Source organism: Mesoplodon bidens (genome assembly GCF_964165515.1).
Source record: "Mesoplodon bidens genome assembly, chromosome: 1".
Classification (NCBI taxonomy): domain Eukaryota; kingdom Metazoa; phylum Chordata; class Mammalia; order Artiodactyla; family Ziphiidae; genus Mesoplodon; species Mesoplodon bidens.
Genome location: NC_138176.1, coordinates 121,401,703 through 121,473,791, shown reverse-complemented (window position 1 = coordinate 121,473,791; position 72,089 = coordinate 121,401,703). Strand labels below are relative to the sequence as shown.

The 72,089-nt window shown below is 38.9% G+C and overlaps 1 protein-coding gene across 1 annotated transcript; it reads left to right on the top strand.

Moving 5' to 3' along the window:
• Nucleotides 1-17,530: 17,530 nt before the first annotated feature.
• TMEM26 (transmembrane protein 26) lies at nt 17,531-59,778 on the top strand (the record flags this gene model as incomplete). Its single annotated transcript, XM_081242756.1, has 6 exons — nt 17,531-17,721; nt 36,056-36,134; nt 40,208-40,321; nt 41,965-42,185; nt 56,533-56,609; nt 59,354-59,778. The coding sequence occupies 6 exons, from the start codon at nt 17,531-17,533 to the stop codon at nt 59,776-59,778; spliced, it is 1,107 nt and encodes a 368-aa protein (XP_081098882.1).
• Nucleotides 59,779-72,089: the final 12,311 nt, after the last annotated feature.

Sequence of the window (72,089 nt, the reverse complement as noted above, 5' to 3'; positions counted from 1 at the left end):
GGAAAAAAAGACAAGAAAGAAAAATATAGAGGGTGCAATATGTACAAAGATATTCCCGTGATTTTTAATGACTAAAAGCCACAGATACATAAAATGTGAGAGAAAGGCAGAGTTAAGTCATTCTCACAGCTGGCTGCTGAAGGAAAGGCTGCAATGTTTCTTTATTATGACAACTGACCGGCCAGATAAATTATGATTCAGTAAGTTACAGGTGTGGGAAATGGAGTGGAAACATACAAGGGACTCAGCAAACTGTAAACCTGCATTTGCTTTATCAGTGGACTCGAGTTGAGTCCATCTACTTGATGAACATCCTTATCAGCCAGCAAATATAAATGACTTATGGGAATAATATTTCAAGGAATAATGACACAGCTATATCTAGTATTCTTCTAAGATCTGGCTTATTAAATATTAAATAGAAAAGCTGTAAATTATAGTAGCAGCTTTATATAACTAAATTAAATTCAAACAAAACCTAATTTCCTTAATCATTGGCTGTAATCCTCCAGGAACATATGCTATTAACTCAACTACAAATGGCACTGAAATTGTATGACTTCAGTTAAGTTATTTGATATCAAATTCTAATCCAGGGCACACTTCTCTGTAAATCTCCTATAGGGATTTTAATACTTCTACAATTATATTGGCTTCTTACAGAGTAATCTTTTCATGCTCTTATTTCTCACTCCTTTATCCAATTTCTTTTTTTCATACTCTTATTTCTCAGTCCTTTATCCAATTTCTTTTTTTTTCTCTCTCTTTTTTTCTCTCAGAGCATATTCTAGGTCAATTTTTCAAAACAAACTTCTGTGGAATTAAAAAAAATTATCCCAAATGATCACCAGAGTTAACATAACCTAAGATTCTGCACAGAGAAATAATTAAACTTAACTGGGAGTATTTATAGATCCAATTAACTGTCTATGGCCATGTATGTCGGGGCAAACCCAAAATAGTAAAAAAAAAAAAAAAAAAAAAAAAAAGTGATCCATATAATTCAGCTCATTGTCCCCATGGCCAAATGTTTATCTTGGAGTTTGCTCAGTGATGAAGTGCATTGTGTCTACTGTAATTATGAACAAATGGCTTAAGTGAATTTATTTTGTGCTCTTCTTGGACAAATGTTATCCATTTTTTGAATAGTCCATTATGGTCACAGACTAAATAATATATGATTAAGAATCTAAAATTGCTTAAAGTAAAAGATTTTGAGAAGGAGAGAAGAATTAGTTCACCCTATGGGGATGTACACAGCAGTACACAGATGAGAATCCTGGCAAAAGTATATGCCTGGGAAGTTTGGGCTTCTGTTCATAAGCAGTGATGTGATGCATGGGGAGACTGGTGTTGATGGACACTTAGAAGAAGGAGAGTAATTAGTTCAGCTTTTAACCCTAGATGTCAGCCTTCCTCAGCGTGAGGATGGGGCAGTCCAGGACTGCCTTGAATCCAACAAGATGGTAATTCAAGATAGTGGGCGTCAGCAAGAGGGGATGGTTGCTTTCCCAGGGAGCAAGAGGTCATAACTATTCCCCTCTGCATCTAAAGGCTGCAAATTCTTACATGTTATTTTCTCCAGCTCAGGCTTTCCCAGCCTTAAGGTTTTTCCAGACTCCTTTTGGCTTGCCTGTCTATATCTTCACTTGGACGCCTAATAGGAAGATCAACATGAAGTCGGCTCCTCTTATAGTCAGGGTCTCATCATGGGATATCTGGCATCCTTGAAGGTTAACTTTTGTCTAAGCAGGCAAGTTTAATGAGAAGACAGTTTGCAGAGGTGTGGGTAGAATTAATGGAGCCAATACCTGATGCTGAAGCACCCAAGGATTGGTAACATTGGGCAGCTGTTATCTCCTTTAAGCCTACATGTAGGGACAAGGGCAAGGTGCCCAGAGAAGGATCTGAGCCATGGAACAGAGTCTATTTGATTGAAGCAGTAATCCTAGAAGGCAGTCCCTGGCAGAAATGAGGTAGACAGGAAGGGATTACAAGGAATAAATTCTCCTATTTTTCTTTTCTCCTGTCTCCTGCTGTTATCTCACATATATACACATCTATGGAACACACACATTATCTATCTATCTATTGGGGTGGCCAAAAAGTTCGTTTGGATTTTTCTGTAACATCTTATGGAAAAACCTGAACGAACTTTTTGGCCAACCCAATATCTATCTATCTACCTATCTCTCTATCTACCTATCTATATTGATCTCTTATCCATATAAATTATAGAGACAAATTCCTCATTCATATATATTTATATAAGCATGTATATATGTATGTATAAGTCAACTTTGGTCTATATTTTAAGTAAACATAAGAATCAATGTCTGTACTAGTTACTGTAGATATCTAGGCTGGTTGATCTTTACATGCGGCAACTGGCTTTGAACTCTTACTTCTAATAGGGCCACTCCAATGCCTAGCAGCGGAGTCCCCAAAGGCTGAGTCCTCAACCCTCAACTCTTTCTCCTTATGTTCTATTCTCAGAATTCAACTATTGCCTTTATGCTACTGTGGGCTCTGACCTCAAGGCAAGTCATAATTCACAGGAACAGTATTTGATTAGGAGTGCAGAATTTAAAATGAGGTCTCTCTCTTTTGCTATGAAGAGGTATAGAATTAAAAATTAAATAGACTCACTTTTGCCCTTTCTTGATGAAAACGGAAGCAACCCAAAACAAAACAAACAAAAAAGAGAAAGGAAGCAGGTGGCCCATCAAGCTAGCAGTGAATGTCTAAATTACATTCTTAACACTAGCCTTGGTTTGCTCTGTAATCATGAGCAAGTCCTGATCGAGTGTGGTTTAAGTCATATGTAACTCAAATGTTCCCAGGTCTCTCCAGCTTGTGGCTCTCCAGCTTATAGTAAAGTCACCAAAGGAGTCTTTCCTCAAGTCTCCGAGGGCCGATGGCTCTCAGGCATGATTGATACTCCCTCCACCCTGTTTGAGGGTCAGTGCTCTTGAGACAGATGATCATCTCCAGAAGTGCCAGGACTGCACTTAGAGCTTCATTGCCACTTGCCTCGGACTCTCTGGTTCTCTTCTTTAAGACAGCAGGAAAACACCTTTCCTTTCTCACCCCTATGCTTACAGGGGATGCCCCACGGTGGAGTGGCCTGATTCACTAGTGACAGCCCATTGTAATACTCACCCAAAGCATATAGGTGACTCAGGGCTGGAGGAGTTACAGAACACCCAGGACCTCTCCTTCCTCCCCTACTTGGGCTGCTCATCTGAGTCTGACTCACAGAGGCAGAATCCTTCATCCAGCTTGGTAAGTGGTTTCTCTCAGGGGCCCTCCTGCACTTTGTATCCAAATTTAAACTCACAACCTCCAACCCCAAGCCGCATCAGGCTACATCCCTGCTGTGGATGAAAGTCAAGTCCTTTGAGACTTACAGGTCCCACAGAAGCCTGGAGCGTGGCTAGGTTTACGAGTTTGGAATGTACAGAGTTGGGGGTGACTGTGGAAAAGAAAGAATGAACAGCCTCTTTCCCTCTGAAGTCAGGAGAGCAAGTTTCAGCAGCCCTGTACAGCGTGGGGCTGGGAAGGGGTGGAGCAGTGGCAGGGGGATAGAGAGGGAGTTCGAGGTGTGCAGGAAAGGGAACAGTCATCCACCTTCCGTGCCAGCATGTCTAAGGCCCAGCTCTGCCCTCAGGATTCCTTGATAGGTTTCTGTGGCCAGCGACACCGAGGTCTCATTCCTTGTAATCAATTTTTAGCTTATCCCATTAAGGATATTTTCATCTGTGACTAAATTTTTCAGCTCTTAGTAGTTTGAGAAAATGGTAAAACTTGTCTTGAATGCCCTTGACTCAAAATTGGATTTGGTCGATTCATAAGAGACTATTTTTGAACTTAATCTTGAGTTTCTTATTAAAAGTACCACTGTCTATTAACCTACTCCCTACTGTTTCATCATTCATCACTCATTTCACCAACCCATCTTAGGGAATTTGTTGCTATTGTTAGAAGGGCATCAATTTGATAGGAGTTAGTAACTTAGCAGGAGCTGTGCTGAGATACAATTTTTCTTAAGGCTCTATGGGAAACAAAGGCAGCATTGGTATAATTCTTGGATCTTGGGCTTGTTAAAAAATTCCTTTCTTTTTCCCCCCACATTGGGGATTTTTAAAAAATGCAGCAGTAAGAATTGCAGTCAATTTCATGCTCAATACAAAATGTTATGAACTGAAAAGTTCTGAAGGCTTCAAAGAAAAAAAAAGGAACATACGGCTCATTTTAAAGGCATAAAGCTTACCTGTTCTATTAGGTAACTTGGAGAGTATACCTTCAGCCATTGTGGCATAGTCTCCATAATTTTCTGAAGAAAGTTACTCTTCAAACCACAACTGCTGTTTAATAAAAAGAAAAGATGCCGTAGTCATGGTATTTGCACAATATTTCTGCATTATCAATTTCTGACTCAGAAAGGAAAACAAAAAACAAAACACCCTTTAGTTTCCCCAAGGAAAGTCTATACCAATCTATTAAATGAATCTATCACTGCGCCTACTGGAGAGTTTAGAAATAGTGTCAGAGAAAAATTGTGCTGCTTTTATTTACAGCTTCATAGGTCATCTCCAAAAGCTATGAAGGCAGTACAGTGAAAAACTGAAACACTGAGGGATGCTGTAGACCCCAAGACTCTGCTTGGCTTTTCTTTAGGACTTACAGCATAAAGGTGGTATATTAACATTGAAAATATTTCAAGAGCTCTCTTCAACTTTGTCAAAAAAGTATTTTTGCCCAAAGAATGAAAACCAACTCCTTACAAATATAGGGGCCTTGCAACAAATTAGGGTCCTAGAAGTTGTGTGATTAAACACACACATACACAGAGACACCAGACACTGTGTTTGTCAGTCTAGTTTATGTTCTAGGCATGCGTCGATTGCAAACCCCTTAGACCTAAATCAAATCTTCTACAACTCAGCAGGTGGCACAATGTCAAGACATCAGGATAACCAGGCCATGGCACCTGCTAGCCCTGCCGACGGCCAAAGATGACAAGTGAAAAAGCATACACTCTCCCCAGTGAGGGAGGAGTAACCTCCAGGTAAGCCTATACGTATAGTTGGGTTTCTGCTAGAACCTCCAAATAAACTTTTTAAAATCAATGTTTTTTTTGTCATTACAACCCTAAAGATTCAGAGGAAGAAGTCCCCTAGCCCCACTCTGGAACCTAGGTCACTCGCTAGAATACTACCTGCATCTTTTCCCCATTGTGTCACAAAGGCTCAGCATATGGTAAGCTTTCCATAAAATGGACTGACCTTCTCCTCTCTTTCCCAGTCATCCCCTACTATTAGCAACTTTGCCATACTGCTCCTGAAACAGTATGGGAAGATTCAGCAATTTATAATTTATAATCCAGCCCTCAAAATATCAGGAAGGGTATTTTGGGTCTGTGCCCAGCCTAGAAGTTTAACAGAATGGATTAGCACATGCAGACAATTGTTGGACTGATATACTTTGAATAAATTCCCTCTTCTGTGATAGTAACAAATGTCCTCAGGTAAGGCTGTGGTCATTACATTAGTCAGCTCAGGACAAGATACCACATACTGGGTGGTTCAAACAGCCATCTATTTTCTCATAGTTCTGGAGGCTGAAAGTCTAAGATCAAGGTGTCTGCAGGGTTGGTTTCTAGTGAGTCCTCTCTTCCTGGCTTGTGGATGGACACCTTCTTGCTACGTCCTCATATGGGCTTTCCTCTGTGCATGCACAGATTGAGCGAGAGACCTCTGGTGTCTCTTCCTCTTCTTATAAGGGCACCTGTTCTATCAGGTTAAGGCCCTACCCTTATGACCTCATTTAACCCCAATCACCTTCTTAAAAGCCCTATTTCCAAACACAGTTACATTGGAGCTTAGGGCTTCAGTACACAAATTTTGAGGGAACACAATTCAGTCCATAACATTCCACCCTCATAGTACTTAAGTTATGACATATCAGTGAGAATAGTAAATATCACTCAAGGGTTTTCCGTCCTCTTCTGGGAAAAGGCTTAGTGTGTTTGGCTGTACACAGGACAATTGTGTCATGTTGCATATAAGGATGACATTGTTATTTACCTTATTTGGAGATTAAATATGGCTTAAGGAGATGTATATGGATGACAAGTTGACAAGAGGCGGACTTGTGATGATTAGTGTGTCAACTTGACTGGACCATGGGGTGCCCAGATATTTGGTCAAACATTATTCTGGGTTTTTCTGTGCAGGTGTTTTGGGTTCAGATTAACATTTAAATGGCAGACTGAGTACAGCAGATTGCCCTCCATAATGTGGATGAGCTTCATCTAATCAGGTGAAGGCATGCATAGAACAAAAGGCTGACGTTTTTACAAAAAAGAGAGAATTCTCCTGCTTGAGAGCCTTGAGAGTGGAACCTCTGTTCTTCCTGGTTCTACAGCAGGCTGCCATTCTTCAGACTCCAACTGGGACATGGACTCTGCAGATTTTGGGTGTGCCAGCCTCCGTAAGCACATGAATCGATTCTTTATAAGTAATACATACATACACACATAATACATACATACATAAATCCTTTTCTTCCTGGAGAACTCTGACTAATAGTCATTCATGCATTTCAAAGGCTGGCTATTGCCCACTTGTCACTTAATCATGTATACACACATTTATTGTAAATGTTTCCTGTGTAGTCATGTTCACTTTTGTTGTTGCAAACTTTAGGAATCAGACAATCCTAGCCAGAGTTCCCACAGTTCTATGACTCCTAATTTGAGTCTGAAATTTGAGTGGTTATAAAATATTCAGATGACGACAAAATATTTCCTTAATTCTCTAACTTACCAGCTGCACGAACTACGATGAATTATCTGCTCTGAAATCCAGTTCCTCATTTGGCAATGGGGATAAAAATACATCCCCTTTCTATACTGTGAGATCACTTTAGAATCTCACGGGATGACTCGTAAAAGCTCTTCTAAAGATACAAAGTATCCTCACATCACTGGCTGTATTACTATTACTGCATGACATGCATATGCATTTGTAACTGTGTGTTTATTTTGAATTAAAAATTCCCAAACCTTAGGAAACAGACCTTATCTCTTATCATGACAAACACCTTAGGTTAAATGAAGGATGGTTACTAAGCGGCTCATGTGCTGCTACCCTCCCTGCCCACTGCCCTGGCCAGTATCCAAAGTCTACCAGGGATGCACTTTACCACTGAGCTTGGGAAGAGCTTTAGAATTCTTCTAATGCCTGTATTCCTGGCAGCCACTACCAGTGGACCTGAGTAGGCACACAAATGGATACCTTGTTGTCGTCTCTGAATTAGTTATTAATTAATCAATTCTGTGGGCCCTATGGACCTGCCAAAGGCATGTCTAGATTACTGTTAATGTATATAATGCAACATATACCTATGGAAGAGTGAGGAACGTATGTCCAACCTTAATTGCTGCGTTTAGCAGCCACCAACTTTGCAGCTGTGTCCCACAGCCTTTGTGACCTTTGTGTTCGTAAATACAGACATGTCTGCTCTCCTCTGCAAATTTCTTTACAAATTCTGCAGGTCGTGGGAGCTGTCTTTGTAGAAGAGAGTTTTTTGAAAGGGAACAAGAAATCAGAGACACTGTGCCAAGAGAAGAAAATAGGCTAAATTATCCACCTTCCTCACCAACCCTTACTCGCCTTCCTCCCCAACTAGAGGCACAACTAGTCCTTCTGGGGCTATTTTCCCAATTCTTCTTCAGATTACACAGAAAAAAACAGAGTTCTCTGATTAAAGTTAGCCTAAGGTTTTATGTTTCTTTTTTCACTGAGTCATACAAAAGAAACAAAACACATTCAGATCAATCAAAATCTAACCAATCATATAGCGTTATTAAACATAGCATCGACCGAAAGAAAATATGAACTCCTTGCCCAGGAAGGATGAATGCCAAGAACAGAGTAATTTTCTGGCTTTGTCTTTCATATCTATAAATTTTATTTTTGTGCAAGTCACTATGTTCCTGAATAGCTGTTGATGTTAAACATTGGGGGAAACTTACAAATGGGCAGTGAAATGCATTAGGGATTACCAGATGTTAGCTAGCCACACTCCGTGAGAGCCTTACTCACATCTGTTTCTGACCTCCAGAGTACATAAAACACTCTCTTTTCTCTTCTCTTATTCAATCTCCTTATTTTCCTGGCCAAGTATATACTGGATGCAAAAACTTTTCAGACCGAAACTTGGCATGTGAACTCTTGATTTGGCTGCAGTTGGGTTACTACCAATTTGCAAAATAAAGTATGAATAATAATCCAAGCTGTAAGAGTGCAAGTAAAGTAAATCTTTACCATCTTATCAGGGAATATAAATCATTCTGGCACATACGTCAACCTTAATTTCTGTGTAAAAGTTCCAGATGTAGTTATGATTCTATTTTATAAACATAACTAACTTATTAGGAATAATGAGAGTGAAAGACCCCATGGATCTCATGAACGGCCCTTCCTCATGAACACAGTCTGAGCCCAGAGCCTTGGAATTCGACTGAGTTCACTTGACAATGTTGCCTCTCTACAGGTTTTCCTGGTCTCTTTGTTCCTGTCCCTCACTCAATTAAATGCCTTTTCCCTCTACTTATTTTCTGCCATGTATATGCCTCCTCTTGACCTACAAACAATAGATTAGACTTTTGGGGTGCAATCAGGGCCAAAAAGGGAATTTCTTTTTAGAACACATATCTGCAGTAATGATTTAGGATACCAACCTCCACTATTTTTTGTATTTCAAAGTAGGCTTCAACATGAAACTCTTGCTATGGGTTTTCAAACCTAAGCTCTTGGTCATATCAGACTCCCACTGCTGCTCTGCCTGCCTGGCACCTGGGCATCACCACCTCTCTCTGTCCACTGTGTGCAGGTCTTGCGTAGACTGGTCAGACCACCTAGGATTCTCAGCCACAGTCAAAGTTGGTTCTTCTTTATTAGGTACCACTTACTGTGGTCCAGGTGCATTACCTTCTCCAGCGCCACAACAGCCTGTTAGAGCAGAACTCTTAGAATGAGGAAAGGGAGGCCTAGATTCATGTACTTGTCTATAGTTACATAGTTAGGTCACTTGGTACCTAAGCCCTTCACCGGGAGCTGCTTCTTTCCTGGCCGTATTAGAAGCATCAGTTCTGACCATTCCTCCCATTTCTGCAATCCTTGGTCATTGAACAAAAGGTATCGCCACTCCATCTCCTCTCCTTGGTGTTATTTTTACCCCCTACTGTTCTTCAATTCTGTACCCCTGAACAATCCCAACACCCCAGGTGCATTCTCCTGGCACCCCATCGAGCTTTTGCCTTCAGCTAAGTGTCATCCTCTGTCAATGCCATCTGGGTTGAACATCTTCTGCCTCTCTTAACTCTCCAGACATCTCCTTTCTTTACTCAGAACCTTGACACATGGATTGGTTTTCTTTTCTAACAAATTTAGTTTTAAGAGACTGTGACTTTCTCTTATTCTTACAGGAACATTGGCTTTCATGTTGCCTTTATTTTCTTCCATTCTGCTGACTTCCTCCTTTCCCTTTTTGCCCTGCCCATGACCTTTACAGCTGAGGTCCAAACAGGAAACATTCACCATCCTTGGTTCTCTTAGAACCCCACACTCTGCTCACCCTGTCTGGGAAAACTGAACCAAAGATGAAGGCTACAACCTACTTTCTCTGTACTCTCTCTACAGCTGGACAGTTGAAGGCTGCCAGAGGAAGCTGCATATTCCTGTATGTTGGTGCTAATGCTACCTTGGAATGTTCATTAACCCTTGACTTGCCTTTGATTAGAGTCCACTCTCTTCTCCCTCAGATACAGGCCCAAGGCTTTACCAAACTCCTAAAGATCCCCACCCAGTGCCCTCCCTTCCCTGCCAGCACGCAGCCTCACGCCTTACTTCACTGTGACTGACAGCCCCTCGAGCCTGATCTCTGTCAACTTCCCTTCTCCTTTCAGATTTTGCCTTATCTAAATCCACATGCTTCCTTCCTTCCTTGCAATCTCAGAGGACAAGAAGTCTCTTCTCCTGCCTGGAATCCCTTCCCCCGTCTCTCCATTCGGCTAACTCCTCACTCCTCTGTTAAGGCATCTCAGATGGTCACTCTTCCAAGACAGGCTCTGTCGAGCTGGTTCCATAGTTGGGTCAGGTGACTCCCAGCTACCCTCGTGCTTCTGACGTGCTAGTGTAAAGCTGCTTAGGTGTTTGCTGCCTGGACCAGGCTGGGAGGTCCCCAAGGTCAAAGACCTGATCCTTCTCACCTTTAAATCTTCAATGTAGTGCAGGCCTGTCACCTAAAAGGGACACAGTTTTACTGATTTGTTTTTGTTATCAACTTCCTTCCTTAAGTGAGCTGGATGTGTTTCCGTAAGTCTAGACAAAAAAAAAAAAAAAAAAAAACACATAACAATCCCCCCCCCAGCAAAAAACCCCACCAGACTAACAGACTCAATAAGGATGTCCTATGCTTTTACATCTCATTTCTATTAAAAACAAAGATTTTATAGATAATGCAGTATATAACATATATTATGTGTGTGTATATATATATTTATACATATACACATACATATTCATAATTTTTCTAGTACTTTATGTGCAATAAAAAATATCTTTTGTTTTCCATTCTTAACACTATTATACACTTTAAATAAGTCACCTGCCCATTCTGGGCCTCAGTTTGCAAAGTGAGGAGGCCGGACTTGGTAAGCTCAGTGAACTCTTCAGTAATGAGGTGACTGTCTGATGACAGTGATAAAATCAAGCAGAGGCTCTAGGCCTGGGTGACAGCAGAGAAGTAATTGACTCTGCTATTCTAAAAGTATTTTCAAATTATCACATAATTATTCCCTTACCTGACATTTCTAACGTGAGCTTTTGAATTTATAAGCTGCTTTCAAATTAAATGAAATACTCAGATAAATTCTTATATTAGTATATCAATTTCCTTTTTGAAAATACACCTTTAAATTTTATAATAATTTTAGATTTATGTAAAGTTTGCAAAGATAGTGCAGACAGTTCCTGTATACCCCTCATCTGGTTTCCCTCTTGTTAATAGCTTACATTAATACCAACTAAACTCTAGACCTCATTTGGACTTCACTAGTTTTCCACTGTCCTTTTTCTGTTCCAGGATCTCAGTGAGGACACCACATTCATTCATCATGTCTCATTAATTTCCTGTGGGCTGTGAGAGTTTCCCAGTCTTTGCTTGTTTTTCATGACCTTGATGGTTTCGAGAAGTACTGGTAGGGTATCCTGCAAAATGTCCCTCAATTTGAGTTTGTCTGATGTTTTTCTCATGGTTAGACTGGGGTTATGGGTTTTGGGGAGGAAGACCACAGAGATACAGTGCTATTCTCATCACATCATATCAAGGGAATGTATACCAACATGACTTATCACTGTAATGTGAACCTTAACCTCAGTGTCCTTTTATGGAGCAGTTTCATATTCGTTACCTCATGTGACTCTTTTAAGGATCATGGCATATACAAGCCTGGCATCCCCAGCTCCATATTACAAAGGAAGATCCTGAGTTGGGGGTTGGAGCCAAGGCATTATGACTGTCACCCTATCAATCTCCCCCTAGCCCCCTGACAATCTCTTCTAAGTCACACCTAAAAGAAACATTTATAAGAAGCATCTTACGATGCTTTCCTGTATACATTCATTTTAGTGCTCCTGTGGTTAAGAATTTTCATGATTAAATGCTACATGGTATCTTCACGACTACAGCTATAATTCTAGGCTTATAATCCTAGGCTTCTTTGGACAAATCCAAAATGGATCAACATGTCCAATCAACCAATCAAGTAACCGACTAATCATTATTTAAATTCACATTTGGAATGAACTTTTTTCAAATGGATTACTTGGTGTTTGATAGTCATACTTTATTTTCTGAAAGATTCAAGCCTTCTTACCAGACCCCAAAAATCTTTAAAAGAAAGTTGTTTCTTCATCTGTAAAATAGGCTTGTGATTTACACAGAGATACAATATTTTGGGTGTGTATTTCAATATGATAGGAAGGGGGCCTGATAACTGTCCCTCTGGAGACACTAGTAACAATAATAATCATTGGTATTATAATGATAGCAATAATAATAATAGCTAACATATTTAGCTCTTACTATGAGGCAGAATCTGTGCTAAATGATAATCTCATTTCAACACCAAAATCTATGGGTTAAGTGCTACTTAACCCATAGATTTATATCCTCATTTCGCAAATGAGAAAACTGAGGCTCAGCGAGATAAAGCAACACCAGAGTTTACACAGGTCATATTCTTGAAGCATTTACTTTGCTAGGGCTGCCATAATAAAATACCACAGACTGGCTTAAAGAACAGATATTTGGGACTTCCCTAGTGTTCCAGTGGTTAAGACTCGATGCTCCCAATGCAGGGGGCCCAGGTTTAATCCCTGGTCAGGGAATGAGATCCCACATGCCGCAACTAAAATATCCCGCATGCCTCAATGAAGATCTTGCACGTGGAAACGAAGATCTCACATGCCCCAACTAAGACCTGGCACAGCCAAATAAATTTTATAAATAAATAAATAAATAAATAAATAAATAAAAGAACAGATATTTACTTTCTCACAGTCCTAGATCACAGAGAGCAGTTTGCTTCTGTCTGAGGCCTCTCTCCTTGGCTTGCAGATGGCCACCTTCTCACTGAATCCTCACATGGCCTTTCCTCTGTGCATGTGCACTCCTCTTGTCTCTGTGCACCCAAATTTCCTCTTTTTATAAGGACACCATTCAAATTGGATTAGGACCCACCTTAATGGCTACGTTTTAATTTAATCACCTCTTTAAAGACCTTATCTTGAAATCCACTTACATTCTGAGTTACAGTACTAGGGGTTGGGACTTTAACATATGGATACAGGGAGAACATAATTCAGCCCATAACAGGAACTGTGACTCAAACCCAAGCTGCATGACTCCCAAGCCAAAATCTTAACTATTTAGCTATACTGGGAAATGAATCTTGCACCTTCAGGGTAGTCAAACCACCAGAATTTTTAGACTTACGTATCATCACAGCCAATCATGCAGTGTTTCCACTGATCTGTGATCTCCCTCCATGTGATAGAATGAAGCACTGAGCTCATACCAATAACATTTACTACTTTATTATTTACCCCATCATTTACAAGCAGCTGGCCTTAGAAGAGGACTCAGCTATGATGCCAGCTGGAGAATAACATATTTCTGTTTTGGGGTGTTGCTTATTCAGCCCTCACTCGTATCTTCATTTACTTATTCAACAAATATTTACTGAGTGCTTGCTATAATTTGGGCATTTTTTCTAAGCACTTTAGAAATATCAGTCAATTTAATCCTCATAATACATGAAGGTATTATCATTATTCTTATCTTACAGATGAGAAACCAAGGCTCAAAGAGGTTAAGCAACTTGCCAATCACTTAAGAGGTGGTGACAAGGCTTGAAGAAGGCAACTTGAAGGCAGCCTCACTCCAGACCCTTTGCCTATACTTCAGATTTCTCTTCCTTGCTAGCTGTTAAAGTGTCTGAAGATTGATAATTACCTCTGACTTTTCCTTTTTTAAAAATAAGAGTAATTATTACCGTTATTAGTAACTTAGCAAAGATCTGTTTTTCCTCTACTATTATATATAATGTGAAATAGCTGCAATTAGAGCTCCTATTTAATCCTTATGTTTCAGAACCGTAAATAAATCTGTGAGTTTTCTGGTTCAAATTTGTGATCTAGCAGCTAAGACTTCACCTTTGAAATAATAGAAAAGATTTTTAAAGCCAGAAAGGATGCAATTAAAACAGTGCTAGAAAGCATGGGGGGACAGACCAGGCATTTTGAGGAATTTCAGGAAGATAGAATACAGATAGGATAGGGTCAATGGAAAAAGTAGAGCAGAAGAAAACAGCCTAAGAGAACAGAGGTGAGCACAGCTCTTTCCATGAGAGCTCCTAAGAAGCTAAAGTCATACCAGCAAGTGTAAAGAGCAGCTGTGCTCAAGGTATTTATTCAATAACTATATTCATACCGTCTATATTGGGGACCATCGCTACTCCTTACCTAGAGCCCTCAATGATCTCAAGTTAAAATCTGAGAAGTGTTCTTTAAAGAAAGAGGGGGGTGGGCTGGGTGAGACTTCTAGTAAGGGTGTAAAGAGAATCAGAACACTCTTGGGGGTGGATGTGGCTCTGGCAGTAGCCAGGGCTGGGGGATGGGGTAGAGGAGAGAAGTCAAGGCAGCTCTACCAAGGCCTGAGTGAGACACACTAAGCACTAGCTCTCAGAGGCTCAGGGGAACCCTCCTTACACTGACACCACTGCCTGCTTCTGTGTGTGTGTGCCAGAGTGATGTCTGAATAGGATCAAAATGGGGCTATGGGAGAAATGAACATTATTAGGAGGTTGTGGCTTTTGAGACCAACCTGCAACTTTGGTGGCTCTGGATGTAGACATGACTTTGGATTGCATCACTATTGGGACGCCATGGGTGGGACCATAATTGCACGCACACTCTTTGGACAGTATCAGGCAGGGACATCTCTAGCACTATAGGTGTAGGAGATTTTTTTAATTGCTCAATGCTTTTCTCTTTTTTAAAGATTATTGGACTATTGGCTTGAAGGTTTCAAAATATTTTGAAAAGCTTCCAGTTTTCTAAAACGGGTTTAGGAGAAAATTAAAAAGAACTAACCTTAAAGTGCTCGTTAATGACAGTTTTGTTTTTCAGATCCAGAGACAACAGAACCTATACTGAATCTAAACCTTCAAAACAGAGAAAAACAAAGATGTGGGGAAGATGTCAGATTGACCTCCTTTCTTTTTGTTAACCTCTTCCCCCGGAGAGCCCTTCTCAGGAGACCTGAGAAAGAGAAAAGCAACCCCCTAAAGCAGGCAACTGGTCTGGCACTGTCAGCCAGGTCTTGGTCTCCTCCTGGTGAACACAAAAATTTCACAGCACATCCACATCAAGCAAGGCCACTCTGTGAACGTGATGGATCAAGACAAAAGATAGGACCACTCTACAATCACGTCTGAACACAGACAAAACATGAATATTGTCCAAACCACAAAAATGACCAAATATCCCCCACCTATCTAAATCAGCTTTCAGACACTCAATTGTAGAATTATTAACCCTACTTCCTGATAGCATCCAATTTAGAGTAAAGCCCCACCATATTCAGCCCTCTTTAAAATCACCTAACACAAGCCCAATCCTTTCTAGTAAGTCTTTTCTAACCTTTCTGACAGCTTCTTAGTGAGACACCCCACAGTTCTCCATGGAGTGTGTACTCCCTCCCTAAAAACATAATAAAACCAACTTGTTCAGCAATAGATGTGTTCCTGGTGGTGTCGGGGTGGAGGATTTTGACAGGTCTTAGGAATGTCAAGTTTCTCTCTGCACTTCTATTATTTCTTGTCTCAGATCATCAAAGAACAGCTCCCCTGGACTAAGTTTCCTGGTCCAGGCAGTAATTGCCAAGGTTTACCAAGCTCTTAGGACGTGCCAGGAGCTTTATATGAATTAACTCATTTTAAACTCACAATGGCCCTACGAGTTGAGAGGCTTAGTACCCCATTTATAGATGAGGAAACTGAGGTACAAAGGTCACACACAACTAAGTGGCTGAGCCAGGAGTCCAGGACAGCCAGTTGAGCCAGTGCTAGGGCTCCAATGTCCACACCATGCTGCTTCCCGCTGTACAGAATCACTGCTCGACAGTCACTGGTCACTGTGCCATCGGCCTACACTGAAGGGCACTATAATAAACAGCCCCAGGATATCACTGCTAGGTTTCCTGTAAGATCTGGAAGAATGCAGACCCACAGGAAGAAAGAAAAATCTCCTTAATCACAGCACCAGAAATAACTGAGTTTCTTTTAAGTAACTGGATGTTTTTTCACCTAATGAAGACAGTAATTGTATAAGTCAGAGATTTCAACCTAATTTAAGACAGGTATGGGATGATTTTAGACTGAATAAACCTAAGCAAGAAAGACATTCTCTTTGAGTTTTACTTTCAATTTTACTAATGTGGTCAAGAGAGCATTCCTGGTTGGTAGTAAGAGGACTAGCATTTTTTTTTTTTTTTTTTTTTTTTTTTTGCCACATCACGAGGCATGGGGGATCTCAGTTCCCTCATCAGGGATGGAACGGAGGCCCCTGCAGTGGAAGCGCAGAGTCTTAACCACTGGACCACCAGGAAAGTCCCAGGACTAGCATTTCTTTATTTTCCCAGAAAGAGGGAGGTTGAGGCACAGAGGCTTGGAAGGTAATAATTAATATCTAGCAAGACCTCAATAACTTAGCTTCATTTTATTCTATTCATTTTTGGTAATTACCTTCCATTTGTAGCCTACTACACTGATTTTCCATTTACAAGTGATAAAAAGATTTCTTTAAAAACTATTTCAGTAAAAATTTGAGTTCGTTTAAGGAAAAATGTTAAGTAAATAGTGGTACAGGGGGTAGGAGACCAAACAAGGAAACAAAAATCATGAAGGTGCTTTGGGAAACGCTGACTTCAGTTTCCTCTTTGCCTTGGATGCTGGCAAGTCGGAGTTTACTTCATGAGTCATTGATGTCAAGGGTACAGTTCCCTACTCCATGAATTTCTCCGTCTAACCTAAACCTAGCTTTATCTTGTCTCCCCCTCACTGTCCCCTCTGCCCTCTTGTCTTGCCACCTTACTTCCTTTCAGAAAAAATAGTGTGTGTGGGGGGCGAGACATAATAAAGACTATCTCTTTGCTTTAATAACACCCGGCCCAAACAGTGGAAGTGACCCAGGCTACCCGTCCGCTAAGCGAGGGGCCGGGAGCTCTGGGAAAGCCCAGGGCGCCTCATTTCCTCTAGTCCGGGGAAGTTTTAATTCTTCAAACTGGGCTGGAACCGTATTTCTAAACCTGCTTGCGCAGCAGATTCTCCGGCTCTCCTGCGTCCCATCTCAGAGTCACCATGAGAGCCTGTTGCTGCAAGAAGTGCGAGTGAATTAAAGTACTTCAGTGGAAAAGTAAGGGAACCCCCCAGCCCCCGACGTCCCCCTCCCCCTCTCTGGCTATGCAGCCCCACGACCTTCAGTCCGCCTCCCTCTTTCCAATTCCTCGGAGCGGCGAGGTTCTCGAGGACCCCACGGAGGCCGGGCGGCGGGGGTCGAGGGCAGGGACGGAGAGAGGCCTCCCCACTCCCCGGGATTGGGAGGGGGATGGGCAAGCGCGGGAGAATAACGCCTGGGAGCCCGAGCAGCGCAGCCCCAGACTCCCCGGAAAGCCCGAAAAGCTGGGTACACAATCGCCTCTCTTTCAAGAGTTCTCAGGAAGTTTGGGGGAGGGGCGCTCCGCTCCGCTCGCTCCTGTGCGCGGGAGGGTGAGGGAGGAAGACAGCAGCGGCAGGTCTTGGAGCTGTCGCGTCCCGCCCTCGGGCGGGCTCGGGTGCTCGCGGCGGCGGGGCCTGCGGGGCGCGGGCGCGGGGCGCGGGCAAAGCGCGCCGGGCGGCATGGAGGGACTGGTCCTGCTCAACGCCCTGGCCACCCGGCTGCTCTTCGTGCTGCACTCGCTGGTTGGAGTCTGGCGAGTGACCGAGGTGAAGAAGGAGCCGTGGTACTGGCTGCTGGCGCTGCTCAACCTCTTGCTTTTTCTGGAGACGGCGCTGACCCTCAAATTCAAGCGCGGCAGAGGCTACAAGTGGTGAGCGCACCCTGGGTGAGGGAGGGCACGCCGAGTCCCCGGGCGCTGTCCCCTGTGGCACTCTCAGGCGTCCCAAGAGCCCGTCTCCCCGAGGATTCTTTACTGGGATGCGGACCCCCTTTGTCCTCGCTGGGAGCGTCGAAGGAGCGCGGGATGCTTGGGCGTCGCTTGGACACAACGGAGTGCCCCAGGGTACCAGGGCAACCCGGGAAAGGGGAAGGCTCCAGTTGCAGCCACGCGCCACCCAACCCCAGGTCTAGCAACTTGAAAGATGGGAAAAAAGAAGGGAAGCGCTTGCATGCTCTGCAGAAAGTGCTCCAAAGTGGGAGAGTAGTGGGGCGACGGGGGTGTCATGTGCTCTGCGTTCTGAATTTGGGGTGTGGTTGTGCACGGCTTAGCCTGAGTGCATGCAGTTATGGGAATGCCCTTCGCCGGGCATCAGCGACTTGTGTAAGGGCTTGTGCACATCGGGCAGCACTGGGGGCAGCGCTTCCCGGGGTGAGAAGCCACTTGCAGCACGTCTGTGGTTTCAGCCGCTTCGCCGCAAACCAGCCCCAGCATGGCACTAGCTTCAGGTGTCCTCCGAGCTTGGTTGCTTCCGAGCCTTGGTTAATGGTCAGCCCATCTTGTCAAATGTGTCATTTCTTGCTTGTTGCAAACAGTCTGCTTAGTTTCACTTAGATTTGTTCTATATCACCTTGGGAAGTTATCTTAGATATAAATGTGTGATTTTGACATTGGTTTCACTTAACCTGCTTAGATTCACTTAACCTGCTTAGATAACCTGCTTAGATCTTAATTTGCTCTAACTTGCACTAAGATGGTACTTTTGAGATGAATGTGCATTTCTGAGCTTGTTTGCTCATATAAAGTTTATATAGCATTTACAACGTTAAAAAAAAAAAAAGATGGGTTACGATGCTGGTGAAGGTACTAGCAGGCAGTGGTTCAGCCTTCACCTCAAGGAGCCAAACCGCAGACTCTTTTGTGATGTTTTATTTCCTCCCCAAAGACTTGGATGGCAATCAAAGAATTGAGAAAAAGACTCCCTGCCATTTACAAAGAGCCTCTACCTCTATGGCTCCACTCCCAGGAAATTTTCAGCCCAAACTTATCTGAGTTAGGCCTCTTTCTGTATTATTTTTTAAAACAATGAGTCTGTGTTTTCATGTATGCCATATTTAAGAAGAATACCGACTGCTATGAGATAGAGGAAAATAGTTAGCCAATTCAAGAATTATATACGTGATGGCATATTAAGAAAAAATAAAAGAAAAACCCCTCTGGACAGTTTTACATATTAAACTACAAAAGGCTGTGTATTTCACGACAATCCAAGGGAGAGAATGCGTTGTCTCTTAAAATCATGTGAGTCTTGCTTAAATTTTCCACTGTCGAAAAATTTCTAGAACTACAATGAAGGAATTATTCAAGTAGAATCTTAATTTAATACAACAAGGATTGGAGGAATGTCACTGCCCCTCCCCCCATTAACAGCTTATCAAGCAAGAGAGATTTGAGGAACTTTCCTGTATGCCTTTCGGAAATCTCAAAGAAAAATAGTATTAGTTCCCCAAATAAGAAACAAAAGGGAGAAAAGTGTTCACCCAGCAAGCAGATCACATGAGATTGATTTAGTTTTTACTGAGTAGCTTTAACGTGCTAGGGTAAAAAATATCTTCAGTAACATGAAGATGAACTCTGAGGCTCAAATATGTTCCATGGAAAGTAGTCCTGCCACCAGCCATCATCAGAGCTTCTGGGAGAAATGTCAACCTCAGAAGAGGGACCAGCTCAACTGGCCCTGAAATATCCTCCTTCTTCTCCAAGAGTGAGGGCTTAGCTCACATTAAGTCAAAATACCATGCCAGTTGTGTAGAAATACTGTAGGCAATGGAACCTTCATGTCCGTATCACCATTGACCGCTGATTGACTCAGATTGACATGTAACTTAAAACTGAAAGAGGAAAAAAGGTTGGGCCAAAAACTGGTGATTGTCAATATGGCAAATTAAACAAGAAACTGGGGACATGTTTGTATATAGAGCATGGATTCAAAATCAGACAGATAATGGAGTAAAAACCTGGGCTTTCCTACTTACTTGCTGTGAGGCACTGAATAAGTTACATAACCTTTTTGAGTCTCAGTTTCCTCATCTATAAATACTTATCTCATAGGTTGCTATGAATTAAATGAAATAATATATGTTGATGGTCAATGAATACAAAAAAAATGGTTTTTTCTAGATCCTAGAGTTTTTCTTATTTTTCTTCTTATTAAAAAATATTCTGTGTCCAGTGGACATATCTTCTGTCTGTAAAAGTCAAAAAACTTTACTTGAGAGACTGGCCAATAAACCAGGGTTCAGGGCCAAAAAGCAGAAAATAATTCTCATCTTTATTTCAGAACACGCCCATGATGTATATTGTATATTATAGCACTAACTGAAAAAAATTTTTGCTGGCTCAATATCAAGATTACATTTGAGAGTTAGCAAAAAAAAAAAAATCCTTGATAGACTTGGCTATTATAAAATTTCAGGAACAAATGAGTCTTTGTAAAATGATCTAAACAGATATGTGATTAGTAATTCTTTGTTCTACTGATGTTACCAAATAAAACCAAGTCTACAAATATCGTCATTTTCGTGATGGACAAAGGTCACATGCTGTTCTTTCATAAGTTTGAGAAAAAAATCAGAAAGCGGAATGCTAAAAAAATATAGAAAATTATCCCGGATATAACATGGTGACACTTAAGAAGGGTTTGATTTGGGACATACTTCATTTCTGGATTGAAGTTTTCTGAGTGAGGCAAAGCATAATTTTTTGTTGTTTTGAACGTTAAAAAAAGTTGTCATTAGAAAATCAAGGCTGATGGAATAAAAAAAAAGATAAAGTAAAAATGATGGCAGTATCTGTACCTCTAAGTAGGAAAATGTTACTACAGAGATCTTTATGTAGATCTACATAATATAAAGATATATGTATCTTTTTTTTTGGCTGAGTTGGGTCTTCGTTGCTGTGCGTGGGCTTTCTCTAGTTGCGGCGAGTGGGGGCTACCCTTCGTTGCAGTGCGCGGCTTTCTCATTGCAGTGGCTTCTCTTGTTGCAGAGCACGGGCTCTAGGTGCATGGGCTTCAGTAGTTGCAGCACATGGACTCAGTAGCTGCAGCATGCAGGCCCTAGAGTGCATGGGCTTCAGTAGTTGTGGAGCATGGACTCTAGAGCACAGGCTCAGTAGTCGTGGCGCATGGGTTTAGTTGCTCCACGGCATGCAGGATCTTCCTGGACCAGGGATCAAACCAGTGTCCCCTGCATTGGCAGGCGGATTCTTAACCACTGTCCCACCAAGGAAGTCCCTATATATGTATCTTTCGATCCATTGGTCTTACATTTTTGACTCTACCCTATAGAACCAAAAGTACCCATATACAAAGACACACATACAAAAATACTAATTTTCATCTTGTTAGTGGAAAATAAAGCTAAAAGCAACCTGATTATTCACCAACAGATTGGTTGAAAAATTGTAATATACCCATACTATAGAATATTTTGCTGGTATTAAAAATAATGAGCTAGATTTTATCTATTGACTTTGAGCGATGTCCATGATATGTTGTCAGAAGAATAAAGTTACAGACTTATGTATATTATGCCCTCAATTTAAAAGAAAACAAACTTGTCAAAGAACTACCCTTTGTATCAATTGAATACATTGTCTATTTACTAGTCAAGAAGAAGAAGGAGGGGGAGAGGAGGAGGAGGAGAGGGAGGTGGGGAGGAAGGAGAAGAGAATGAGAAGAAGAAGAAAAAGGAGAAGAGAAAGAAGAAGAGGAGGAGGAAGAGGGACAACCCTCTCATACTGAAAATCAATCAATCAATCAATCAAGGCCTGAATGGTGGACTAAACTCTGTTTACACATGAAGTGAAAATTTCTTTTCTGGAATATCAGATCCATGAAACTCCTTTAGACTTCTCTAGGCTAGTTTGAACATTGTTCCTTTTATTAAAATTTGCACCTGGCCCCAAATAAATCAAATCTATAGAAATCATGGTGCAATAAACAGTGCTATAGAGGAAAATGTGAAAAAAATTTCTTGAAACGTAGCAAACATATTACACTTGCCCAAAGAATGTTTCTTTAGTTATTCTTTGGATAGGAAAAATGGAACTAGAGCTGCTGAGCTCAGCTATCCAGGGACAGGCAACATTACATCAACACTAAGAACTTGCCAGTTGGAGGAGCTTAATTTGTTGGAATCCTATAGAATAAAGAGGGTAAGCCAACGACACATTCCTTGTTAAGTCCAACAAATGTGTGCTGGTGGAATTTGGCCCTTTTCCCCTAGTATTTATTAATTTCATCTGCTATTCACTTACATTTCATTAAGATGGAAATTAGTATCACTGCTTTATTTTTTCTTTATTTGTTTTCTATTGTCTGGGCAACAATCCAAAGGATCTGTGAATTACCATTTAGGTACAGTCAAACAGAAGATAAGATTTCCAGTTGCTTTCTAGCTAATACTGATAAAATATTCCTCAGGAAATAGAAAAATGATCAAGATTGTGACAAATTTGAAGCCTGTTTACTTAAAAGCAGGTGGTATCTGAGAATAAGTAGAAATCTAAGTTGAATTTATTGATAAAACTGTAGAATTTTAAGCACTGAGCTTTCTTCATCAAAATTTCAAGAATACAAGGTAAATATCATTGAGTTAATAAAACACCTCACTTATATGGTCACCTTTCTGCATCGTCTCTTTCTCTTCTCTCTTTTTTTAAAAAAAATAAATTTATTTATTTATTTTTGGCTGTGTTGGGTCTTCATTGCTGTCTGCAGGCTTTCTCTAGTTGCGGCGAAGGGGGGCTACTCTTCGTTGCGGTGCACAGGCTTCTCATTGCGGTGGCTTCCCTTGTTGCAGAGCACAGGCTCTAGGCGCGCAGGCTTCAGTTAGTTGTGGCTCGCGGGCTTAGTTGCTCCGCGGCATGTGGGATCTTCCCGGAACGGGGCTTGAACCCGTGTCCCCTGCATTGGCAGGCGGATTCTTAACCACTTCCCCACCAGGGAAGTCCCCTCCCTTCTCTTCTATTAAGTTGAATCAGACAACTATTTGTTGACCTGCCTACTAAGTAAGCATGACACATGCTAGACACTGTGAAGAAACAGAAAACAGACATATTTGAGATTTTAAAATAAAACGTAGCATTTCAATGAAGTGTTCAAATGTGTGGGAATAAGAATAATTATGAATATTTAGCATTTTGTGATGTTCGGGCTCTTTCAAGTGTTTTACAGAACTTCCCACTTGATCCTGACAGCAGCTGTAGTTATTTTCTGTTTCTGTTTTTTCTCCCATTTTTAGGTGAGGAAGCTGAGGCACAGAGCTGTTAAACCATTTTAAGATCGTTGAGTTGGTGATGGGGAAAGCAGGGATGTTAAGACTCTAACAATTTAGAGGAGAAAAGGATGTGAGGAGGGGTGATGGGGCAGGGTGGGGACGTGGGTAGGGGATGGTGAGTAGGGAGGGAAAGGGGGCTTTACAGCATTTGAACTGGAGCAGGAAAAGCAGATATGAGAGAGAAGAGTGCCAAGGCTGGGTAAGTAAAGGACATCCTGAGGGAGGTGAGTGTGGGGAAACGATAACAGATTTCTCTGGAGGAAACACAGAGCCTTATCATTCTTCATTCAGCAAAAATACCTGGAACATCTCAAGTGTGTTAGATGTTTTTTTTTAGTGCCAAGAATACGGAGGTGAATAAAGCAGGTAAAATCCTGCCCTGAAAGAACTCGTATCTTAGTCAAGGGACTCAGAAAATAAAGTTAATAATAAACAAGTGTGCTGAGGGGGAACTGGATAAAGGCAGTCAAAAGGTACAAACTTCCACTTATAAGATAAATAAGTACGAGGGATGTAATGTACATGATTAATATAATTAACACTGCTGTATGTTACATATGAACGTTACTGAGAGTAAATCCTTCTCATCACAAGGAAAAACTATTTCTTCCTATTTCTTTTATTTGTATCTGTATGAGATGGATGTTCACTAAACTTACTGTGATAATCATTTCATGATGTATGTAAATCAAATCATTAATGCTGTACAACCTTAAACTCACACAGTGCTGTATGTCAATTGTGCCTCAGTGAAACTGGAAGAAAAAAGCCAGGTGTGCTGATAAGTAACAATAAGCAGGTAAACAAATGAGTGATCAGAACTATGAAGGCCTAAGTGGGATGGGTTATAGAGGGATGGAGGCCCGGGGGAAGGTTCCACTGGGTGGAAAGAGAGATGTCTAGCTGGGGAGGTGACATGTGAGCTGAGTCCGGTAGAGAGAGAAGGAGCCAGGCAAGGGAAGAGCCAGGGAGACGGTGAAAGAAGTAAGAGGAAGAAGAGCTATGCGTGCTTTGGGACACTTCTCACATCCTCCCAGAAGACAGAGAAATACTGACTTTCTCTTCTAGTCTTCATTGTCTTTTCTCCCCATGTCCCCTGCCTCCAAGTGAGAAATTCCTTCTAAATTTTATATTTTACCATATCTCATTTTAAAAAATTGAAGTATAGTTGATTTATAATGTTTTAGGCATACAGCAAAGTGATCCAGTTATATACACATACATACATACACACACACACACACACACATATATGTGTATATATATAGTCTTTTTCAGATTCTTTTCCATTATAGGTTATTACAAGATATTGAGGGCTTCCCTGGTGGTGCAGTGGTTGAGAGTCCGCCTGCCGATGCAGGGGACACAGGTTCATGCCCCGGTCCAGGAGGATCCCACATGCCACGGAGCGGCTGGGCCCGTGAGCCATGGCCGCTGAGCCTGCACGTCTAGAGCCTGTGCTCCACAACGGGAGAGGCCACAACAGTGAGAGGCCCGCGTACCACAAAAAAAAAAAAAAAAAAGATTGAATAGAGTTCCCTGTGCTATACAGTAGGCCCTTGTTGTTTATCTATTTTATACACAGTAGTGTGTATCTGTTACCATATCTCATTTGAAACATCATGTGTTTGAAAATGTCTGGCTGGCCCCCAACTAAAAACAGGAAAGATAAATTAAACATCAAAAGAGATTCCATCCTAAACTGATTGCAAATTCAAACCAATTGTGTAAAAAACTCAGTGAAATCTGATTTGATTAATCAATTGTATTTAGATGGTTCAACAGCAGAAATGAAAAACCTAGACTTGACAGGTATCATATGAAGTCTGATCTTGAACAAGTTTTGAGCAGTGTAGAAGAGCTCTGTAGGATTATAATGCTGTAGTATTTGATACTGTGTATCTTCCTCTACCAAAACTGCTTACAAAAACGCCACAGAGGACTTTGGGAAATAAAAGCACTCTTCTCCTGATCTTGTTGAGTATCAGAGAGGATGAAATGAACGCATTTAGAAGGAGACCCTGTGATTTCCATATGGCCAGCGTGGGCACTGGAAATTCTCCCAGGAGATAAACTGTTTCTCTTCTTATTCACATTTGCTGTCCAGATTTCCTGATATCTCTTCTTAACTTTTTAGTTATTCCAATAACACTTTCCACTGTGCGTTGGACTTATCAGCACTGCCTGCAGTGTACATCCAGCGCTTTATAATATTCATTATCTTCACATGTGTTTGTGTGTATGCATTTTCTATCCTGAGCCTTGAGCTCAATGCAAAAGGGTGACTTAAATTTGCATCCTTTTTGTAGGCATACACTGAATGTTACCAGCAAATGACTTTGTTTTTAGTCATCCGAGTCATGGTTTAGGAGGAAGAGTCTTAACCTATCTTGAGTTAGTACTATGCTTTGCTCCCAAGAAGAAGTCATATTTTCTTCCTTTATTTCACAATGAACTTGGGATCAAATCAATAATTATGGCTGCATTTAGAATGGGACCCCCAGGAAACTGAACCACTGAATGATGCCCATGTTTTTCTCCACCAGTATGTTCAAGTGAGACATTTAAAACTGAAAATTAAGGCTATAATATTTTGTAACTTCGTGTACTTGACTGGGAGAAAAACAAAGTACAAATTAGTGTGGGCAGCTCCCATGAGTCAGTGTATATGTGTATATCCCTACTTCTAAATTTCAAGCATTTCTCCTTCTCATAGCAGTGACATTATTATGCATACAGCATCAGGACGAACCTGAATAGCTTCACTTTTACAACAACGGAAAATTCACCTTTACATAGAGGTTTATTTTCCCCATGGGCATTTCCCTCCCTACTCCAGAAGTTCCTCTAAAGTACCAATATCAGTCGTGTTAGACCTGGAGTGTATAAATCATTTTGTTAAAGAAAACCCGTGGTTTTTAAAAAATAAAGTAGTTTTTTTAATATGCAGGTATGAAAAAATGAACTTTCTTTGAAAGTCACGTTAAAGATTGTTAACCATCCACAATTTTAATATAAAATGCCAAGGTTGGGCTGATTTTGTTTATTTTTTCTGAATATAAACTTACCACCCATAGTTGTTCAGGGAGAGGGGTTATACTTTATCTTTGGGTTGTCTGACCTCCAAGAGGTAGCTGGTGTATGACTGGCTTAATGTTGTATGCTTATTAGAATAAAAATTAGTAATTCTTAGAAAAAAAAGAAGTCCTCTCTATGATGGATGCCTCTGACAGCCTTGGTTGGGTCCTACAAGAGTCCTTTGCTTTCTTATTTCCCCAATTGAGCCTCCTGTTCCACACACCTATTTTATTATTAGCAATAGCCTCTTAATAAATTGGCTGTGCTATTTTCTGACAGTCTGTTAATAATGGGGATGAGGATGATGATGAAAGTGATGGTGATGGTGATAATGCAGGTGGTAACAGTTACTGATTATTGAGTACTGACGATACTCCTAGCCTGCTGACGATACTCCTAGCCTACTGACGATACTCCCATTCATTATCTCATGTAATCCTCACGACGACCCCATGAATTCGTTTTCATCTTTATTACTATTTTATGATGAGGACGCTGCTGCATAGCAAGGCTAGATCACTTATCTAAGGTCACGACTAGTAATAATAAATCACAAAAACAATTCCTAGCATATGGTGAGCCCTCACTTTTATTGAGCCAGGCTTTTGCACTGAATGGATTACCTCCTTCACTCCTCACAATAGCCCTCGTGCTACTATTCTAGCTCCTACTTGCAAATGAGGAAGCCAAACTTAGAGAAGTATTCCCACGCTCCATTAAACTCCATCAGCCTGTTTGTTGTGCTCTGCATTCAGTAACCAAACTGGGTTTTGCCTGTGGACAGTACGACTACATACATTTTGGGGGTCAAGGATTCCCTACAGTAGAGAAAGGGTCAAAGTATTTACTCTGTTTCAAAATTGGGTAGGTAAGTCTCAGGTGACTTGCTAATGAGTACTAGGATGGTTTTGCTTAGAATGCAGAAAATTTCAGACTACACATGGCCACGACTCAGAGACACTTGCACAAGCAGGCATCCCTGTAAAATCAAAGCAGATGCAAAAGAAAACAGCAGAGGGGAAAAATTCTAGAGTGTCTTCATTTTTGGTCCTGAAGTGAAGAACCAAGCTCTTCCACAGAACAGAAATAAATACCATTGTCTTTTATAGAGTGAAATAAATTGAAGTGTTATATAAATAACATCCATAATGCATTTAATCATCTGAGAGACCATTAAAATTCCTGCAGTCATTAGTGCTTAAGTTCGCTTGTTCATTAAACAATCATTTATTATAGTAGGTGCTGTGATGGTGTTCTTGAAGGAGTATAAAACATACGCAGTTATATGAGGACAAGACAAAACAACAGTCTGAGAACCAAATACTTTTCCACAAATTAAGTCCAAGAGTGCAGAAAGGCTTCAGAATAAAGATACGGTCTGTATGGTAGACTTATTGGACATGGAAAGTTTCTCAGGTATGTGCTTTATGTCCTAGCCTTTGAAGTGGCTGGTGGTTTTACAAGAGAAGAGAGAAGAGCTTTTCAGGTTGAGGGAATATCATGATGGTAATACACAGGGTTTCAGTTGGAACCAGTTCATTTACGAAGATGTCACGATTTTCTTTGCCTCAGAAATTCTATGAGAATAACAGTAATGTAGATCCTAAAAATCGATGCATATTTTGTCCCTATAGCTCGTTTTGTCATCCTGAAGCATTTTCTTGAGGTTTGAATGTAAGCAACTTCAATTTTAATGGAGTTTGTTCTTGCTTTAGATATCCTCTTGGAAATTCTTAAGTGAAGTATGTAATACTAATTTTGCTAGTGGTTGACATTATACTTTGAGAATGTTACCTTATTGAAAAAACAATCAAAAACAATGAACAAAGAAAGTTATAATTAAGAGCCCTAGTATTCAGCTTCAGAAGTATTCTCCTTTTTACAAAACCTAGATGTGGGCATTCTTCAAGGGCTTTGGAAATCTAAAGAATGATTCCACTGCAATAGGTATTCCTAACCCATTTGAAGTTCCTCCCTGTCTCTTTTGTTCTCGTTATTAGTCTGCTCCCCCATAAGATCCCAGACAAAACAAACCCATCATCTGATTTTGGTACCTACTGAAACATACACACTCCATATTCAATTTTCCATTTGTGGGGAGTTCTCACCAGCCTACGGCCATTTGGTTGCAGCCTCCCCACCCCCAACCCTGCTCCTCCCTTATGGGCGGGCACCGGCAAAGGGCTCTAGGAGGGAGGTGACAGATTAGTGATTTCCCAGGCATTTGGGGGTCGTGTGTTCTAGAGGAGCACTGGGTGCATTTTGAGGGGTGGCAGAGAGGTAGGTGCTATCTGGAGGCTGTCGTATTGACCACCCTTACCCCCTGTGCTAACAGAAAGCCCTCCTGAGCAGCCCAGATGGAAACCGTGGCTGTTAAGGCCCACTTCAAGAAACCAGTCTACAAGTAAGGAGGCCAGACAGTCCTTAAGTTGTTAGACACGGTTTAGGAGCTCATGAAAGGATATCTTGACCTAGTTTCTTGATTTTCATGAAAATAAGCCTATTAATATAAAGTGCTCCAGAAATTTTGAAGACCCTCGAGGCTGTTTAACGTTGAGATTTTGAAACCTGGGTCTAGTATATCCTGACAACTCCATGCTGCCTTTGTAGAGTAGGAAATACTGAGAAGTGAAATATAAATAAAATCGCAGTTCGCATCAAAGTAATTTTGGAACATTATTTTTGCTCCATTTAAATACTATCTATCTTCAGATTTATGCATGTAATTACAAGATTAGAATCCTCATTGTTTGCAGAGAGAAAAGCTACACAGGGTAGTGGGTGATATTATGGTTAATTTTTCTTCTATTTGCCTACTTCTATTGTTGTATGTTTCTAAAGTGAATAAATGTTACTTTTTCAATAAGAAAACAATAATAAATATCATTTTTGGGAAGAGGAAAATGGAATCCTAATTCTAGGCTAGTGGTGAGTTGAAGCAGATATCCATTGCGGGGCTAAATTGCTAAATGTCATGACATAATCATTTTGTGAAAAACATCGTCATGTTGAAATGACAACTTTGTATGACAAATGATATTTTATATTTGGATGAACTGAACTGAAAATAAAGCAATGAGTATAGCTCTTTAAGAGCTCAGAACAGTGTCTAGCATGTAGGAAGACCTACAAACATATAAGTGAACAAATAAGTACGTAAACAAATAGAGAAAAAACATCCTTTAAGATGGTGCTCCTGCTGTATATTTAGAGAGAATTGGTGTGTTGGCTAAGGGCTGTGAAATAAAAAACAAACAAATAAAAAAAATTTCTGTGGAGAAAAATTATCTTCAGGAAGGCTTCAATTTAGAAAAACTAGTTGAGCAGAGGGAAAGCAATTTGGCATTAAAGTATTAATGTTGGGCATCTTCTATATTGTGATAGGGTAGTGATAGTTAGAACTGCAATAAATCTGAGTTTCCAAGGGTAGGTAGCTCATCAGTAATCAGGTATTATCAATTTTGTAAAAATATCCCACCTGGACATGCCTTACTCATTTAATCATATATTTATCAGTTTTTGTCAGTCTATGAATAGTGTGACATAATTTTATAAACAAGCAACCAGAAACCTGATTTATTTCTGAGATGGCTAGACCCCTCTCTGGTATTAGTGCTTATGGTTGGCATCTACTTACTTTTAATACAATTAAGACATGAAAACTGGAGTAAAATGGTTTTCAGCCCCTAAGAAAAGGCATGCAATTTGGTTAATTACCCAGAAAAAGGTGGGATCAGGCTTAGTTTTTAATTTTTAGAATTCACATTCTCCTTGGGTCCAAAAATGAATTGCATTGACCATGAGCTATCAAGAATATGACAAACCTTCAAAATAATAAGTAACAGCTAAATGTCATCTTGAAATATTAAAATCCTTCACAGTGGCAAAAAATACCAAATTTATACAAGAACAGAATAATTAGTTTCCTTCAGAAAAACTCCTTCTGATAAGAATCAATTTATGATGATATTTCAAAAAGAGATATCTAGTCAAACCAGCAACAGAGTGTCAAGAAAGTCAGGATTATAAATCAACGAGGACCTTATGAAATCACTAACTATTTGGGGGAGCCCACCATGTGCCAAGCACTGTGGAAGGAGCTGAGGGCATAATGTTGAGCAGACAAGACACAGCTCTGTGCTTGTATTGGGTTGGCCAAAAAGTTCGTTCATTTAGTGAATAAGCTGTTCAATAAAGGTCTTCATGAAAATGAAAAACGTCCTTTATTTTTACTTAAAACCGAATGAACTTTTTGGTCAACCCAATATTACTCAGAATTGCTGGGAGACAATTAGTGAGCACAGGTACACATACACATATATACATATACATATATATAGTTATAAAATTTGAAACTGTAAGGGGTGAAAGTGAAGAGTGTTAATATATAGGACAAGCGTAACAAGGAGATCTAATTTAGGCTGGAAGGACAAGGAAAGTTTTTCCGTGGAGTCCTATAGAGCTGACATGAATTTTGAGAAGGAGATAATCAGGTGAAAAGTGAGGGAGAGAGGTATTTCAAGGGGGAGAAAGACATGTGTGAAGGCCTGAGTTAGGAACTCACTTAGCTTTTTTCCAGAACTGAAAGAAAACACCATTATAGGAGCACAGTGAGGAAGAATGTGAGCAACAGAGACCAGGAGGTAGGCAGGGCCCTGATGGCACAGCATTTTATAAGTCATGATGAGCAAACAGCCCACGCCAACCAGGACTGTGTGAGAGTAACTGCCTTAACCGTGAACGTGAAGTTAGACATGATGTCCACGGCACTGCAAACAACTTCCCTTGATTCAGGGAGTCTTAAATAGGTTTGGTTTTGAGAACCATAGTTTAAAACTGGGATTGGTTTTAAGTTATTTGAAGAAACAGTCTTCTAACCAGGTATACTGTGGGTCCGCTTTAAGTGTAGGTGCTGAATATGTGGCCATGAGTGTATCTGCAGAGCTGAGCCTGGGTAAGGCAGCAACTCACATGTATTGAGCATGTACAGTGTCAAGCTCATAACACTGTCTTATTTAATCCTCACAACCACCCTATGAGGTGGGTATTATTATACCCATTTCCATAGACAAGGACATTGAGTCTCAGGAAAGGTAGTGACTTTCCAAAGATGAATGAATAGAAGAGGCAAGATTCAAGTTTGGGTCTCTCAAGTTCATGAAAATTCTACCACAGTGTCACAGTTCCTCAAGGGACACAACAAGAGGAGCATACTTGTTACCAGACCTGCTGAAACGGGAATAAAATGTCCTTGTAGATGGCAGCAGCCTCCATTCACTTCATTTGCTCAATGTTCCTTTATTTATAAATTCAGGCATTCAAGCATTTAAGTATTTGCTTAATAAACATTAATTAAAGACTTAAAAAGACACCTGAGACCACTGAGGAGGGGAAAAAATGAAGGAGAGGGAAGAGGGAAGGGACATAAAGATATATATGACTCGGGATCTGTCTTCAAGGAACTTATATTAGGAAAGCGAAGTCATACATACACATAACAAGAAAACAGTGGAGAATGTGTTGGGTCACAAGAGAAATACAAGTTAAGATTAATTGCTGCCATTAATTCCTATATTGCAAAATACAGGAAGGACGCTGATGGGTAGAGATGTAAGAGGAGGGCTTTCCAAAACAGGTAGTCATAATTTAAAGGGACGTTTGCTCCAAAAACCATGTCAGAGCCTCTCTTCTCAGATGGACCAAGCTGAAGGGGCAATAGAGCCCTTTGCTCTTAACAGGGACCCATGGTCCAATAAAACATATGCGACATATGGTTGAAATGTCTTCTTCATGTCCCAAATAAAACCTATCATACATGTTTTAATACTTCTCTAGATTATAGAGACTTTTATTTTCTCCATTATTAAAATAAAAAGAAATTTCAGTTGTACAACTACCACAGCCTGCTACGAGAGAGAGAGAGAGAGAGAGAGAGAGAGAGAGAGAGAGAGAGAGAGAGAGGGAGGAAGTAGGGAAGGAAGCTCCTGATTCTCATTTGCTATTGACCACTTTGCAGACTAGGCATTTCGTGGTAATTCTACCTGGAAGCCTTTGGAAATTCCAGCAAATCCTCTTAGGTGTAGGGTTAAGAGGGTGGGAAATAGGGAAGACTGCGGACTCATACGCTCTTGAGCTGAATATGATTAATTCTCGGGTGTTCAATGTGATTCCCTCTTTCCACCCCCTTTTCACTTACATCAAAGAGGTCTGATGAAGAGGGGCTGAAGTGAGGGAAACTTTCTAAAACGTTTTGTTTCATTTTAAATACACAGCAGGTTGAAACTACTGAGTTGCTCAGCTTGATAGAATGTAAAGGAAGAGGAAGGGGAAGGGGAGATAAGATTAGATAATGGAGGCTTTGGATATCAGATAGGGAATTTAGATTTTCTGTAGTAAGCAGCACAGAAAATCCTGGATTTGGAAGTTTTTTGTTTTCTAATATAACTAGATTCCTAATTAGAGGAAATATGTTGAAACAGGATAGTATTTTTTTCCAGTTATAGAAATAAATCTTATGCATAGAAGATGTGAAGGGTTTTTTTTTTTTTATTCTTAACCTCTTTCAAGAGCTATGTTATGTTCAGTCTATAGTTTCCCTAGATTATTATTGTAACAGTATTGTTAGGGGAGTTAATCTCAAAATTAATTCCAAGAGAGTCAACAAAACTGCATTCCAGCCAACATTTGATGTATCCAAACAGATATTTACATATTCCGACTGTCCCTCCAACCAGAATTCATTTCCTTTCCCAATTTCACAAAGGAAATATTCTCTCCTGATGTTTCCCTTGATATGGAAGGTCAAAGAATTAAGTGTTCCTTTTCTTTTTGAAAGCATGTTCAACATAGGGGCTTTTGATATCTTGCTGCAGCCCAGCCATCGTCTAAATCAGATTTTAATAATATCATGACCCATACCCGTTTGTTTCAAAATTATTTTTTGCAGGAATTCAAGGTAGGGTAGTGTGCATTTAAATACTGATTTTTTTTAACATCTTTATTGGAGTATAATTGCTTTACAATGGTGTGTTAGTTTCTGCTTTATAACAAAAGTAAATCAGCTATACATATGAAATACTGATTTTTTTTAAAAGACTCTCTTTCTTTTGCCCTTTCTCCCTTCTTCTCCTCAGAAGTTGAAAGGAGATATTAATGAAAAGGTGAACAGCCTTTAAAAAGTCCATTCTAAAAATTTTCCTGCATTTAGGTTTGCTCACTTCTTCCCCCACTGGATTATAACAGTATGAATTTAGTAGCATTTCATCTCAAACAATTCTATTTTTGAGCAATTAACATTTCTATTTTTCAGGTCACTTTAAACCATCACATATGTGTACTAAAAGTATTTTAATAAAATTATATTGACTTACAATTTTGACTTTAAGATGATAAATAAAGCAAGATTCCAATCTAAATTAAATGCAATCGGAAGAAATAAATTTGGAAAGTATGTAATTTTCATCTTCTTTCAAATTTTTAAGGACATGTTTTCATTGCACAATGTCCCATAATATTAGTAGTAGCTACTTGTTATTGAATGCCCAACTCTGCCAGGCGCTGCTTTATAGAAAGTACAGTTGACCCTTGAACAGTATGGGTTGGAACTGCGCAAGTCTACTTATATACATATTATTTTCAAGAAATACATACTATAGTACTACATGTCCCATGTTTGAATCTGCGGATGTGGAACTGTGGATACAGAGGACTGACTACAGAGTTATATGTGGATTTTCAACTGTGCAGAAGGTCAGTGATCCTAACCTCCACGATGTTCAAGGGTCAACTGTATAATAAAAATTCCTGTGAGATAAATGTGACAGCTGTGGACTGAACTGTGTTCCCCCCAAATTCATATGTTGAAGCCATAACCCCCAATGTACCTGTATTTAGAGACCGAGCTTTTAGGAAGTCAGTAAGGTTAAATGAGGTTCATAAGGGTCCTAAAATAATAAGATTAGTGGCCTCATAAGAAGAGAAGAGAGGGGCTTTCCTGGTGGCACAGTGATTAAGGATCCACATGCCAATACAGGGGACACGGGTTCGAGCCCTGGTCCGGGAAGATCCCACATGCCACGGAGCAACTAAGCCGGTGCACCACAACTACTGAGCCTGGGCTCTAGAGCCCATGAGCCACAACTACTGAGCCTGCATGCCACAACTACTGACGCCCACACTCCTACAGCCCATGCTCTGCAACAAGAGAAGCCACTGCCGTGAGAAGCCCATGCACCGCAACGAAGAGTGGCCCCCACTCATAGCAACTAGAGAAAGCCCGCATGTAGCAACGAAGACCCAATGCAGCCAAAAGATAAATTAAAAAAAAAAAAGAGGGTCTTCCCTGGTGGCGCAGTGGTTGGGAGTCCGCCTGCCGATGCAGGGGACACGGGTTCGTGCCCTGGTCCAGGAAGATCCCACATGCCATGGAGCGGCTGGGCCTGTGAGCCATGGCTGCTGAGCCTGCGTGTCCGGAGTCTGTGCTCCGCAACGGGAGAGACCACAGCAGTGAGAGGCCCGCGTACTGAAAAAAAAAAAAAAAAAAAAAAGAGAAATCTCTTTCTCTCCTTGTGATGTGTATGCACTTAGGAAAGGACATGTGAGGATCTTGAACTTCTGACCTCCAGAACTGTGAGAAAATAAATTTCTGTTGTTGAAGGCATGCAGTCTGTGGTATTTTGTTATGGCAGCCTAAGCTAATATTTGACTGTTCCCATTTTGTGGATTAGGAAGCAAACAGAGGTCAGTGGCAACACTAGCATTTGAACCTGATGTGTCTGACTACAAACAAAAGCACTCTCTTTGAATTGCCCTCTGAATTTTGAGTCTGAAAATAATTAATATAGATAGCTCTTTAAAAAAATACCAAACCCTTCATCTGTTGTTTGTTCGTATAGGCATACCTTGGAGATACTGCAGGTTCAGTTCCAGACCACTGCAATAAAGCAAGTCACATGAATTTTTTGGTTTCCCGGTGCATTTAAAAGTTATGTTTACACTATACTGTAGTCTTTTAAGTGTGCATTGTTTTAAAAATCAATGCACATATCCTTAATTAAAAAATGCTTCATTGTTAAAAAATGCTAACTATCATGTGAGCCTTCAGTGAGTCTTGGAAGTAACATCAACGATCACTGATCACACATCAGCATAACAAATATAATAATAATGAAAAGGTTTGAAATATGTGACACAGAGATACAAAATGAGGAAATACTGTTGGAGAAATTGCGCTGATAGACTTCCTTCACGCAGAATAGCCACCAACCTTCACTTTGTAAAAAATACAATATCTGTGAAGTGCAATAAAGCAAAGTGTAATAAAATGAGATGTGCCTATATTTTTATTTGCACTAGGTTTAGCAGAAACACACAAAGCCAGTTGATTTCGTTCAGTACATATCATCTGATTTTTGTCTTTTTGTACATTATTATTCGAGCTCTCAGAATTTCAGATTAATGTTGAAAAATGTAGCCAATCTTCCTGATAGTACAATGTTCAAAAAATCCAAGATTTACTATTGCTGTATTTGCTTTTTGTAAAATGTATTAAATGCAAAATATCCAGTTTTGTGCCTGAAACTAATTGGCAGTATCCCATTAAACTATATTAAAATTAACATCTATTAATTGGGTTAGAAATTCAGTGAGAATGACAGCTGCTAGTGCCTTTTACAGTTACTTTGTTTCTCTATAATCCATATGGCAGGAATCACATAATGCTTTTTCCCCCTTAGAAATAAACACTTGAGATAAAATGATCTGACTCAGTGTGGTCAGGGTATGTGCACTTGTTTTCTTTTTAAAAAATTTTGTAAAAGCTGAGCTATCTTTTTTTCCCTCTTTCACAGGTTTTCACCAGCCATATTTTTATATCTGATTAGCATTGTTCCATCATTATGGCTTCTTGAAATGCACCATGAGACCCAGGTATGTCCTTTTAGAAAGTAGGGAAGTGGAATACTCAGCAATAAACTACATTCATATTATAATCCAATTTCTGTCAGAAATGCACTTTTCTAAGGAACTGGAGTTATCAAGATTTGAATAAGTTAAGAGGCCTCAGCAAAAAGGAAGTGAATCCATGATCTGTACAACCCGATGAAAATGTTGCATTCATTTAAGACTATATCATTCATTAACAATTTGGGTTAGAGATCTTGTTCTTAAGACTTCCCCTCCAATATGCTACAGTTTACATGGGGATATACAATTTTGGTTTTAACCCTTGCAGCTTCAACGAGTTATTGTGCTAAGAACGGGCAGGGCTCAGTCATCTAGCATCCTATAAAATGACATTTTTAGGGACAACGAAAACAAAAAAGAAACCCCATCATCTGTACTCAGCTATACAAATACAATCAAACTTGGAGGGGCTATTTGAACTAGTCTGTCTTAAAATACAGGCTTTGCAGGTTACAGGAGATTCACTTTTGAGGGTCCTATCAACTGTTTCAATAAAATAGGAATTTCACCCTAGGGACCCGAAATAAGGGTAAAGGAGAGGAGCCAGGGGACCCACCGTCAGGAAGGGTGGGCTCTCTGTTTTAAGACCACAATGACCTAGAAAACAAACAGTGGGTTCCAATAAGAGTCCCTAATCTATATTAGGGAGATACAGAGGGAGGTACTGATTTTTAAGTGAGTTGCTTCTTGCCTGGGAAACCCTAGGTAGCAGACTCTAGGCTGGATTCGGTCATTGATTGCTGTAAATGCTCCTGTACAACACTGGGGGCGCCAGTTGGCGAAGTCCATCAGACTGCAGCCTGGACTTCACATCTTCAGGGTGCAGGTTACAGGTTCATATGTTTTACAGTAGTTATAATATTATTTTAGGACATTTACTGGTAAAATCTGTGAGACTGTTTCACAGATTTCTTTGCTACAGTTGGTCATTTTATAGCAAAGTTGAGCCTCCAATATATGTTTCAGATATTCAAACCTTATCTGGAAAATGCTTGCTCCAAATTTTAGGCACACGGGGGAATTTAGTTCTGTAGACTATTTCTGAATTCCACAAGCATGTACCAATGATGTAGGCATGAAGAAAACATTTGTCTGCCTAAATCTCCTGTTTACAAAACACTGAAGTCAAAGACTCTCTATATGTTTGTAGCAAAAGTATTTCTGTCACAGTAGATTGGTTGGTTCAAGTTATCATAGCTTTTAAAAACTGTACCATAAGGATTAGGGGACTGTTTCAATTTCCTTACTACTTACTGCTTTCAAGGATATGAAAATAAGCTCTGGTGATCTGAATCATTTTTTTCCTTCACATCTAATTCTATGACGTGGCTATCATCCACAATAACAATTCATTTCCCCAAATGCTTTTATAATATAAATGCATTGCACAGTTAATTGATATACAGGTCCAATCCTATTACAACAAATAGCATGCAACCAAAAGCTCTCTTTTTAAGAAAAAAAAGATTTTTGAGCCCTGGGCAGTACCTCTCTAATTTTCATACTACAAAAGAAATTGGACCTTTAGCAGTAATGGATTTGACTCATTTTGACACTGAGAATTAAAACGAATGCCCAGTGATTGAATTGGGCAGGGTGGGCAGAGACAGAAGTAGAAAAAAGTGAGAGAGAGACAAAAAAGTACTGGAATTGCGTTTAAAGAAATAAGAAATGGCAGAATAAAGGGAGGTACAGAAATTCTTAGTCCATTCATGTAGGAAATTTTGGTTATGATAATAATCACTTTTTTCATATAGTCCCTTTATTTCGAAGTATTTTCAGACACATTTTCTCATTTATACACCCAGCAACTTCTTAAGTTAGACACGGTATATGGATTTCTATTTTATAGAAGAGGACCCTGAGACTAAGAAGGGTTAAGTAATTTTCCCAAGGCCACCCAGCTAATCAACCACAGTTCTGGGGCTTAGAACCTGAGTCTTGACCCCTAGCGCATTAAACCACACTGCCTTTCTCAATTATGTGTTCTATGTGTTACAGGAATTTGCATCAAAATCATCTGGATTTTTCATGATGGGAAAGGATAATTTAATTTCCTTTCACATTTTCCCTTTACTCTATACCCTAAATGCTCTAACCTACGACTTGGCATTTGAAAAACATCCTGACCTATTTCATGAAAACATTTCTCCTAGATGTTCAATTCTGTACCTTCATTTCTGAATCTGGCTGGGTCTATCTGAATGGAAACAAAATGCTTATGACAACAATTATTACCTTAACTCTTAGTCAAGTCTATTTATGAAGTGGCACAATTAAAGCAATGGAAATTTTCTGGTCTTGATGGTGTCACAGTCTGGTTGACCCAACGGAGTACTTTTGAAGCTATTAAAAGTTTTAAGACATAGCCCATGAAAAAGTGACTTGTTGGCACCCAGATCATCCACATAACTCACTTATACAATGCTGAATGTAAACAATATTACCATAAAAACAATATAAGTCAGGTTAGGTCTTAGGAGTCAAACCCACTGTTCTTTGCAGTCCTAAGGCAGCTGCCACTTAAAGGAAAGTCGCATCAATTTATAACAAATAGAGTTCTAAGAATAAGGAGGGACTCAGGTCTTTATACCATAATATGAACTACAAAACTATTTGCTATCAAGTTATCTTATGCTGCAGTATAGATGACGATTTTTTAAAAATAACAAGATGTCTATGGATTTTCAGTGATAAGAATGTAAAAAAACATATCAGGGTCACCATTTTTAATATACAATCTGCTTTCATGCCTGTAAAAGAAGTGGTCAAATTTGTTTCCTATTGAACATTAGGTTCTTAGATAGAGTCACAAAACTCCTCTGCAATGAGGATTTGTTGCCTGGTTCAAAGATTTAATTTGTTATCTTTATTATCTTTTCTCGGAGCCTTAGCTTCACAAAAAAAAAAAAAAAGGGTACAAACAACTGCATTTTTGTTCTTAGAGTTATGGCACATGGCCATTTTTCTTAATTATTCTTGTCATTTCACCTGTAACATTAGTTGTTTTGATGGAAGGGAGGAAAAAAATAGCTTCCTGACAGACTTTCTTTTCTACTTTTCCAAGTAGCTCATAGAATGATCGATGAAGTATCCAGAATAATTAAGAAAAATACACTTCTCACAATGTTAGCATTTAAAAAATAATTTCTCTCTAAATCCAAATGTTTGATCATGTGTGTGTGTTTGTGCGTGTGTATGTGTTTCAAAAGTATGTTTGCTCTGCAGATGTTTTAAAAAAAATCAACCTTATATATATATATTTTTTACCCATTTATGAAATAATCATTGGCTACAGTTACATTTTCAAGCACCACCCCTTTCCTCTCTTATGTACTTTTTTTCTTCCCTTTCTGTACCTCAGATTCCCAGCACCTGGCTGGATAAAAATCATCCACAGTTCACTTGTAGAAAATTGCATGCAAAATGAAAGAACAAGAATGGGAAAAAGTGCCATTTATTTTAGGTCTATTGCTAAATTTTTTATAAACCTAAACTGACTTCTAAAGTGACACAAGATGTATATGTTGGTGGGTGAATATGTTAAGTTATTATTATTTTGGGGGGGTTGTTACAGTGCTTGACAGGCATGATTGAAAGTAATTGGATTATCTATATTAGCAAAATGGTATTTTAGATAAAGAGGCTCTGGACAAGAAACAAAATCTTAGAATGAATGCTTTGACCAGGATCATACATGCTTTCATTGGTTGTTGGTTTGTTTTATAATTATTCCAGGGTTCAAGGAAGGGAACACAGTGATCAATCCATAAATTCTCCAGCTCTCCACAATGAACTCAGAGCATCTACATCCTCATAGACTTGTGGAAAAATAAGACATGTATAGTTGACTCTTTTCTCATATTAACTGAAAAGTGGTTTTCTATCTCAAGCCTATATTCTGATTTTCAGAAATGTTTATGCATACTATAGAAACGTCACATGTTTGCTCATAATCTCTTAGACACATTGAAGCCATCTTAAACTCTACCTACTGTGATATTTTTTGACATACTGCTTTTTAAAACACTTCTTAGTATTGCAGTAGCCAATCTGAAGGAATGTCAAAGAACACCAGCACCAAAGAAGACTTCAATCAAACTCTGTTGTCAACTGAACAAACCAACAGAGCGGATGATCTCATTGAGACGGTGAGAGCTTTCTCACTGTATATTAAAGGATCTAGCAGATCACCTTTTCACTTGGTGAGGATAACATACTCTATACCTTTCAGCTCATTCTTTCCTAGGGAAATCTGCCAGTTGTTTGGCTCAGGAATTCACAAGATAATTGTATTTAAAAATATTATCAAACATATTTAACTTGCATAATAGGCATATATATCTTATATACATTAATAAATATATTTAACCTGCAGTATTAAGGAACCTTTAACACTTAGATCAGACAGTCTATGTACAAAGAGAGATACATACATTTGTGAAGAAATGATATAATGGAAAGATTGGGATCTGCCCTATATATTTTTTAGGTGTTTATGTTAATAAATCAGGGAAGGTTTCCAGCCAAAATAGAATCGCTTGTTTGTTCTTCTCATGCTTGATATTTGGCAAACTAACCATGACCTATTAGAAAATGATATCCTGGAGAGACTCAAGGCCAAGGCCCCTACCACTGAACCATGTTTTCAACAGTAAGACAGGCTAGTGATTCTGTGAGGTTTAACAGAGCTACTTCAAGCTTCAATCACAGCTTACCCAGATCACTTTGAACAAATCAATCTCACTGTCTCTCAGTTTATCATCTGACAATTGAAAATATTAACCCTGCTAGTATCCAAGAATTAAAATGTATGAGAAGTCTCAAAGAAGTGTGCAAATGAAAGATTATTGATCTTCACTCATGGCTTCAATCAGGTTAGCATCTTGCCTTGTCTTTTATCCTCCCTTAAGCTTTACACTTGACATCAGCACGTGATCAAGAGGGGTAAATAAATTTTGCACAAATATAGTTAAGTCACGTGTATACATCAGTTGGAATCACTCTCCAATCCACTTAAGGTCTACACCCTTGTAGTCTTTAGAAGATCATAACTGATAGGGCCAATAATATACTTTAAAAGTTATTTAGAAGTTAAGTGGGCAAGAGATGGCATCCAGAATACATGAATGGGATGTAAATTTTTCTCAGAGCCCAAGAAGAAGGGCAGAATAAAATTTGCTAGCTTATGAATTTTTGAATAATATGTTAAGTGTTCAGAATAAAAATAACCTTATAGTTATTCTCTTTCTTTACTTTTAGGTAATGAATAAACACTATTATATATTTTCTCCTTTGATATAGTGTTTTATAGGAATAAAAATCAAAAGAGAAAATTTGCACCATGCTAAAAATATTACCAGATTAGTAAATTCCTATTTGAAATCTATAAAAGAAAAATACAGGAATTTAAAATTTTTAATATGGAATTTTTAAAATGTTGCTATGTGTTATACTGGTTACAGAGACTGATGAAATGATAAATTATCTATAAAACACTGCAAAATTGGTTTTTAAAATATCATATAGTACAATGCCCCTAGTAAGTGAAAGGTTTAAATTACTTTCAGTTATAAGGCTGCCCCATTTTAAGGACCACATTAGCTTTTTTTTTTTTTTTTTTAGAGTGTTCAGTTGAAAAGAGTTTTGCTTTCTTTATTAAGTGAAGAATCATTTTCTGAAAATGACCTTCCACAAAAGCTAACTCTTGATTGACAGCCATGGTGAAGAAGGCCTCTCTCTCTAAGGTGGTAGCTCAAAATCCTTCTGTCTGTATGACATTTCTGTTAAACAGGCCAAAGTTTTTGTAAATAACTTATCTACAGTATGCGAGAAAGTTTGGACTTTGGGACTCCATCAGACATTCCTGCTAATGCTAATAATTGGAAGATGGCTTCTACCCATTGGAGGCGGGATTACTCGGGATCAACTCTCTCAACTTCTCCTTATGTTTGTGGGGACAGCTGCTGACATACTGGAATTCACAAGTGAGACCCTGGAAGAAGAAAATGTGAGGTAAGAAGGCCCTGCAATGAAAAGACCTTTTCAAGGTCAGGCCCACACACCTGTCTTTTTGTTCTATTATTTATATTCTGCATGAATAAGGATTTTCAGTAGATCATATATCCAGTGCTAGAATCATAGAATTTGTTGCTGTTCAGGTACATGTTAGGTACCAGCCCCCTAACACACACACACACACATATATACATATATATGTGTATACATATATATGTATATACCATATATATATAAAAACTTTATATATGAATATGTAAAGGATGTTGCTGCTAGAGAAAAGGGGCAAATAATATTACCCATGGGTAAGAACAGAGAAGCTCTGACTGTTTGCATGACCACAGATTAGGTGAAGCCGTGGTTATCTAAAAACCTTCTGGGGGTGAAATGACCATCCCTAGCTTCTCTTTCACATGCTCAAGTGTCCAGGAATGTAGCCAGTCATAAGAGTCTCTTCTAGAGCAGAGCAAAGCTACCATTCCAGGGAAGAACCTAGAGATGACATGGAGAAATCACTCCTCTAGCCAGTTGGGGAATTTATATTCCCTGACGTGAACGCAGAATGGGGCAGATTAGGTTTTATTTTACTAAATTTTATTTTTAGTCAGTTTTGTTCAAAGTGCCCAAAGGCTATCTGGTGTAGATGCCTATAAATTAAAACTTATTGAGTTGGTACTTTTATTTTTGCCACAAGCAAATAAACTCAGAATCCCTGATCACAGCTGCTTATGGAACTACTTTCTTACCTTTAGGGATTTAAGTCTCAGTGCCTAAATGTACTTTCAGCTTTGGTTGTTTTACACTATGCTATAAAAATAAATTGCAATGAGGCTGGCTTTTAATTCTACATTTTATGCTGTGTTTCTCAAACAACAAAACATAAAGCTGAGCAAAATACACTAACTTACTGAGCAAACTTAATACCCCAATTGTAGTACAAAGTGTATCTGTAACCATAGCTTACCTTCACATGATCATTTCCTGTTCCATTTCTACTAAGTTTTCTTATACTGTAAGTAGACGTAGAATTTTAAAAAGAATCCAATCTAAGTTGACCCACTGTCCTCAGAATGTTGACTTCAGCTTTGTAGCTTTAATACCAAATATTTGGTCAGTGCTTCACATTGTATAACACATTTTCAGATACATTAGAGTACTTACAGTACGATGAGGTTATAAGAAAATCATGAAGAAATCATGACCAAGCACATAAAAACAATAAATAACTACAGGCACAGTGATATGGACATGACAACATAAGGATGACTAATTCTACCTAAATAGAAGTAGACACATAAATGCCAAATATCTAGTGAGACGCATGGGAAATAGGGTAGGAGAGGGGGTTCAGGAGGAATATGTTTTGAGGGGCTGGTTATAAAAATGCGAGAAATGCCAGACTCAGCTACCTTAATGGCCTGTTTATGAGGCCCATCCACAAGTGACACCAAGAGGCATTTTATAGACCAGTGTTTCCCAACAGATGTTGAATATTAAATAAGTTAATGACTAAAATGTCAATCACCCGGGGGGGAAATACCTTGAAAATTACGATGGATCATTCATGCACCAACTCTTGACTGATCATCTAGTGTGGGCCAGGTAGTGTGCTAGTGCTAGTGGAGATTGGGGAGCAAATGGTGAGCAAGTGATGAAATAAAGGACACACAATCCTGTCCCAACCCAGGTAATTTCAGTTCAGCAATTTCTTCAGCCACCAATACATTAATCTGAGTGTTTTATAAATCTTTTTTTCTCATTTTAAACTTATACCATGTCCTGAGAATAGAACTGAATAAACTCTGCCCAGGTTATTGTTTTTAAGTTTCTTTTCAGGTTTCATGATCTCAGATGAAATCATTTTATTTTTTATAACTGCATTGTGTCAGTGACCTTCTGTGGTCTCCACTAGACTTCTGCATGTCTCCATCATGACCCAAAGACTCCAGAATCAAGGCCCAGAGAGAACTGAGACTTTTTAATTCCTTCCTAAGGCCCACCTCCCAAGTTCTGATTTCATCTCAGGCCCCATCTATACTGCAAGAATTAACACTGCAAATTTCCATTTCTTCAAAGGAAATATTAAACCCTTCTCACTGTAGTGTAGTTTTCCTCTTTGGCCTCAAAAAGACAATATGAAGTATAAATTTAATATACATGTAAAAGATGTTTACATGTAATATAGTAAAGGGAGTTACTTCATTATAACTGACTTAGCATCACTTATTAAAACATTTTCTTTTCCTTTTTATTTTATTCCATAATTTGAGCTGATAGGTTTAGGAGAAAACCTGCAATAATGTCTACATCACAATGATGTCTACATCTTTCTCCTGCATCCTGGTTAATACCTCAAATCCAGTTTTGTTTTGTTTTGTTTTAACCTAAATCAACTTCCTTCCGCATGCCCACATGAAGTTCATCTTCCTAATTCTTATGAATTTACATGGACTTGTGAGATATGGCAAACTTTTTGTAACAGCTTCACTTTACACACCATATAATTCATCTATTGTGATTCTACGGTTCAGTGATATTTAATAAATTTATAGATTTGTGTAACTATCACCAGAATCCAGATTCCTTGTGTCTGTTTGCAGTCAATTCTCACTGCCACTGCCAACCCTAGGCAACCACTGATACGCTTTATGTCTCTGTAGAAATTCCTTTTCTAGAAATTTCATGCAAATGGGATTGATTGTAAAGTTTGTGGTCTTTGTGTCTGGTCTTTTCATGTAGCATAATGTTTTTTTGGTTCATTTCCACTGTTGCATGTGTGGGTAGTTAGCTCCTTTTTAATTGCTGAATAGTATCCCATGTATATACCACATTTTATTTATCCATTCAGTAGTCTATATACATGTGTATTTCAATTTTCTTGCTATTGAGAATGATATTGCTATGAACACTCAGTTACAAGCCTTTGTATGGATCTGTTTTCATTTCTCTTGTATAGATACCTAGAAGTAGAATGACTGGGTTTTATGTTAAGAAAACTGCCAAACTGTTTTCCAAAGTGGCTATACCTTTTTATATTCCAATCAGCAATGTGTGACAGTTCCATTTTCTCAACATCCTCACCAACACATTTTTTTTCAGTCTTTTTGATTATAACCATTCTAGTGGGCTCATAGTAGCATCATATTGTGGTTTTAATTTGCATTTCCCTAATGACTAACGGCGTGTAGCATCTTTCCATGTGCTGATTAGCTATTCATGTATCTTCCTTGGTGAAGTATTTGTTCAAATTTTTGCCCATTTTTCATTGGATTAATTTTTATTGAGTTGTAAGAGTTCTTTATATATTCTGGATACAAGTCTGGTATTAGATACATAATGTAAATATTTTCTCCCAGTATATAATTTTTCATTTTTTAATGTCATTTGAATAACAATTTTTTTGAATTTTGATAAAATCCCATGTATCATTTTTTCTTCTATGTAGTGCTTTGGGAATCATAGATTCTAAGAAATATTCTCCTCATCAAAAATTAGAAATATTTTCCCGTGTAATGTTTTTACTTAATTTTTGTGTACCATGAGGTAAGGGTCTAAGTTCATGTTTTGTCTTGTTTCATTTTGTGTTTTGGCATTATCCCAGCAGTATTTTTTGTCCCAGCTAGGACCAACTGTCTCAGCACCATTTGTTGAAAAGACTATCCTTTCCCTATTAAATTGCCCTGGTATCTTTGTCAAAAATCAACTGACCACATATGTAAGGAGTTTTTCTGGACTTCCTATTGTGTTTCATTGCTCTGTGTGTCTCTTCTATGCCAGTGCTATGTTATTGAGATTACTGGAATTTTATGGTAAGTTTTGAAACTGGATACTGTAAGCCCTCTAACATTATTCTTTTTTCAAAAATTGCTCTGATTTTTCTAGATCCTTTGCATTTCCATGTAAGTTTTATAATTAGCTTGTCAAATTCTACAAAAAAATCCTGCTGGAGTTTTGATAAGGATTGTATTAAATCTAAGCATCAGTTTGTGAAGAAGTGGCATCTTAATAATATTAAGTCTTTCAATTCATGAACATAAACCATCTCATCTTTTATTCAGATGTTCCTTAATTTCTCTCAGCAATGTTTTGTAATTTACAATATATAGGTCTTGCACCACTTTTCCTAAATTTATTCCTAAATATTTTTCTTTTTGATAGAATTATTTTCTTAATTTCTTAGTATCATTTTCATGTTTTTTATTACCACTATGTAGAAATACAATTGACTTTTGTGTGACAATGTTGTACCCAGAAACCATACTAAACTTGCTTATTAGTTTTGTAGACTCCTTAGGGCTTTCTACATATGGGATAATGTCATTTGAAAGCAAAGATATTTCTGATTCTTTCTAATCTGTATGCCTTTTTATTTCTTTTTCTTGCCTTATTGCACCAGCTAGAATTTCTTGTACAATGTTCAACAGAAGTATAAGAGTGGACCTTTCAATCTCAAAGGATAAGCATTCTGTCTTTCACTATTAAGGATGATGTTAGCTATATGTTTTGCACAGATTTTTTTTTGTGTGTGTGTGGTACGCGGGCCTCTCACTGTTGTGGCCTCTCCTGTTGCGGAGCACAGGCTCTGGATGCGCAGGCCCAGGGGCCATGGCTCACGGGCCGAGCCGCTCTGCGGCATGTGGGATCTTCCCAGACCGGGGCACGAACCTGTGTCCCCTGCATCGGCAGGCGGACTCTCAACCACTGCACTACCAGGGAAGCCCCTGCACAGATATTTTTAATAGATGCCCTTGATCAGTTGGAGGAAATCCCTATCTAGGTCACTGAGAGTTCTTTCTTTTCTCTCTCTCTTTTTCTATGGACACTGAATGTTGTTAAATGTTTTTCTGTTTTTCTTATGATCATTGTGTGGTGGCTATCTTTTATTCTATTAATATGGTGTATTACATTAACGAATTTTCAGATGTTAACTCAACCTTGACTTCCTGGGATAAATATCACTTGGTTATGGTGTATAATCCTTTCTATATGTTGCTGAATTTGGTTTGCTAATGTTTTGTTAATAATTTTTACATCTATACTCATAGAGCATACTGATTTTTAGTAATATTTTCAAATGATATTTTTCCTGGCTTTGGTATCAGGGTAATATCCTTCAATGAATACCTAAGGAAGCATTCCTTCTTTATTTTCTGAAAGACTTTGTATAAGACTGATGTTATTTCTTCTTTAAATATTTTATAGAATTCACTTAGGAAGCTATCTAAGCTTAGATTTTTCTTTATGGGAAGATATTTTATTACTAATCCAATATCATTATTTCTTGTAAGTCTATTCAGTTATTCTACTTCCTCTTGGGTCAGTTTTGATTATATTTTTCTTTCTAGGAATTCTTACGTTTTATCTAATTTTATATTTTATATAAAATTGTCCACAATATTATTCCTTTATACTTGTGTAAATTTCTATAGGGTCACTTATTATGCCCCCCCCTCTTTTCATTCTGAGTTTGGTCATTTGTGTCTCCTCTATTTTTTCTTAGACTTCTCAATTTAGTCAGTCTTTTAGAATAACTAATTTTCGTTTTCATTGATTTTCTCTATTATTCTGTTTTATATTTCATTGGTTTGTGTTCTGATGTTTAATTTTTCCTTCCTTCTGCTTGCTTTGGATTTAATTTGCACTTCTTTTTTCTAGTTTCCTAAGATGGAAGCTAATTGATTTGAAACCTTTCTTCTTTTCTAATATGGTATTCAACGTTATGTTTCCTTCTAAGCACTGCTTTATGTGCATCTCATAAGCTTTGATATGTTATCTTTTTGTTTAATACAGTTCAAATTATTGTCCAGTTTTTCCTGTGAGTTCTCCTTTGACCTATGACTTGTTTAGAAGTAAGCTGTTTAATTTCCATATGGGGATTGCCCCCATATGGAAAAGATATGACTGTGTATTTATATGTTCTCTTATATTTACTTACATATTTGAAGATGCTCTTTATTCCTTCTTGTGGATTTGAGTTACTTTCTGGTGTCATTTTCTTTCAGCCTGAAAGACTTCCTTTATTGTTTCATCTAAGGCAAATGTGCTAGCAACAAATTCTCCTAATCTTTGTGGAGAAATGTGTGTATTTTTCCTTCATGTTTGGAAAAAGTTTTGTTGTATGAAGAATTCTTGCTCCATAGTTTTTACTTCAGCATTTATACGTATCATTCCGCTTTCTTCTGGCCTTCATTATTTCTGATGAGATGTTAGCCATTGTTTTGTCATTACCCTGTACAAATGAGTCGTTTTTCTTTTGCTGTTTTCAAGATTTTCTCTTTCTCTTTGACTTTCAGTAGTCTGTGACATGTCTAGGTGTGGGTCTCTTTGTCTTAAACTTACTACAACTTTGTTGATCTAGGATATGTAAATTAATGCTTTTCCTCAAATAAAGGAATTTTCAGCCATCATTTCTTCAAACACTTTTTCTGACCCATTGTCTTTTCTTCTTTCTGGGACTGCTATTACAAATAGAAATGCTTAGTTGCATTCCATAGGTCTCTGAGACTCTGTTCATTTTTCTCCTGTTTTACCTACTAGTCTTCAGACTGGATAGTTTTCACTGATTTATTTTCCAGGTCACTGATTCTTCTACTATCTCAAATCCATATGTAGAGTCAAATTGTAGAGTTTACCTAGTGAATTTTTCATTTCTGTTACCATATTTTCAAATCTAGAATTTCTATTTAATTCTCTTTTTAGTTTATATTTCTTATTTCAGTTATTTATTTGTTGAGTCCCTGTCATCATATTTTTCTTTAGTTTATGGAACATAGTTTTCTTTCATTCTTTGAAAATATTTAAGATAGTTGCTTTGATGTCTTTATCTGCTAAATCCAATATCTGGACCCCATTAGAATCAGTTTCTATTGATTAATTGATTGTTGTTGTTTTCTCCTGAGCATGGGTCATGCATTCCTGTTTCTTTGTATGTCTCATACTTTTCTGCTGAAAACTGAACATTTTGTATTATGTTTTGTAGCAATATATTATCCTCAGGCTTCCCCACATGCCTCAGGAGTCTTTTTGTCGTCTTTGTTGTCTCAATAAATTGCCTGAACTTAATCTGAGGACTCTATCTTCCCTTGGATTGCAGTCACTGATGTTTCTGCTCGGACTTGTTGTTTGTTTGTTTTTTTAATTCTTATTTTTGTCTTTAGCATGGCTATTAGGGTCACACCTATGGTCAGCCAATGATTTGAGGCAGGGTTTGTGATCAAACACTCTGAGCCCTTTTGAGTTCCACCCTCTGCTGATGGATCTGTGTATGAGCTGGATCGCACATTCAAGTTCAGAAAGTTTTCATATATAACCAGCTTTAAACTTCTACTGGGCCTTCTTGGATCGTCCCTGCACATGTCTGGCACACTTAGAGACATCATCTAGCCTTTCTATGGCTCTCTTATTTTTGGAATCTCTCCATTAAATGTTAAGTTAGTCTGCCCCTCACCCCAACTGGGACTGCAACCTCAAAGTAGGAAAGCCATGGGCTTCCCCATTCATTTCCAACTAAATGTGGTACTTCTACTGACCACACCTTTAACCATGGATTTCACACTCCACTCCAAATCAAGTCAGCATACTCTGGTCACAAGGGGCCTCTGGTTTTCATTGCTAAGCTCTCCCTGGTAAAACCACCACTCCGACTGACCAAGGCAGCCTTAACATTCCTCTCAGCTTGATTAAACTTTAAAAAAGTCTATTCCTGAATATAAGCCTCTGCTCCCCCTTTCTTCAGAGCATTGATTTTAGAAAACTTGCAACTGTAAATTCTTTCTATGTCCCTTTGAGATGCAAGTCTTCTCTTAGACTCTTTCCAGCTTTACAGCATAGGAATATCTTTCTCAAGGATGTGAGAACCATCCCTTTGAAATGTGATCATCAAGAAAGATAACACCCCTATCTCCTAGTCTCTCTGGGACGACAGGAACCTAACTTATATCAGTGCCAATTAGCAAACATAGATGGCCTAATCACATTGACCAACTTCCCTCTCTAACAACCTCTAGTACTGTTCCACTAGCTCACCCCAGTGTTTAAAAACTCTTCTGCTTTTTGTTTCAGTGGGGGTGAATTCAGTCTCTCTCCCTTACTGTAGACTTCAATAAAGTCTTCATTGCCTATTTAACTGTCTGGTGCCATTTTTCCTTCACATAGCAAAGCTGGAGGTTTAAGGGAACATCCCATGGGCAAGAATGCCTTAGACACTCACTGTTCTTAACTGAGGTTCTACCAGGTCTTCATGAATAAATGTTACTCAATTTGTTATTTGCCTTGGTTTATTTCCAGAGATCTGAAGTGGTTGTTTTTGACAATTTGTCCAGTGTTACGTATGTTTGCTGGGGAGAGGATTTGCTGACCATTTCATTCTGCTACAGCCACCCTCCAACATTTTAACAAGTCTGAATTTCAGTATAATTGCCAGGAAGAGTTAGTAGTTATTTACACCTTTGGAGATCACTCTCTGCAGTCTTTTTCTGAACACAGATCATTTACTAAAAAGAAAAAACACACTTGGTAAGATGTTCCCGTAGCATTACTGCTACTTCACTGTGAATATTTAACCAAACAAAGGAGAGTTTTTCTATGTTTACACTGTGTGTTCTTTTAGTTTAGCTCTTTTTGCTTGATGAAGCGTTTCTTCCAGGTTAGCTTAATAGCTCATTTGCTTGCTTTCTTTCCTTTTCTCTCTCTCTCCTTAATTTTTTTGCTCCTCTGAAGAGGTTTGTGGGATGCTTTTTAAAAATCTAGAGCAACTCTATCCACTGATTATCTCTTATTTATAGGAGTATTTTTTCAAAAAGAAACAGTTAAGCAAATTAGCAATGCATGAGAATACACCCTCAAACCATGCACAAAAATAAACTCAGACTGGTTTAAAAACTTAAATATAAGACAAGACACCATAAAACTCCTAGAGAACATAGACAAAACATAAATCATACCAATGTTTTCTTAGGTCAGTCTCCCAAGGCAATAGAAATAAAACCAAAAATAAACAAATGGGGCCTAATCAAACTTACAAGCTTTTTCACAGCAAAGGAAACCATAAACAAAATGAAAAGACAACCTATGGAATGGGAGAAAATATTTGCAAACGATGTGACTGATAAGGGCTTAATTTCCAAAATATACAAATAGCCGATACAACTCAACAACAAAAAAACAACCCAATCAAAAAGTGGGCAGAAGATCTAAGTGAACATTTCCCCAAAGAAGACATACAGATGGCGAATATGCACATGAAAAGATGCTCAACGTGGCTAATTATTAGAGAAATGCAAATCTAAACTACAGTGAGGTACCACCTCACACTGGTCAGAATGGCCATCATTAAAAAGTCTACAAGTAACAAGTGCTGGAGAGGGTGTGGAGAAAAGGGAACCCTCCTACACTATTGGTGGGAATGTAAGGTGGTGTAGCCACTGTGGAAAACAGTCTGGAGGTTCCTCAGAAAACTAAAAACAGAATTACCATATGATCCAGCAATCCCTCTCCTGGGCATGTATCTGGACAAAACTATAATCAAAAAGATGCATGCGCCCCTATGTTCATATCAGCACTATTCACAATAGCCAAGACATGGAAACAACCTGAATATCCAGAGACAGATGAATGGATAAAGAAGATGTGGTACAAATGTACAGTGGAATACTACTCAGCCATAAAAAAGAACAAAATCATGCCATTTGCAGCAACATGGATGCAACTAGAGATTATCATACTAAGTGAAGTAAGTCAGAAAGAGAAACAAATACCATATGATATCACTTATATGTGGAATCTAAATTATGACACAAATGAACCTATCTATGAAGCAGAAACAGACTCACAGACATAGAGAGCAGACTTATGGTTGCCAAGGTTGGGTGGGGGTGGGGTGGGAACAGCTCTTAGCTGTTCTAAGAGCTTTATATGTTTAACATATTTAAACAATATATTTAATAAAGATTATCACATAAAGTCCAATAGCTATTATTACTGTCATCCTCACATTTGGGATTAGTAGATGCAAACTATTATATACAGAATGGATGAACAACAGGTTCTACTGTATAGCACAGGGAACTATATTCAATGTCCTGGGATAAACCGTAATGGAAAAGAATATAAAAAAGAATGTATATTTATGTTTAACTGAGTTATTTTGCCGTATAGCAGAAATTAACACATTTTAAATCAACTATACTTTAATAAAAAAATTAGCAATTTATGACTTTATTTTTACTTTTCACCCAATAGTTGTGGTTCACTGATTTACCAAATGCCAGTCTTTTATCCTCCTAGTTTTCCAAGCAGAGAAGTGATACTCATATAATTATACTTCAAATGATCTTTTGTCTCTATATGAATAGAGCCCATTGTCTGCTTACATGCTTCTCAGTTGACATTTATGAAGACAGATTACACATGAGAAAATGGGGCAAGACAAGTTGGGGAGACAATTACACAACAGACACAATGCTGGAGAAATTCACTCCAAAATGCCTTCACAAATTTGGAGTGTTTGCCATTTAAGCTCAGTGACGTATTTATATTCCAGCGTTTAACCTTCCTGGGTAAATTTTACTGTCTGAATTAATAATACAAATTTGTCTGCTCCAAAGATTTTCTGGCCATCTTTTCCAAAGTTATTTTTTTTTTTTTTTTTTTTTTTTTTTTTGTGGTACGCGGGCCTCTCACTGTTGTGGCCTCTCCCGTTGCGGAGCACAGGCTCCGGATGCGCAGGCCCAGCGGCCATGGCTCACGGGCCCAGCCGCTCCGCGGCATATGGGATCCTCCCAGACCGGGGCACGAACCCGTATCCCCTGCATCGGCAGGCGGACTCTCAACCACTGCGCCACCAGGGAGGCCCTCCAAAGTTATTTTTGATAACTTTAGTAATAGGTTTCTCAACACCCACATTCTCCCACATTTTGTGTGTTCAGATAATAATACTTGTGAATGCAAAAGACATATATTTGGTATTAGAGGGTTAGAGTTTGACTTACTTAGGGCTAAGGTCAGTTTATTATTTATCCCTGTTTTGTATCATAATAAAATTAAAACACAAAGAGTTTAAGAAATATGTTCACATAATAAAAATAAAAATACTATTACTACTACTAACAGTAGTAGTGGATAATATTGATTTATCTCTTGCTGTGTTCCAAGCACTGTTCTAAGGGTTTTAGTTGTGATAAGTTATTTAGTCTTTACAACACCACCATGAGGTAGATACTGTCATTATCAGGATATTATAAGCTGAACAATGGCAGGCAAGAGAAGTTGCAAAAGTCTCAAGGTTACGTGGTAAAAAATAATAATACTTAACTTGTGGTAGTATACCATGCTTAGTCTTTATCCAGTGCTGTTCTAAGAGCTTTATATGTTTAACATATTTAAACAATATATTTAATAAAAATTATCATATAAAATCCAATAGCTATTATTACTGTCATCCTCACATTGAAGGTGGGTAAACTAAAGCACACAGGTATTAAATTACTTGTTCATATTCGTGTAGCTGGTAAATGATTAGTCTGGGACTGGAAGCCCACATCCTGTCTCTCTGGTGAGGGTTAGAGCTGGTATTTGAACTCTGGCAACTTAGCACCAGAGCTCATGCTTTACCACTTTTTTCTGCTGCCTTGCAGACAAATTGCACATGAGTTTTTCGTAGAATTACTGAAGTTTGAGATGAGAAGAAACTTCAAAAGTGACCATCTATTGAGAAACCTATTTTACATCTGTTACAAAATCCTCTCCAAAAATTTCTCAAGTTTTTGTCCAGACTTTCTTTGAAAACTTTCACTAATAGAGAATATACTAACCCCAGGGGCAACGTGTTCTATTTTGAATTAATATTATTAGAAAGTACTTTCCTCTATTGTGATGAAATTTGGATTCTTACAGGTGCAACTCAAATCCTCTGAACCTGAATTGGCCCTCTGAAGTCATAAGAAATAAGTTTAATTCCTTCTCCCCATGATAACCCTTTAAATGTATGAAATAAAGTTTTAAAGCAGTCTTCTCTAGTTTTTAGTTCCTTGAACTATGCCGTGTCTAACATGGCTCTGAGTCCTCTCACCATCCTAGTCTCTCTTTTTTGGACCAAAAATGTTTTCAGTGTTCCTCCTAAAACATGAAGAACAACACATAATATGTCAGATACACTCTGAATATTGTAGAATAGAGCAGGGCTAAAACTTTCCATTTCCTTCATGGAAATACTATCATGGAAAGATTAAAAAGATGGATGCTGAAATCACTGGCCAAATAGAGATAATAAGTGTACGTACTTTGTCAAGCTGGTATGAGGATTAAGTGTGATCGCAGAGTTAAACACTTAGAAAACTGCCTGGCACATAGTATGAGCTCAGAAACTGCAGGCAAGATTATTTTAAAATTCAGGCACTTATTGAAGGTCTACTATATAGAGACATTGACTTTGCAAAGAGGGAAAAGTTACAGACTGCATTCCCTAGGCATTTTCACTTAAAATTCTAGACTTTAAACTTCTCGGGAAGAGACCTATGATTGCATTTGATTTTGGAAAATCATAAATCATGTCGCACTGTGGACTCATAATTAGTTAACAGGAAGGGGAAATCCTTGAGCCTTTTTAATGACTGCTGCTGTGAAGTGCTACGTCTTCCATCCTATTCTAGGTCACCCAGTTACATCCTGTCAAGATCTTTGGGGATCCTGATTATGTCTTCTGGGGTATTGGTTTCTCATCCAGCCCCCAATGTCATATGTGCATATGAGAAGCCTTCCATCAATGTCGGCAACCAACTCAGTGATGAAATGTGAAGTAGAACAGAATCAAAGGCAGAGCCTGCAGTGACCCTTGGAGAGCTCCCTTTACAAATCCCTGAGTCATTTACACAGTTAGGAATCCACCTAACTGTACTCACACTCAGAACATTTCTTAATCTTGCTAAGAAGAACATTATGGGAGGCTTTCTTCATAAGCCTTGTTTAAATCCAGTGTCTATTATTATGTATGTATCATTATTTGCTTAGTAATCCTAACTCTATTTAAAAAAAGGGAGGGGGGAGAGAGAGAAAATAATCTTAGCTGAGTGCTGTTGTTCCCAGGTAACCTGTGCTGATTCCTAGTAATTACTGTCATCTTCAATAAGGGCTCTCAGAAATCTTTCAAATAATCAGTTATATAATCTAACTAGGGATTAAGAGTATATGTGCCTTTACAGTTGAAGATACACTTCTGCTTCATTTTGAAAGTTAAGACTTCATTTTTTTGTCACCAACCTTCTCTTAACCATTAACTGCCAGGACAGATAATGATGGCTTAGAAATCTCATTTACAAATTCTCTCAGAGTTTTTAAGATCTAATTTTTCAGGGCCTCAATACTCAAAGCATTTAAAGATATCCCTTACAATCACCTCATTGAGTTTGGTTTCAGTTACTCTTCCCTGATGTTTTTCTATCCCTCTCCATTCTGGAAATCCCCCTTGACAGAGAAGTTGGCAATAAAATCTGTTATTATACCACTAACCTCAAATTGATAATTTCCTTTGGGTTTTTGCTGTAAAAAAGTGACTTTGAGACTTCTTTCGGATCCTTTGCGTTTTTGTAACCTCTCTCCTTTCTGACTTTAGTCTTCAAGACCATTTTCCTAGGTCTATGACATTTGTATTTCTTCCAAGTACAGATCCTTTGATTATTCGTTCAGCAATTCCTTCCACAAATATTTGTTGAGTGACTGTTATTTGCCAGGCACTGTTATAGGCACTGGGGAAATCCAATGGTGAATGAAACAATCACATTCTTTGATTTACATCCTAGTGTCCAATATATATCATTGATTATTGGATTTATCTTCCTACTTTTTTTTCAGCTGAGGATAACTTTCTTTTACATGCTAAGCTCTTAATTGTTGAGCCTCATCTAGCCCTTTTGAGATGTACTTTTAAGCTAGAGTCTTGGGATCTTGGAACAATTTTCACTTTCCCTCCTTGAGATTTCTTGAAATCAGTACTCTGAATTTCCAGGTTAATGTCTAACTTTTGTCCTAGCATTTCCCTCTCATAATGTTTCCATGATTCTGTAAAACTAAATACAGCAATATAGGACCAAGAGGCTTTGCCATAATTCACACAGATGTTGGCACATGTGGGAGTTGGGTTTTAAGTCCCAGATTTTTTTAAACTTCTTTTTCATTATTCCATTTTAATCATGCATGAATTTTTCATGGATATCTTATATCACCAAGATATTCTGACAACTCTCAAGAGGTTTATTAGGATATAGTCAAATATGAGAACAAAAAGAGACAAGATTTTTCTGCATGTGTTCGTATTTTTCATCACTAATTTAAAATTTTGTCTGCATTCTAGGAATAGCCCTGCTCTGGTCTATGCCATCCTTGTTATATGGACCTGGAGCATGCTGCAGTTTCCACTTGACCTGGCAGGTAAGTGTCTGATGTTTGCTCAAAGAAACAGAAAATTACAGCTCTTGATTATGAACTGCAGTGAAGCTAAGGAAGCATTTGAGAGGATTATCACTTTTTTTTAATCACTTCGATATCTCAGTGTTAGTTCCAGTGCAGTTTAGAAGAAAACTAGGTTGAAACTTAGGAAAGCCATGATCCACTCTGGTACATGGTGAGCCTGACACAATTAAGTTGATAAGAGCACAGCTTTATGTTCATTTCATACAGTGGTTCCATCACTTGCAATTTGTAAAAGCTTCTGCAAATTAGTTAACACATCAGTGCCTCAGTTTTTCATCCATGCAATGGGGATGATAATTATTGTAGTGAGGACTGAGGGTTCTTGTGATGACAAAAATAAGACATAGTTTGTAGCGATTGTGCTTCAGCACACTTACTGGCATATAAATGTTATCTCCTGATTTTTTAAGGGGCCATTTTCATTCCTTTGTCAGACCCTTGTATTAGAACTTCAAAGGGAATAAGAGCAGTTTCAGGGCCACATGGGAAATTAGATTTTTCCTCAGTATTGGCTCTTATACTCCCAGTGGGCTTATTTTAATAAAGACATAAACCCCCAAGACTTTGCAAGAAGTAAACGGTTTTCTGGGCATTTCATACTGATGATCTAGAGCTGCATTATCCAGTACAGTACCCACTAGCCACATGTGGCTATTTAGATTAAAATTAATTAAAATTAAATAAAATTTAATGTTCAGTTCCTCAGTCACACTAGCCTGCTCCGTGGCTGTATACGGCTATGATGTCAGACTGCACAGATATAGAACGTTTTTCCTAACACAGATGGTTCCATTGGAATGCATTGACCTGGAGTTATCCCATAACTTCCAGGAGCCCTGGAATTTTGATTTGGAAATTCTCCTGGATGCCACTTCACTCTGAAGAAATTCTAGGATTGAATAGTTACATTTTCCTGAAGTCTGACTCCTTTCTTATGGTACCCTACCTGATGGCCTCAGGGTTAGAATTCATCTTTGTACAGAGATATTTAATTTTTTTCTGCATCTTTTTTTTGGTCCACTTTGATAGGCCCAGAGGTTTTAAAGGCCATTTTAGACCTTAGCATCCACTTTGCAAAACAAAATTGTCAACAGAAGGAAAGAGTGGCTGTGGCTTTTTGGAAATGCCCCAAACCTAATTACTAGTTAATAATTGCAAACAAATGCATGCCAATAACACGCACACGCGCACACACACACACACACACAGATTTTGTCGTAATGTGCCCCAGAAGGTACTCTATACCATTCATCAGCTGGTGTCCTCTGAGGCACCTTCAGTTTAGTTGTCAAATAATACTTTTAGGAGGTCCTCTGGGAGCCATTTCCCAACCCTAACTTCTTAGGAACGGGGACTATTGATCTTACGTTGGTTTTTCTTTTGTCATTCCCTCTGCTGGTCCTCACCCTCCCATATCTTGTGGTTTACCGCCTTGCTTAGAAAATTTTTATTTAAGAAAGAAATTCTGTAAACTTTCAGGGGTGATAATGTTATGCAGCTGTTTGAAAAACAAAGACCAAATGTTACTTCTGACTAAATCACTGTTGTATTTTCCAACAAACGGTACATTATGTGCACCCATACCAAAGCAGCTTCGTAATATTTGCAGGCTACAGTAGACGAAGGCATTCTTTGTTTGAAAACTCCAAATGGAAGTCTTCATTATTATAAAAGGATTATTTTCTGCCCTTGACCCTGAATTAAATTTACATTTTAGAAATTAAAACAAAGAAGGTTCATTTGTTGATTGGACCTCCTTTTGTTCAACTGGAAAATCAGTAATTATATCCAGTCTTTCTTGTAAACTGTGAAACAAAACCATAAGGAATTGGACAAAATAAAATAACAATGGCATTTATTTGGGCTTTCTTTCCCCACCCCTGCTAGAGAAATATGTTTAACGTGACTTCAGTTTGAATGTGAAGATAAGGGCTTGAATTTTCACAACACAATTTACATAGAGGGCCAAGTGAGTCAACCAGTAAATAGGCAGGTACCAAAGAGAGGATGCCGACAGCTCTGGGCCACCGACACTCTGTTTCATCTCCCAAATTTAGCAGCCAGGTAAGTCATGAATTATCCTCAGGGAAAGACAGTGAGAAAGGAGAGGTGCCAGGGGTGTTAGTCTAATGGAAACAAAAACAGTCAGGGAATAGGGGCCCCTCTCCTCAAAGCTGTCATTGTTCTCCAGTTTTCAAAGGAGGAAACTGAGGTCCAAGCAGCCTAAGTAACTTGGCCTGCATCTCGCTGTTAGAAAATGAGGAAGCCAGGAGAGGAAGCCAGGCTCCTTGACTTGAGGCTGAGAGCACCCTGCTGTGCTGCCTTCCTACTCTGCAGACTTCAAAGACAGGGCGGCTTCTTCTGCTCTTCATCCTTTCTAGCCTAGTTAATTGTGCTTTCCCCAGTGTGAGTGAGGACTTGAAGATGAGCTGAATTTTTTTTACGTGGATAGAAACTAGAGGCTGGCTTTTTTCCATGTGTTTCATTGGACTTATAACAGATGATCCATTTTGAATATAAAATGACCAAGGATGTAAAATGGCAGGGTGGTTACACTTGTTTCCCTCCAGAATGAAATTACAGAATCACTCCCGTTGTGAACGAGCGCAACCCCCATGGTTGATGACTTGTCCCCGCTTCACTCTGTCTTACTTTTCTGCATTTCAGAGAGCTACGGTAACTGGTCTCTCTTGCGTTTTCAGTACAGCATGTTGTGTGCCCTGTGTCTATGACAACAAGGGGGTTCCCCAGCCGGTTCTTTTGCCAATACAGTGCCGACCTGTGGAACATTGGAATCAGCATCTTCATACAAGACGGTCCCTTCCTTGTTGTGCGACTCATACTGATGACCTATTTCAAAGTGATCAACCAGATGCTGGTGTTCTTTGCTGCCAAGAATTTCCTGGTGGTGGTGTTACAGCTCTACCGCCTGGTGGTGTTGGCCTTGGTTGTCCATGCTTCCTTGCGAAGTCAGCAAGAACGCCTGAAAGGAGAGCACAGACGCCCAGGTGTACCTGCTGAGAGTGGGGTCTCACCTGGGGCCTGGGCAGGTGGTTCGAAGGAGGGCTTGGCTATTCCTTTACAGGCCTTGCCGGTCACCTCTGACGACTCTCCCCTGACCCCATAGTTAGTCACCGAGAGCAGCATGCCGCCAGAAGGCTTGACTTTCCAGTTCCTACAGACAGAATCTTCTCTCTCTCTCTCTTTTATTTTTAACCTTGGCATATAATAATTTTCAAAAGAACAACATAAAAAGTGATCTTAAACCAAAGCCGAGGAACTTCTTTTTCAACGGAATGAAAAGAACTTTGATTAGTGGCTGTCGCTACAACGTCTGTGTGATGGCATCAGATGCTACAGTTGTTCAACCGCTAAGTGATTTGTTTGTCTTGAACTGTTTGAAAAGCTGTGGACAGGGTTACAGTGACACATGCCCTCAAGACATTTAATGCAGACAAACTGTCCTGGCTGTTACCTGAGAATAGAGAAGCTTTGAACTTTGGCTCTATTGTCAGACTATCTCATCTGATCTTTCCTGCAATGTCCCTCTGACATCAAAAAATGTACATTCAGTGAATGCAGAATAAATGAAGGGAAAAGTGCCTTTAAAATTACCTCACTGTGGGCTGGAAGCAGTGAAAATCTCTGCCCAGCTGCCATAGCATCAAGAGCCCTATTCATCGCTGCACAGACCTTCCCAGGAAAAATCATTTTCCTGGGCTGCTGTAGTCTTCTGTCATGGCGCATATGCTCTTACGGAAGTGTTACTGCTTTGGCTTGGGTGCTGCAAAATTCACAGCAAGCCGTTCTGGTTACGGATCTATTGGTTGAGAGGCAGGAAATACTTGTAATGCTAGCAAAGTCACAATTTCCATTCTAAACCTGATTTGCAGTATTCGTTATATTCCTTAACTCCACTTCACCATTTTCTATATTGCCAAGTCGAATTGTGTGGGTTGATGCAAGAAAGCACTGCGGCAGTGACTAAAGGTGTTTTAGGCCCTTTGAGTGTTACCATAGTCGCTGGTGTCTGCCAGCTGTCAAGGTAGCTCCTCTGAACTGCCACATCTGGAGCCAGCCTTTGGTCTCAGGGAAGATGTTGGTGATGGAGACTTGCATTAGCCCTACTCACAGCCAACAGCCCTGGATTAGTGATGGGGATCAGAAAATGCCCCAGCATCATGGAAATCAGGAAATGCGCTTTTCTTCCCTGCATTACAACCGCATTTCCCCAGTACTGAAATTGCCATACGTTCCCTTGATATGCCTCTGTACTTTCCAGATGGAGGTGATTCAGAACCTTTTAAAATGATTTTTTGCTTTTAAAGGTACAGTGTGAAAATCTACCTGGCTTTATAGCAGTAATTATGTAAAGCAAACAGCTCCAAAACTGTTCCTTTAGGGCTCAAAGCAAAATTCTTCCTTGTTGTTATGCTCAGGAATTGAAAGGGACATTAAAGATAAGGCAGGGTATGACCTTAAACTGGGTGTGACCTATGGACAACCAATTGGGACAATTTCAACTATAAATCTGTGTGAGAGGGTATCTGTTCAAACAATTTAATAAAGAGTTGCATAGGCAAACTCTGTTTTTATACAGAAAAATTACTATTTTCCAATTAATAGCTTCTCCAGTGCCTGATTGTGTTTCTATTTCTTTCTTTTTCTTCCTTGTGTTTCTAATTTTAACAATATGATGATTGTAAAATTACACATGAAGCTAATGGAATACATTTATAATTTTTCATAATAATTTTATGAAAGTTAAGATCAGGAAATTATATTTATATAAAGAACTTGACAACTTTTAAGGGCATGCTATTGAGAATGCTTAGCAACTGAAAGCAAAATAATAACTGCTATTTATAAAGACGCCTCAGCAGAATCTGTTTTTATGTTGACTGTCTTATGTTGAATGTTTTCCTCTACAACATGTATGTGCTGCTTATTCTTGCAGATTTGCTCCTGGGCATACTTTTTATGTTCCAATTTTTTTCTTCCAGCCAAACAAATATTGGGCCTCTAAAAATAGATAAAGTATAAAGTAGTATGGCTGTTACAAGGATATTTTTTAAATGCTTTCAAATCCAAGACTGGGCCTGGCTCTGTGAATGAGTTTCTAGTATTTAAGCATTTTGTAATTAGCACTCCTCTAAAGGCCTGGGAAATAGAAAGTTCAGAGTCTAGCTTTACTATAGTGCCAGGAAGGCAAAGAGCGCCCAAGACCATCTCAGAGATCCACACTGACTCAGCAAGTGCTGGTGGCAAAACAGACACGTGCTTTGCAAGGTTTTCCAGGAAAATCTGCTAAGGACAGCATTTGTTAACCTCACTGCCAGTACTGCCACTCTCTTGGACCCTTTTCATAGCCGAAAAAAAAATCTATATTCATTTAGTTTATTGAGAAATAAAACCTAAGTCCAGGTTGTATGCCTAGGACCCCTGATGAAAAGCTCAAAATCGATTCAGTTAATTGTATGTTTTTATTGTAGATTGCTAAATATTGTAATGTTTGAAAACATCCAAGTGTCTGCTATAAAGTGCCCTGGACTGTAGTTACTTCCCAGAGGCTGACATTCTGGGACTGGCTTCTATTTTACCTGTAATAACATAACGGACTTAGATCATCTATATAATGCGATGCAGGCCATACCTCTCTACCAGCCTCCATAGACACAGAACATGCATATCCCCAACCACTGAAGAAAGTGGCTTATTTGTGGTTGCTGGTGCTATTGTTATCATTATTGTTACTGTTGTTATTTAATTGTTTGATTAAAGCTCAATCAAATGTGCTTCCTAAAAACCTGTCATTCCATTTGTGAGAAAACACAGTGTGCATGTTTTAGTGATGCTGTGTAGAAACACACCTCATAACTATCTTGTGGGCTTTCTTTACTTACTAGAGGAGTCTCCGAGGACATGACTTGACACTGCAAGATTAGTGAACTGTCTTTCTCTCTTTTTTTTTTTTTTTGCGGTATGCGGGCCTCTCACTGTTGTGGCCTCTCCCGTTGCGGAGCACGGGCCCCGGACGCGCAGGCTCAGCGGCCATGGCTCACGGGCCCAGCCGCTCCGCGGCATGTGGGATCCTCCTGGACCAGGGCATAAACCCGTGTCCCCTGCATCGGCAGGCGGACTCTCAACCGCTGCGCCACCAGGGAAGCCCCTGTCTTTCTCTTTGACTACTGTGTTAATTTTTATTTAAACTGGAACAGATAACATAAGAAAATGGAAATTTTTATTGGCCAGTAACATTCTTTCTAATCTTCCAAAATGAAGATTGTTACACAAATTCATCAATTGGCCCTGTTGTAGTTCCACTAACATGTAGTAGCACTTCAGGCCTTTTAAGACCAAAAAGATATGGCCAATAACTATCAGAATTCACTATCATAATATTAATTGTTAACTTGTTATTTCATGGACTTTTCAAAGCCCTGGGAAGGCATGCATTTCAGTGTACGTTTTAGGATTTCCATACAGGTTTCAGAGATCCACACTGACTCTTATTTTTGGCATTCGATCTCAATGACTCAATCACCTCTCCTGTTAAAAGAGAGAAAGGATTGCATAGGGCCACTGTCCACCTTCACTCTACTCCAGTGCCAGGAATGTGACATACATGCTGACGTACATCTAGAGCCTGAGAGATGTAAATGAAAAATCAAACCGTCTAGAATTATAAGAACAGAAGAGACTGTTACTTTTCTTCCTCTAATTTCAGACTTCGCTTTTTACTTAATGGACATTCTGATCCACTCTCAGAAACATCTGATTTGGGGTTAAACTAGGCAGCTGGACGATGTTTATGGCTTTGAGGCTTAAATAACTTTCTATATGATGGGAGTAACTCTAAACAATGTTTGAATAATCAGCTCCTGCAGTCTTATATTTCATGGGTGTCCATTCTCTGAATCTTTCTTACGAAAGTATTTTATAAGAAAATTTTCTGTGAATTATTTATATTTATACTATTTTGCTATGAATGACATTTGTATTATATACATTAAATAGTTTGTGTACAACTTTATCTTAATGTCTGTTTTTTGCCTGCATTTCCTGTCTTTGTTCTCTACTGTAATTCAGTTTATTTATTTTTTAAGCTCTGGTTTAAAAAGAAAACTGATCTACTTAGAATATGACTAAAGTGGCATTTCAAACTAGTGAGGAAAGACTGACCAATTTTATAAATGATGTTGGGATATTCGGCAAACCATCTGGAAAAAATGAAGTTAGATTTTTATCTCATGCAATACATAGAGATAAATTCCAGATGGATGGAAGATCTAAGTGTAAAAGTGAAAACTATAAAATATTAGAAGAAAATATGGAATGTCTCGTTAGCATTTGGGGAGTGGGAAATATCTTCCAAAGCAAGATATAAACCCCAGAAGCTATGAAAGAAAAGAATGACACATTTTCTTATGTAAAGATTTAAAATTTCTAAATGGCAAAAGGTATCAGGAATACATCACTATTATCTACTTTTCTGGAGAAAGGTGTCAGTGCGCTCAGACAAGAGAAATGAGAGGTAAAGAAATTAGGAAGGAGGAGCGAAATTTATCGCTTACTTCTAGAAGACTGAGTCTTGAATATGCAGGAAAAGCATAGGAAAACCTAAGAAACTATTACAAATAATCTGAAATCACACAATAATCAATAGCTTTTCTATACACAAACCAACATCACATAGAATATATATCTGAATAAGAGATTTCCATTATAATACGAACTAGCATCATAAACTACATAGGAATAAACTGAATAAGAAATGCGCAAGATTTGTGTGAAGAAAACTTTAAAATGATTTTGAGGACCATCAACGAATAATTTAACAAATAGAAAGACATATTCTACTGGGGAGTGGTAAGAAGCCTTGATATTTTAAAAAGTATCAATTTCTCCTAAACTGATCTATAAATTTAATACCATCTCCATAATGAATCAATAAGATTTTAATTTTTAATGACTACACAAGCTGATTCTAAAGATATTATGATTAAATAAGCATGAAAGAATAGCCAGAAAATACTAAAAGAAAGAAAAAAAATTAGAGAGTGCTTTCAGCATGTTTAAACATATTAAAGAGCTACAATAAGCAAGAGAATCTGATTCTGTCAAGAAGAAAAATGGAACAGAATAAGGTCAAGAAATAAATTGAAATACATAAGGATTTTGATACATGGTAAATCATGGGGCTGGAATTGATAGACTATTATAAGTGGTTTCAGGTCTGAAAAATATCAAACTGGATCCCTACTTCAATCCTTGTATCCAAAACATTTCCAGATGGATCAAAGAATTAAACATTAAAAATAAAAAACACAGAGAACTTTGCTTTTACAATTGCAATGGTGAGAATGTTTTCAAAGCAAGATATAAAACTAGTAACCGTAATACATTTCAACTTGTAAAACTAAAAATTTTACATCTTAAAAATACTATAAATCAATTCAAAAGTTGAACAACGAACACGGTAAATATTTTTGCAACAAATGTAACAAAGCATTAGTTTTCAGAGCAAACAGTACTTACAAATAAGAAGAAAAAAAATACCCACTGGAAAAAGGAGCAAAAGAGGTTATATATATGATTTACTGCAAAAGATATAGTTAAGAAAATGGAAATCAAACCACAATGAAATACCATTTTTCAAATCCAGACTAAACCACAAGATACCATTTTTCAATTAGCAGGTTGGCAAAGATCCAAAAAACTTTTAGAATGCTGTATTAGAGGGGATCAAGGGAAGTGGGCATACTTATTCATTGGTGGTGAGGATGTAAATTGGAACAATCCTTTGGAAGACAGTTTGGCAATATCAGTCAGAATTAAAGGTACATTTATCATTTGACCCAGCAATTCAACTTCTAAGAATGTAGCCTGCAGATAAATGTGTGCAAAAATATGTATACAAGCCTGTTCAGAGCAGTATTTTCTCAGTATTTTCTACAATAGCAGCATACTCTCCATCAATAGGGTCATTATTAAATTACGGAACATCTATATTCCATAATACTATGTAGCTTTTAAAGAGACTGGAGTAGGTCCATAAATGCTGATAAGGAACAATCACTTAGATACTTTATTACATCAAAGTAAGGGAGAAAACCATGAGGTGAGCATGTCACTCTTTTTATAAATGTTATCCATGCCTTGTCCGGTGGCTAGGAATAGAGGAAATGATGCTTGAATTCCCAATGATCATGGACAGTCCCACATTTTTTTTTACCTTAATGCTTTCTATAATTTGAAAGTTTTAAGTATGCGTTACTTTTGTAATTTTAAAGACAATTATTAACAAAAAGAAATCACACCAACTTATACAGCCTGCTGCTATGCACAGATACTCTAATATCATTTTGCAAATAAAGGAAAAGCACACCATTCTTTTTCACCCAAGAAGATAAAAGACTTTGCCATTATAACTAAGGATGCTTTAGATAAATCAAAGGTTTAAAACATATCAAATTCTGCTTGCCTTACGAAGTGTTAAACCTTAGGAAATGAAATAATGAATAGATCTAAAAGAACCTGGAAAAATCAAACTGACCAAAATGATTCACTGGGTCTTGATGAACACCATGGAGACCACTTTACAAGAGCCAGCCTGACACTTTCACACTCCACAGAGTGTGAAAACCATAGAGGAAGACAAACCATAGCGGAATTTCATATTGAATTACACAGTCAAGCTGATTTCCCCAGGAGAGAGAGAGAACTAAAGGAACCCTGAAACACAAAACTTCAGAAAGAATCTGTGCATCTGTTTCCCAGTCCATATTTACAGCCCATCTAATTTGTTTATGTAAACTTTTTAGATTTTTGCCAAATATTTACTAAATTTATAATTGGTTGTGATAAGTGATCAAATGGATCATATGCAAATCTGATCAAATAAGTGAGGAAAACAAAAATTCCTCAACCAACTATATGTCAGATATCATATAGTCTTTGTATCTAAACTAAGAATTTCGGGCAAGGAAAATTGGATCTGCAAGACAAAATATGTTTTCTCTGTGGAAGGTGTTGTTCAGTTTCTACCAAGTGCGTAGCTGGAGAATTCAGATGGTTGTGGTTCTGGGATCTTGGGGGTTGTTTCTATCTTCTGGCAACGAGTGTTTGTCCCTAGTATTCAAGGGCTCCCATATGACCTGAGTGACAGCTAACAGCTGGGTCAAAGCTATAATTATTTCATCAGTTCTCTATTTTATCAATAATCAACTCCTACCATTACCTAGCTATTGGCCTCTAACGTCAACCTCTTCCCTGGACTCCATGCCTGGATTTGCATCTCCCCCCGCCCCCGGATATTCTGCAAGCATGTGCACTCAGTATACATGGAGTACAAGTTGTACCACACTTAACATGCAATATGCCCCTCTCCCTGTGTTCCATATAATGGCTAGTAGCACCACTAGCCTCTCAGGCACCCATGTTAAAACCAGAGGGCTTCCCTGGTGGCGCAGTGGTTGAGAGTCCGCCTGCCAAGGCAGGGGACACAGGTTCGTGCCCCGGTCCGGGAAGATCCCACATGCCGCGGAGTGGCTAGGCCCGTGAGCCATGGCCACTGAGCCTGCGCGTCCGGAGACTGTGCTCCACAACGGGAGAGGCCACAACAGTGAGAGGCCCGTGTACCGCAAAAAAAAAAAAAAAAAAAAAACCCGAGAGATATCCTTGACCCTTGGTTCTTCTTGCTTATCCTTTCTGTCTAAGTGATCTCCAAATTCTTTCAGTTATGTTGCTTATAATTCCTTTCCATTTTTAACCTGCCCTCTCTATTTCAACTGCTACCATCCTAATTTAGTGTCTCATCATTTCTTGCCTCACTGACTGCAGTCATTTCCCAACTGGTCATTCAACTTCCTGGTTTAATCCCCCATAATAACATCCCAAACTGAATTCAGAGCTGTTCTAAAATGCACAGTTTATCATATGTCTCTTCCATTTAACACTTTGGTGATGCCTTGCTTTCAACAAAACCAAGCATAAAGTCCCAAGGAAATCATTTAAGACCTTTCACAAGCTGGCCCTAACCTGACTTTTCAGTCTTTTTTACCATCAATCACTGCACTCACACACACACACACACACACACACACACAAACACACCTGCCACCATAATATACTACTCATGCCCCCCTAAACTTGTCATTATCCTTTACATTGCTATGTATTTGTGCACCATGCTATTTCTTGTTTTCAGTGATGCTCTCCATTGCCAACACTCCATTACTGATACCTTGGTCTACTCACTCCTCACTTCTCATGGGCAGCCCATTTCCCCATCCTGAGTTAATGGTTAGGGGAGGAAGAACAATCCCATCATCCAAGATTATTCTGCACCCTAAGAGCACCCAGGAAAGTGAGTACAGACCTCCTCTGGGAGCAGAGACATCCTCCAGTCCTGGGTCACTGATTTCTGGAGTTTCCTCTGAAGCAGCAGAGCTGATGAGGACCCCAGGTAAGACCACATGGATGCAGAGCTATGGGATTTGTCACTTATCATGACCGCGAAGAAGAATCTACAGGAGAAGTGATGGGTCAGTGGTCCCCAGAAGTTTTCCCCTCTTCTTCTCAGATCTGGCTGAACTAGTCAGTTTCTCCTGTATTTACTAATCTAACAGCTTCTACTTATATTGCCTCAGAGATGTCTTCCCCTGCTCCTTATGAAGAGTCCCCCTTCTAGCAGTATTTCTCACCTAGCGATCGCCAACCATGGCAGAAACCCACAAAAGCTTCAGAAGGCTTAGCTCAAAGATTTGCCTGCTTCCCAGATTGAATAACTCTCCTCCTTTACTGTGTATTTACAGCACTTTGTACTTGTCTCTGTCCCAGTGGTTACAATAATATATGCAATGAATTGTTTATGTGTCTATGAGCTGTCCGAGGGCATTGGCCATGTCTTAGACTCTATTATAATAACCACGCAGATCCAGACACACTGGAAGTCTGTCTGTCCCCAGAACTCACCAAGCTTCTTTCTGTCTTGGGGACTTCATTCCCGCTGGTGCTTTTTCCTGGGACAACTCCTACTTCCACCTCCCATTTTCCCAGAGCTGGCTCCTTCTTTTCATTTGGATTCCAGCTTAAGTGCAAGGTCCCCAGAGAGGCCATCACTTTTTCCCTTTGCCAATAATCTCCATCACAATTATCTTTACTTTATTCCTAGCATTTATCATTAGTGGAAATTATCTCTACTTTATATGTTTATTTGTTTACTGTCTATCCTACCTATAATGAAAATGTAAAGGTCAAGGGTACCTATCTTGTTCATCTCTGTGTCCCAAGTGGGTAGCACATAGTAGCTGCTCAAAAACTATTGTTGAGTACATTATTTTTCTGTGCTTATTTATACCTATAATTTTTTTATAAAACTAAAATCAAACTACATATTTACATGTATATTCTGCTTTGTTCATTTATTATCATTTCTTGAGCTTTTCCTAATGTTAATTATTCTTTGAGAATATAATGCCCAGCTACTCTTTTGTGTGAATGTAGAAAAAGTCCTAAACACCATTTTTTTAGATTCCACATAAAAGTGATATCATTGTCTTTTTCACAGAGAACTCTACTCAGTACTCTGTAATGAGCTATATGGGAACAGAATCTAAAAGAGTGGATGTATGTATATGTATAACTGATTCACTTTGCTGTACAGGAGAAACTAACATAGCATTGTAAACCAACTATACTCCAATAAAATTAATTTTAAAAAAAGACCTCATCACCAAATACCAAGGCTTTCCCAGCCATCCTCCTCCTCAGCACTCTGCTTTGGGTGCCTGGAATGCCTTTTCTTTGTGGCCACCACCATGGTGATATGAAAATCCTCACCTCCTGGTTCTCATCTTTTCTCACTATTGGTTCCTTCTAACCGTGGGTCTGTCTACTCCTTCACTTTCTAAATGTACAAGTTCCATCTCGTCCCTCTGGACTAATTTCTCCCTTTGCAATTCCACTCCCATCAATGATCCCTTACGTCTAGAGCACCAGCTGTTCCCCAAGCGGCTCCTCCACGTTTCCATGGCGATGGTCTCCTGGCACTCCCAGCCCACCATGTCCAAAACTGGATTCAAAATGTGTCCTCTCCCAAATCAGCTCCTTTTCTTGAATGCTCAATGCCTACAAAACCACCATCCTTCCAGTCGTTTTGGCTTAAGCTAAGTTGTCATCTTTGACTGACTCTACTCATTCACACATTTGCTGAATCTTACTTCATTTTTTTTTGCATACCGAATATAATTTTGTTGCTTTTCTCTGATTACACAAGTCATATGTGTTCAATGCAATGATTTCAAACATATAGAAAAGAGGGGAAAAATCATGTGGGATCCCACCTTACTGTAATGTTCATCATTAATAACAATCATTCTTTCATGAATCTTTTACTTCAGATAGAAAAATGATAGACAGATAGATGACAGCTATCTAGCTAGGTAGATAGATGAGTTTATAGAAATAGGATAATATATTAATGAAATTTTTAAAGGTAAGAAAACATCAAAAGAGTTGCAAAAACTGTGGGTTAATTTAAATTTGTATGATGAATAATGTCAGCTCTCAATCTCGTCAGCATTACCTTTATGAAGGCATATATAACCTCATGTGGAGAAATGAAGAGTGTCCGTTTTAGGGTTTTTGTGAATTTGAAGCCTGGACCAAATGGTGCCCCTGAGGAAACTCTGGAATTGGGACCTTGTTTTATTCATGTTTCTATGCTCCATGGAGCCTCTCATGGTCTATGTAGAATAATATTTTGCTCTATGAATGATCAATGGTCTCAACAAATACCTTTTAATACCTACCACATACAAACCACTGTTAGCTATGTGAGAGATACACAAATGAATAAGACATTGCCCTTGCTTTTGAGGAAATTTATATCTATGGTTTTTTAAAAAAAATGTTTATAAACTCCATAAACTTCGCTCCCTACCACCTGTCTTCAAGCCTGTGAAGAGCTCATTTTGGTTCTCTCTGGGTTTTGCGTAGGACCTGAAGTTTCCAGCCTTGTTCCCAACATACACTTTGACACATAAGAGGGGATGCAAAAAAAAAAAAAAAAGGAGATCTGAGGGACGATTTAAAAGAAATGAAAGTTGTTTATTTTTTGAAAACACGTTTTGTAGGTGATGGCTCTTGATCACTGTGGGATGGCCACTGTAGGATCCCTCAAACATTGCAAGATCTCATCCTGGACCTGTAATCATTTTGGCTATAATCTGCTGTCTTCTTTTCAAAGGCTGCAGCTATTCTGGAGAGGCTTCTGTCTGAACTCAGCCATATTTCTAGGCTCAAAGTAGTGGGACACTGCTCATGCGAAAGCACCATGGAAGACTTGAAAGCACTATATGGACCTACAGAATAATCTAAAGTGTGTTCCCAGTACACGTCCAGGACAGAAGATGCTCATTTGGCACACGTGAGGGAGCAGTGAAATTGATTTTTACAGATTCACTGGGCTGAAAGGAAGACTACGTGGGCCCATCACATTCTAGCAATTTCCATCACAGCAAAAACAATCTTAGAAGGAAGACATACTTGATCCCTACTTGAAGATTACAACCTCTTTCATTAACTCTTTGCAAGTACTTTTCAAAAAATTTAAGATTATACTTCAGCAATATATGGCATAAAAGCATTAGAGAGGGCTTCCCTGGTGGCGCAGTGGTTGAGAGTCCACCTGCCGATGCAGGGGACACGGGTTCATGCCCCCGTCCGGGAAGATCCCACATGCCGCGGAGCGGCTGGGCCTGTGAGCCATGGCCGCTGAGCCTGCGCGTCCAGAGCCTGTGCTCCGCAGCGGGAGAGGCCACAACAGTGAGGGGCCCGTGTACCACGCAAAAAAAAAAAAGCATTAGAGAAAAAGCTAGTTGAAAATGTCAGTCATATTTAAGAGCAGATGTCCACCATTTCTCTCTGGGGAAGCAGCCCATTAAGCTGTATGCTGCTGAACCAGATGTGACAAAAAAGTTTATTCAGCCCGGTTTATTTTGCCTTGAGAGGCAGAAGCATGAGTGGCAATGGCTGGTCTTTCTGGATCTGCTGTTTCTTCTACTTTTGAGACTGTGGAGTCGGGGACCTGACTGAGCTCACGGACATCTCTGGCTCTGCTGCACACATGCGTCTGTTCACAGCCTCAGTGCCGGTGATCTATAGCCTCCTGGCAATTTGTGTTTTAAAACTGCACACCTACCTGCCCAGATGTAAAATCAGCACCAAGCAGAATCAGCTTCCCCTCGAATCTGTGTGTTCTGTGTTCTTCCACAGAAGACTAAACACTGCAGTGTGGATCCGGGGTGCATATTATACGGTGCATGACACCTCTGGGGGTGACAGCCACATTCATCAAAGCTCCAGTCCCTCGAAAGGGATAATGTGCAGGAACTGTGTGAGCAGCTATTAGAGGATTCATCCTTGCCTTATGGC